This window comes from Cervus elaphus, chromosome 19 (genome assembly GCF_910594005.1).
Source record: "Cervus elaphus chromosome 19, mCerEla1.1, whole genome shotgun sequence".
Taxonomy (NCBI): Eukaryota; Metazoa; Chordata; class Mammalia; order Artiodactyla; family Cervidae; genus Cervus; species Cervus elaphus.
The window spans coordinates 77,890,343-77,962,431 of NC_057833.1; the positions used below are offsets into that span (position 1 = coordinate 77,890,343).

The 72,089-nt window shown below is 45.7% G+C and overlaps 1 protein-coding gene across 3 annotated transcripts; it reads right to left on the minus strand.

The window, feature by feature from the left end:
• Positions 1 to 2,390: 2,390 nt before the first annotated feature.
• B3GALT5 (beta-1,3-galactosyltransferase 5) lies at positions 2,391 to 54,989 on the minus strand. Of its 3 annotated transcripts, XR_006335382.1 has the most exons (5): positions 54,843 to 54,989; positions 25,314 to 25,367; positions 16,139 to 16,284; positions 12,719 to 15,223; positions 2,391 to 6,170 (listed from the first exon to the last, which is right to left on the minus strand). XR_006335382.1 is itself a non-coding variant. In XM_043875222.1 (4 exons), exon 4 carries the CDS (start codon positions 15,221 to 15,223, stop codon positions 14,288 to 14,290), a length of 936 nt encoding a protein of 311 aa, XP_043731157.1. In that variant the 5' UTR covers positions 16,139 to 16,284; positions 25,314 to 25,367; positions 54,843 to 54,989; the 3' UTR covers positions 11,879 to 14,287. The 3 variants fall into 3 exon arrangements, 2 of the variants coding, with proteins under 2 accessions (XP_043731157.1, XP_043731158.1); XM_043875222.1 differs by lacking the exon at positions 2,391 to 6,170 and having other exon boundaries at positions 11,879 to 15,223; XM_043875223.1 differs by lacking the exons at positions 2,391 to 6,170; positions 25,314 to 25,367 and having other exon boundaries at positions 11,879 to 15,223.
• Positions 54,990 to 72,089: the final 17,100 nt, after the last annotated feature.

A 72,089-nucleotide genomic window follows, 5' to 3' on the forward strand; every position in this document is an offset into this window, starting at 1 on the left:
GGGTGGCATCTGCTTCCTGCTTCAATTTGACTCAGAGGGAGTGTCAATGACAGGGAAGAGAAGAGGTCTGCGATCTCATCCTGGAGTCCTCCAACACTGGCTGGCCAGCCTGGGGAGCACACGTGGAACCAGCGGAGGAGACCAGGGAGAAGAGGCCAAGGCGGAGGAGATCCAGCAGAGCATGTGGTCTCGGACTCGGGGGAGGGGAGCCTGAGGGAGCAGGCTGGGCTCAGCAGGATTAGAGGGCCCGAGGGCTCCAGCAAGACATAGGTGCTGGGCGGGTGGGTCGTGGGTGCCTCCACCAGGATGGATAGAACAGTGGCCAGGTGAGGGAGAACAGGAGCCGAGGAGGGGTGGTGGGAAGGCTGCTCTTTGGAGAGGTGATAATATTAAGGGAAAATAGAGGAAGGGACCGTACTGAGAAAGGAGGGAAGTCTTTGAGTGGCAAGTGAGAGCACTTTTGTGTATCATGGGAATGTTCTAGAAGGGAGGCGTGACTGGCACTGCAGATGGGGGAAGTCACAGTAGTGGGAGTGGAGTCTGTGACGGGACCATCAGGAGGGGCAGGCCAGGCCTTTCAGGGGACCAAGGACAGCCCCATCTCATCACTGGAGGGAGCGAAATTCTTGTCTGGGTGGTCACCCATCCTTCTGAAACCAAGCAGGACCCTGTGAGGCTCCGAGGCACAGAAGCCTTCCTGGGCCACCCAGTCCTTATTTGTGGAACCTGACCTCAGCCTTTATGACCTTCTTTGTGTCCCAAAAGTGAAAGTAAAAGTCAGTCACTCAGTCATGTCTGACTCTTTGGGGCCCCATGAACTGTAGCTGCCAGGCTCCTCTGTCCATGGAATTCTCCAGGCAGGAATACTGGAGTGGGTTGCCATGCCCTTCCCCAGAGGATCCTCCCTGCTGTGGGATCAAATGCAGGTCTCCCACATTCCAGGCAGTTTCTCTACCATTTGAGAAAGCCTCACCAAGTGGAGGTGACCACTTGGGGCCAGGTTAAAGGAGTCCAGGCCCTGCACACACCCTGATCCCATCAACCCCATCCTTGAATCATTACTATAAACTCCTCACCAAATCCTCCCAGGTGAGACACACAGTTTTGAGGACACAAGCCCTCTGTGTCCCCCTTTTCCTGGCAAAGCAATAAAGCTCTTCTTTTCTACTTCACCCCAAATTTTTGTCTCTATGATTTGATTCAGCACCGGGGTGGGCTTCCCTGGTAGCTCAGTTGGTTAAGAATCCACCTGCAATGCAGGAGACCCTGGTTCAATTCCTGGGTCAGGAAGATCCCCTGGAGAAGGGACAGGCTACCCACTCCAGTATTCTTGACTTCCCCGGTGGCTCAGATGGTAAAGAATCCACCTGCAATTCGGGAAACCTGAGTTCGATCCCTGGGCTCAGAAGATCCTCTGGAGGGAGGAATGGTAACCCACTCTAGTATTCCTGTCTGGAGAATCACCACAAACAGAGGGCATGGAGTTGCAGAGTCCAACATGGCTGAGATACGAAGCACAGCACAGAGGCATCACTTTGAAGCTGTCCCATTCTCTGCCTGTCTCTAGGCTTCCACACCCCCGACACACACAGCCTGCACCCCCTGCCTGATTCCCTCAACTTCTTTTTTTTTGCCCTATTTGCATTTATTTTTGCAGTATTTATTCCCAGGCCATAAGTTTTCGTTCCTCCAGTTTCTTCTGGGCTATCTTTTTCTTCTGTGCCACCTCCTCTTCTGGGTTAGGAGCAATCTGTTCTTTTTCAGAAAGGATCATCTCACCGTGGCAGGGAGAGCCCATGTATGGGTTGATCTGACCATGAGCTCTGTAAGTCCTGCACCGCATCTTGGGGGACTGTGTTCACCTGGATGTGCTCAATGACCAGAGAATCTACATCTAAGCCCTTAAGTTCAGCACTACTCTCTGCATTTCTGAGCATGCGCAGTAAAAATTCAGCACTCTTTTTGGGCCACCAACCCTGCATCCAGCCCCATTACTTGGCCTGTGCACACCTACCAACTCCGCCACTGTAATAATGGAATGGCCCATGTTGCTTCTTAAAGGTGACATCCTTCAGATACATGGTAGCTTTTTGGATATGCATACCCTTAATGGCCTGGGCAGTTTCACAAGTGTTCTCAAAGTAAACACAAAGGTCTGATCCTCTTGATTTGCATGACTTTGTGGGGTTTTCTGGGTCAAGCACACCATCTTTAGAAGTCATGTTTAGAAGTTACAGGTTGCTTACCGGAAAAACTCCCTCCAACTTCTAGCTCGAGTCTGAGATGGGCTGAGGTTGCTGTCTGCAGGAAGCATGTGTGGGTGGTGACCTGCAGGTCTGCGGTACCACAGGTAGTGTGGAAAATACACACTCAAGTCAAAGAAAAATACATCTGTTTTGATCATTTTATTTCCATGTAAATGACACTTTGAAAGGTCAAGGATTCAGGCTCTAGCTCAGAGATGAGTCACCATGAAAATTCTAAAGGTACAGTTGTATCAGTTCACAAGGCTTGAGTTCTTAAACTTAAATGGTAGTTTTAAAAAATAGAAATGTACCTGAGAGAAAGAAAATCACAAAGGGTGCCTGCCCCTAAAGCCCCAGGCTTATGAGTCCCGACCGGAGACCTCATCTCTTGCCTCTCACCAAACACTGTACCCTCAGGACCCCCCGAAAGTTACAGCCCCATGTCTTTGCTTCCAAACCTCAAGGTAAACAAGGAATTCCCATGTCGTTCAATGATAAGCATGTCAAGGTTGTTCAGCTTATTTTTCTAAACATATAAAATCAAAGTTGAATTTTTAAAGTATTTTTCCCAAACAAAAAAATATAGAAAACATCAATGTGGGGGGGGTGCATATTGTCCAGTTTAAATCTTACACTTCTGACTTTCTAGAACACAAGTTTATCACATCATCAACAACTGAGAACAAACCAAGTTAAGTGAACTCTGCTATCATAATAGCTTAATTTTATTAAAGATAAATATCATTAATATATAATAAATAAATATATATGCCTACTTCCAAAATATGATGACATAAGAGTCTAGTAAATTCTCCTAAAATACAGGGAGACATTTTCAGGTTATCAGTCAGTAGTATAGAGTTTTATTTTTACTTCTTGTCTTTTAGGTCCCCAGCCTCCAAGATCTAATGCTTGATCTGAGGTGGAACTGATGTAGTAGTAATAGAAATAAAGTTCATGATAAATGTAATGTGCTTGAATCATCCCCAAACCATCTCTCCCACCCACAGGTCTATGGAAAAATTGTCTTCCAGGAAACCAGCCTTTGGTGCCAAAGAAGTTGGGGACCTCTGAAACAAGCAAATTTTGTCCATGAACACATCATGTGTTCTCAATAGGCATTAAATAATTTCCAGGCATGCTGGATTTTTCTTGATGTCTTATTTGACCAGGTGGAAAACAGATCAATCCCCACCCCCCACCCTCTGCCATCTGACATTTTCCAGAGCATAATTTAACTAAGGGTATCACTACTTCTTTGGTTTCTCTCTCTCTCTTTTTAATATTTATCTATTTGGCTGTACTGGGTCTTAGTTGCAGCAAGAGAGATCTAATTACCTAATGGGGATCAAACCCCAGCCCCGTACATTGGGAGCACAGAGTCTTAGCCACTGAACTACAAGGGAATTCCCGGTTTGTCTCTTTGTTTGGGGACTCAAGACCTTGCATGGCCTCCCCCACAGCACGTGTGGCAGGAACTCTGGGCCAGGCTGGGTAAAGGCCACCCCAGCCACCCAAACTGTGTACTCAACCAGAGTACACAGGCAGTGGGACAAACAGATAAGGCAAAACAGCATGCCTCCAAAAACTACATTTGGCTACGGAATTCATTTTTCTACTTATGCTTAAGGCTGACTGTGTCTGATAAGAGAAGAATTAGGTTTTTAAATTAATTAAAAACTAATTTTTTTTGTCTGTCTCTCCTCCAATCAGCAGGCACTGGGGACATAGCCTGCTTCCTTGTCCCCTCGGCTTATCCAGCCATCACAGTTCTTTAACCCATACGAGGGGAAGGTGGCTTCACTGATCAATTTCTGATCTGAGAGCAACGAGTTCTTCCCTCATAGTCATACTGAAAAAGCAGCAAAATAAAGGAACTCAGGTTCCTAACTTCCCACAAGCTACAAATCCTCCCATCAAATTCAAAACAGAGAATGTCAGTACAATTCACCTCCCAGACACACCATTGGGAGTTTATTTCTAACACACCTCAGCCCAGGCTCACATATAGACTTCTGGATCATATAGAACCAAATAAATAAAAATATGTGTCAATGACAATCTAGAAAAGAGGCTTTAAGAATAATGTTTGAAGGGACCTGCAGTTCACTTCATCTTTTTCTCCAGTCCACCATTCTGCCCAAACATCTAACCCAAAAACTAACCGACAAAGTATCTCCTCTCTACCAGGCAGGGGGCTGAACAGAGAGAAGGTGTCCCTTCTCAGAAACCTGCAAGGAGTTGACCACACCTGGGAAACTGCTAAAATGTCAGTCTCGATACGACAAATACTGAAACAAATTCTTAAAAAAGAGAGAGAGAGAGAAGAAAATACTCCCCAGTGGGAGATGTGAAGGTGGGGTAAGCATCTCATCTATTTTTAAAATCAGGAGGAACAGCAGCTTCTGTATGAAAGCAGGCTTGTTAATTACTTAATCTCTGGTAAAGCCATAGACTTCTGCCTGGAGAGCCCATGAGAACTGCCCCAACCTGGTCTCTCCCCTTTAGCCCGTGTATCGGGGCTCAGAGGCACAGACCACTCTAAATAGTAGTGTGTGCACACTACTTCTTGCTTCTGGAGGAATACATGCAAATTCAAGATACTGTTTGATCTCTTTCACTTTCTTTCACTTTTTCTAAAGATCTTGCTTGAAAAGTGGAGTCCGGAAAATCTCTGAACAAGGCGACTCTAGACCATTCCTGCAGCCTCGATTCCCACCACGCCCAGGGCAGCATGAACCTGCTCTGTCATAGAGGACAAAGGGACCTCTCAGACTCTCACTGACGCTCCCAGAGCTGAGAACACTGGGGGCTCCTGCTCTTTACACCCCGCGTGAGCAAACTTCACCTCGCTCCTCTTACTGCCCTTCACAGACTCGGGGAGATCAAGTAACACACAGATACTGGCCACCACTGAGCACCTGAGCTTACAGCCTCAGATCACCCCCACAGGCACACACACACACATGCACACACGCTGATAGACGCTAATGCCTGTAGTGTGGAATCCACACTATTTTGAGGGATAGCTTCTTTGGCAAGGTCTTCGGGTAAACAGAGGTGGAAAGTGGGCTGGGCTGGCCTGGAGGGGTTCATGTTCTGAAGCCAAACACTTGTTCAAACCATCAGATGGAGAGCTGAGTGAACTCAGGACAGGGCTGGCCAGGACAGGACAGGTCGGAGGACCCAGCTAAAGAGGAGGTTCCTGGGACACCACTGGTGACAAAGGGCCGAATCCCAGAAGGTCACACAGGACAGGGAAGGAGCAGAGATGTTGTTGGCACTTGGGAAAGAAATGGTGGCAAGGGGAACAAAGACAAGATGGCAGACCCCTTGGAGAGCTGGGCCGGGGACAGAGCTGAGCCTCCTGAGAGAATCAGGAGGTTTACCAGTCCCTAAGCACCGTGGGAGGGCTCACCTACCACGCGCTGGTGAAAGGGGAGGCACTGAAGGCCAGGGGGTGAGGGAGGGGTGGTCTCCTCACATCTCAGCCTCCCTGTCAAGTCAATGGGTCACTCCGAACCTCAACTCAAAACCAGGGGGTTGTTTATAATGAGAATGGCTGCTGCGAGGAATCGAGACAGCAGGTGTGGAAAAGGTTTATGGCGTCTATCGACAGAGATGGCACTGAACAAACACTGCTTCTTTTGGTTGCCAAGGGAACAGACGCCCCCTCTATCCTCTTGACATCGTGTGTTTGTCCAGCTCTCACTCTGTTTGCAGAACCCATGGCCGTGAACCTCAGCTTGACCCTCATTCCTGGTGTCTTGTAAAAATCACTGACCGTATTTGCCCGAAGAGTGAATAAACAGATGAATGAATGGCTGACATGAGCTTTCTGATGCTGGTTTCTGCTTCTGGAGATGCTGGTAATTGAAGGACTTGGCAAAGTCACTCCACTTTCCTGAGTCTTGGTTTTCTTATCTGGAAAAAGGAGGCTATTTTTTAGACTACAGATAACCTCGAAGGCACCTCCACTCCATTTGTTTATCACCTGCTCAGGCTGTGACCCCTTCTGAATGAACTGAGTCAGGAACACTGTGCTCTGCAATGCTGAAGGACACAACGGATAGAAGAACTTCTTCAGGAGTGCCAGGGAACATCAGAAGGAGAGAAAGGAGCCAGGGCTGAACAAAGTCTTAAAGACTCACCCCAAAGATCTCTTGGTTGGCCTGCAGATCACTATAAAATGCACCAAAATCCAAGTCCAGACACTGACCTTCAGCAGAACCACTCAAGTCATCGATCAATTCACACGCATCATCTTGACTAACACAATAACCCTGCGAGGTGAGAACAACTATTGTCCCATTTTTCAGATGGAAAAAAAAAAAAAAACTAAAGTCAAGATAAGTGACTTGCTTGTTGAGTGAGAGAGGGAGGTAAAATTCAAACCCAAGCAGCCCCACCCCCAGAGTAGCCACATTCAAGAGGATCCAAGAACTCCCATGAAAATTAATTTGTTTTGTTTAAAAAGTGCATGTTAGCACTTTATGCCAGCCTTCAGGGGTCAGTGGAACATTGCTAGAGTGCCCAGCAGGAGTTAGGGTCACCAGTCTGATCTCTGAAGCAGCCGGCAGCTCATGGACGGGAGGACAGAATTCCCTGGGGGAAATTGTTCAGCTTCCTTGAGTCTTTGAGTTTCCTAATCAGATCATCTTTTCAAAAAAAAAAAATTTACTCTGTGTACAGCAAAATGGATGGATCTAGAGAATATTACACCAAGTGAAGTTAAGGCAGAGAAAGAAAATATCACATGATATCACTTATATGTGGAATCTAAAAAAAAAAATGATACAAATGAACCTATTTACGAAACAAATAAACTCACAGACTTAGAGAACAAATTTATGGTTACCAAAGGGGAATGTGGGGAGTTAGGGGGGCGGGTAAATTAGGAGTTTGGGATTAGCAGACACACACCACCATAAATAAAATAAACAACAAAGACATACTGTACAGTACAGAGAACTATAGTCAACATTAACCTATGATGGAAAAGAATCTGAAAAAGAAAAAAAAATATATATATATATATATAACTTTGCTATACACCTGAAACTAACACACATAGTAAATCAATTATACTCCAATAGAGTTTTTTAAATTACTCTGGATGTAAAGTGGAGGAAAGGTTGGAGGGCACCGTGATTAGATCTGTGAGATCAGCTAGAAACACGCTGCGTAAGGCCAGCTGACCCAAGATGGTGGCCTGCACTGAGGCTGCAACGATGGACGTGGAGAGATGGTGTCAAAACCACAGGGATCGGCAACCAACAGGCACGGCAGGGCAGCAGAGAGGCAGAGGGAAGTCACAGAACTGAAAGAGCAGATGGTCGGTGACAACATTCCCTACAACTGGAAACTCTGGGGCAAGACAGGGCTCGGGGGCAGGAGACTGAGGAATGTGTTTTCGATGTGCCTTTTAGATGCACCTGCCGAGTGTCTGGGAGCAGGCACTTAAGTACCTAAGAAGGAAAAAATCAGTACACAACTGTGGGTGTAGCATCAGACTGAGGGTCAGCACCCCTCTGAATGCTGACTTGAAGCTCTAATTCTACAAAATCTTGATATTCACACATAAACTAAAGGGATGAGCTCTAAAACCTCTTGAAGTTTGGAAGCACAATAACTCTACCTTCATCTGAAACTGCCTTTGTACCTTCTGTTCCGGCTGTCACCATTTTTAGAAATGAGGTCTATTTCCTGACAACTTGGTATATTGTTGTCATTCTCCTAGGAGAAAAGTCGGATACAGTTGAGAAAAATAAGTAAATTTCTACAATCAGGAAAACAGAAGGACCTCCCTGGTGGTTCAATAGGTAAAGAATCTGCCTACAACACAGGAAACCCGGTTTCAATCCCTAGATCAGGAAGATCCCCTGGAGAAAAGAATGGTTACCCACTCCAGTATTCTTGCCTGGAAAATCCCATGGACAGAGGAGCCTAGTGGGCTGCAGTCCATGGGGTCGCAAGAGTCAGACACGACTAAGCGACTAAACCACCACCAGCAACAGAAGGAGGTTGTAGATGAGATAAGATGGGGTTGGCAAGATGTGGGCAGGCACACAAAGTACATTATAGAATTCTATTTACTTCTCAATGTGAGAGATTTCCTATTCCTTAAAAGGAGAGGCATGAAGTCACGAAGCACTACTATATAGCATTTCTAGGTTTTCAGGTCCTAGTTTTCAGTAAAAATAGGATCTCAGCATCCCATTTACTGAATGATACTGGAACTACATGTTGGATCCATAGTGTTGGTTACATTTTAGAACCCCTTCACCTTTTAGTTGAGGCTCCCTGCTTCCCCTTTAAGATCACCTTAAAATGGCCACAAAGGTCATCACATGTCCACTCAGCAAATATTTACTGAGTATAGACTATGTACCAGGAACTGTGCTAAGAATGTAAGGTACATCAGTGGAGAAAACAAAGAACCGTTCCTGCACAAAGCTTTTGTTCAACTGGAGCAAGCTATAAACAATAACCAAAATAGATACATGATAATAAATAGATATGCTATCAGTTCAGTCGCTCAGTCATGTCCGACTCTTTGCGACCCCATGAATCGCAGCATGCCAGGCCTCCCTGTCGATCACCAACTCCCGGAGCTTACTCAAACTCATGTCCATCGAGTTGGTGATGCCATCCCGCCATCTCATCCTCTGCCGTCCCCTTCTCCTCCTGCCCCCAATCCCTCCCGGCATCAGAGTCTTTTCCAATGAGTCAACTCTTCGCATGAAGTGGCCAAAGTATTGGAGTTTCAGCTTCAGCATCAGTCCTTCCAATGAACACCCAGGACTGATCTCGAACTCTGTTAGAAATTATCAGTGCAATGAAACAATATAACAAGGCCAGGGGGCACCAGGTGGGATGAGTTGCAATTTCATAGAAAGTGACCAGGATGAGGTTCTTAAAGAAGGGATGATGTATGGCCAAAGACATTAAAGAAGCAAAGAAATGGGCCATGAGACTGTCCGAGGAAAGGGTGACCCTGGCAGAGGCCCTGAGGCCGTTAGCGTGTGCCTGGGACATTTCAGGAAGAGCAAGAAGGCCAGTGCGGCTGGAATAGTACTCCCTTTCAGGGAGGCCAGAAGGGAGGACAGGAAGGGACGAGGTTAGAAAATGACATAGGCAGACAATGATTTAAAAGATGGGACATCATTGGAAGGCTTCCTCAGAGATGGGTTTGGAGCAGAGAAGTGAGATGCTCTGGTCCATATTTTCAAAGGAGCAGTCTGGATGCTGCTTAGGAAACAGATGAAGCGGATGTGATGATGGAGGCCAAAAGCCCAGGTAGGAGCAACTTCAGGGACACAAGTCCCAGATGATGGGGGTGTGGGGTGGGGGCAGGTGGCGGCAGCGATTGGCTTCTGGATATAAAACAAAGGCAGGGCCGATGCATTGGTTAAGAGAAAGGAGTCACAGATGCCTTCAAAGTGTCTGACTTGAGTCTTTTGATGAAGGTGAAAGAGGAGAGTGAAAAAGCTGGCTTAAAACTCAACATTCAAAAAATGAAGATCATGGCATCCGGTCCCATCACTTCATGGTGAATAGATGGGTAAACAATGGAAACAGTGACAGACTTTATTTTCTTGGGCTCCAGAATCACTGCGGATGGTGACTGCAGCCATGAAATTAAAAGACACTTGCTCCTTGGAAGAAAAACTATGACAAACCTAGACAACATATTAAAAAGCAGAGACAACACTTTGCCAATAAAGGTCCATCTAGTCAAAGGTATGCTTTTTCCAGTAGTCATGTATGGATGTGAGAAATGGACCACAATGAAGGCTGAGCACTGAAGCATTGATGCTTTCCAATTGTGGCACTGGAGAAGAGTCTTGAGAGTACCCTGGACTGCAAGGAGATCAAACCAGTCAATCCTAAAAGAAATCAGTCCTGAATATTCACTGGAAGGACTGATGCTGAAGCTGAAGTTCCCATACTTTGGCCCCCTGATGGGAAGAGCCAACTCACTGGAAAAGACTCTGATGCTGGGAAAGATTGAGGGCAGGAGGAGAATCAGGGCAGGGATGAGATGATTAGATGGCATCACTGACTCAATGGACACAAGTTCAAGCAAACTCCAGGAGATAGTGAAGGCTAGGGAAGCCTGGAATGCTGCAGTCCAAGGGGTCGCAAGGAGTTGGGCATAACAGCGACTGAACAACAACAACTGAAGGATGGAAGGGCCATTACCTGAGGAAGTGAAGGCTGCAGGTGATGTGGATGAGGAGCTGGGGGAGATGGTTCAGGACAAATTCAGTTGCATATTTGCTCACTTTGTGATGTCAAGGAGGTCATGAAATTTATGAGGCTGACAAGCAAGAGAGAGCCCCAGGCTGGAGATAAATGGGCACCCTCAGCACAATAGGATCCAGTCAAGCCTACTACTTTTTAAACAATGGGGCTGGATGAGACCACCGGAGTACAACGAGGGGAAATAAACGAGGCCAGGCAGAGTGAGGAGATGGAACAAGCAAAGAGGGGACCAGCGAGAAGGAGAGTCCAGAGCATCCAGTGCCCCAGAAGCAGGCAAGACCAGCAGTGCAGGCGGCCAAATGAGGACAGAGACCTGACCTTGGAACCCACATCTCAGGTCATCAGTGACTTCAGTGAGAACCATCTGGTGGAGCCAGGCACCAGAGTCTGCTAAGAGGGGATTTCAGATGGAACAGGAGACGAATTTAGGAGGACAAATATGGAAAACTGCCTCGGGCAGAACACCCAAAGGAGCAGACATGGGGAGTGAAGGGAATGGGCTTAATGATGGTTTGGTAGATCAGAAACAACAGCCTGTCTGGGTGTGTGGGGGCTGAGTTGGCAGAAGGGAAACACAGTGAGGGTGGAAGTACAACCTGAGCAAGGGGCTTGCTCTGTAGAGGTTAGAAGAGCTGGGAATCAAGCCCCAAAGTGGAGAGGCTGGACCTATGGGAGCCCCACTGATTTCTTTGTACAGTCTCCAGCCCAGCAGAGGACTTGGGGTTCATGTCCTAAAGGGAGGGGGTGTGTGGTGTGGGAAGTCTGCGGAAGGGCCAGACATGCAGCCTGAGCCCCCAAGGCAGGGGGCACCTGCCTCCCTCTGAACACGGACTGCATCCCTCAGGCCAGCTGACTGCCTAGGGGTGGCAGTGCTAATTGTGACCAACACATGTGATGCTCCCAAGAACTTGGGTTCACAACCTATTTCTGCTACACTTCAGCTGTGTGACCTTGAGCTAGCTGTTCACGCTCTCTCTGCCTCGGTTTCCTCATCTGTAAAGAAGGTTGGATTGCATCACTGACTCAATAGACCTGAGTCTGAGCAAGCTCCAGGGGTTGCTGATGGACAGGGAAGCCTGGCCTGCTGCAGTCCATGAGGTTGCAAAGAGTTGGACACGACAGTGACTGAACTGAACTGAAAAGCAGGAAAACTGGGTAGTCACCTCCTGGGGAGTAGCTGAGAGCATTTAAGGAAGTAATACTTGTGAAGCCTTTATCTCAGTGCCTGGCAATTAGCCTTGGCCATCAGTGTTATGGACTTCCCAGGTGATTCGCTGGTAAAGAACCCACCTGCCCATGCAGGAGACGCAGGAGATAAGAGTTAGATCCCTGGATCAGAAAGTTCCCCTGGAGGAGGCGTGGCAATCCACGCCAGTATTCTTGCCTGAAGAATTCCGTGGACAGAGGCGTCTGGCAGGCTACAGTTACTGGGATCACAAAGAGTCAGACATGACTTAGCAACTGAGCATACACACCTGAGCACACACATTAGCACCATTCCTCCCTGGATCTCTGAGTGAAGACGCCAGCCTGGCTCCTCTCCAATCACATTCTGAAATTCACTCTGGGTGCTACTGCAAAAGCCTCGCTTTGCCTCCTAATTTGCACTTGCGCAGTTTCTGACTCTCCCATACAAGCAAGACAGCATCACGGACTACACCTCTGGCTGGAACCTGCACTCCATGACAAACAAGCTGGGAAGTCTTGGGCCAGCCTCTGGGTCTCTTTGAGCTTTATTTTCATCCCACGTAAGTGCCGGACCAAATGAGCTCAAGGGTCCCTTCAAGCTCTGTAGTCACAAAACATGTTTTTCCTTAGAGTATAAAAGGTCTTCATTATATAAAGAAATAGAATTGGGGATAGGGGCAAGGGATGTGTTTTGCAGAAAACTGTTTCAGAACAGACAGAGGGTGGAGCCGAGTGTGTACTTATGCTCCTATGGTGAGGGCTTTGGGCAGGTGCTGAGACCAGATCCTGCATGAGATGAACCTCCCCTCCCAGCCCAGTGGCCACATGGACACGCACACCAGACAAGGTGGACATCTAAGCACAGACGCAGCCCTATTGCCAAAGACTCCTTCACCCTCAAAGCCCAGAGCCCACCGTTATCTCCCGAATCAGAGGCAGTCTGTCCCACGGGACTGAGGACTGGCCCTGCAAAAATCCAGGCTTCAGAAAACAAGCTCAGTCCCTGATTTTCCCACCTGAGAAGGTAGCTTTTCTGAACATGACCCAGCATGTTCAGAGCAGCCAGGATAAGAAAACACATCCGCCAAGAAGCAGCTCCATCCAGAAACGAGAAACGCTGTGCAAAATAAGATGCCACTTTGCAGATCAACCTGGCTGTGACCATTCTGCAGCAGACACCTCTTCCCATGTTCAGGTCAGAGATTCGTCCGACATTTATAAGTTTCACAGCCATGTGAGGCCTCCCCTCTGAGTGCTGCTAAAGTTCGGTGCAATAAAGTAGAAAGTAAGAACCGATCCTCCTGGAGATCGGGAGCAAGATGGCTTTGTATGTCATGGGACAGTGGCTGTATGGGCAGATCCTAGCCAAAAAAAAAAAGTGCTTTGTTTCTACACAACCCTGCAGAACAGGCTCTTCCAAACCCCCAGGAGATGCATACTAAAGTCCCCATCACAAAATGCAGCAGCTGTTCCTCGGGCATCTGAGGAATTCGGTGACGCTGAGCTGGGATTGGGCTTAGGACACGCACCCATGGAGACGCACCTTGGACCAGGACTCAGTTCAATGTTCAGCATCCCAGGAGCTGCTTGAGAGGGTCTTGAATTAAATCATTACCAGTTCCCAGAAAAGCTCCCAGCATCCTTCATGGATGATGCATCCAACCACCCCCAGTGCGCACTTGGAGATCTGAAGTCCCGACCAAGGACAGGTGCAGCCTACAGACCCCTGTCTGCTGGACAGCGGGGAAGAAATGCGGTGCTCTCAGGAGTCCTCCACTCAGCAGAAGGGCCAACAGGTCCGTATAGCAGGCCAAGTTTCACAGTGATTTCTGAGCTGAGTCTGGTTTCTAAAGACTGGTTTCTATCCGGAACTGGGTGTTTCCTGGGGGTGGAGTTGCAGCCACTGCAGCCGTGTCTTTGTAGTGAGTTGAGTGCCAAGCTGCTAACAGGGTCTCAGGTCATCGTGAACACAGGGAACTCGGCACCGGAGGGATGGGGGGGCTTTGGTTCACCCCAGTCTCTGCAGTATAAAGCACAAGAATGGGACTTGAGGAGGAGGGGGGGGCTCTTACAAGGGACTGACGGATGCCAGCAGCAAGGCCCCCCCTTGGAGCCCCCATCACCACCATCCTCTCCCAGGAGGCAGCTCACAAGGGTGGACTGAGACAGAGGCTGCCGCCTGGAATCTGACGGCAGGGGGTTCTCACCCTCGCTCTGGTGTCTGCCGGCTGTCATCCTTGAGACAGATCCCCATCCCTCTCTAAGCTGCTGTCTCCTTGTGTGTGAAGTGGCGACGGTGACACCCACCACTCCATGTGGATGCTCTCCCCTGACATGAGAAGATGCAGGTGCACATCATTAGTGCCACAGGGTAGGTGCTCAAGAGATGGTGTCAGTTACGGCTTGGGTACCAAATGGGGCTTCATCCGTGGTGGCATTTACATTTAGATGGGGAAGGCTGCAAGACCTTGTGTTCTGCCTCTTCCTTCCTCGCTCCCTCCCTAACCTAGGGAGTCTCAGCCACACCATCAAAGATCTTTCAAAAGCCATCACCGCGGTGGTCCACAGGCACTTCTAGGTTCCCCTCAGTTATCTGGACACTCTTCTTGCAGAGAACCTTCCAGAGCCTGCCAATACTTCAGAACATCTCGCGGCCTGATGTGATGGGAGGCCACAATCTTCTTATAACGGCAGGTGGTGAACGGTAACCCTTCGGGGAAGAAAGTCTGCTCGGAGTGAAGTTCCTCCAGGCTGATCTTCAGTCTTTTCAGGCAGAGCCCCACAAAGACATCTTCCAGTTTAATGAAGGGCACGCTACTGGCAACACGATACACCTCACCCGCCACGTCGCTAGAGAAAACGTAGCCAGTGCCGGAGCAGAAGGGCGGGTACTTGTCCCATGGATATTCGTACTTACTGACAAACCACTTATTGAACCGTCTCCTGATGGGATACTCATTCAGTTTTAGGAAGCCGGTGAAAAATCGAGTTGTTCTGTTTTTCTTCAGGAGCAGTTCTGTCAGATAGTAGATATTGACAAACATGTCAGAGTCAGTTTTCATCACGAAAGTCGTCTGTGGACAAAAGCGGTAGATCCAATGCATCCCCATCATGGTCTTCAGGGTCAGATTGAAATAAACATCCGTGAAGTCCTTCTGGATAATATCACGAAACTTCTGGCTCTCCTTGGCCACTTCTCTTGAGATGTCTTTACTGGGAGAGGTTCCCAGGAGAAAGAATGTTTTTATCCGCTTTCCCTTTATGATCTTTTCTCTTCCCCACGTGCTCCGGATGACCAAGCGGACAAACCGCTGCTCATGAGATGAAGCCACCAGCAATACAAGAAAGGGGGGATCCTGCCCGCAATCTATATCTGGGAGCTGAAGGAAGTCCCCAAGTTCATTCTTGAAAATCACTGGTTCTCCTTTAAAAGGATTCAGATCCTCCAGGTTATAATACAGACAAAAGACTCCCAGGATCACCAGGGAAATATATACCCATCTCATCTTCATGTAAGCCATCTGAAAGGAAAACAACCAAATGGTTAGACCTCAAAAAAGCAGGAGTATAGCTTTGCCCTGGGTGGTTGAGATGGGGGATGAGATGAGACCCATGCTTCATGGCTCAAGTTTTAGAAACTCAGGAGTCTTGTTGCAGACACAAGTGGAGTAATGAGATTCCACAGGGAGGCAGAGATGAGTGACACCGTCTCTCACTCCCTGGTGGAAGATTGGGACCACAGGAATCAGGCAGTGGTCCTGGCTCCTTCATGGTGGGAGTCTCGGATCCCTGATCTAGAAGGACATGGAACCACATGGCTCACTAGGTCTGTCCTTCCAGTTCTGCCCTTCCCTGACTCCATAATGACATCTAGCTAGAGAACCTGCAAGGCTGGAAAGCACATGTCCTAGACCCAAATGTACAGACTCCTGGCACTCTTCTCTGACTGATTTGAGTACCATTTCACCACTCCCAGAAAGAAGCAAGACCAGTCTTCAATGTGCACAACTACCTTGGAATTCCATCCATGCAGAGCAGTGGCTTTTTTTTAATTTGTTTTTTTTTTTAAGGTTACTTTTTAAATCTCCTATTCTTTCATTGGGCTGCCCAGGTGGCACTAGTGGTAAAGAACCCAACTCCTGCCAGTGGTAAATAACTCCTGCCAATGCAGGAGATGTAAGAGACATGGGTTCGATCCCTGGGTGGGGAAGATCCCCTGGAAGAGGGCATGGCAACCCATTCCAGTATTCTTGCCTGGAGAATCCCATGGACAGAGAACTCTGGCGGGCTAAAATCCATATGGTCTCACAGAGTCAGACACGACTAAAGAGACTATACATGCACACATGTTCTTTTGCTCACCTATCTCTTTTATTCTCCACAAACTCAGGATCATCCATGTCAGCATTATAACATTAAGAAAGCAAATAACTCACCCTTTTCCTGGGTAAGATGAACCTCTTGTTTGAAAGCTAAGCCAAAGGGTAGATTCCAACAGCTGCCAGCATATGACATTCAGCACAATTAGGTCTTGGGCTTGGTTTGTTTGCCAGAAAATGATGATTCTCTGCCTCGGCAAGCCCTATGAGGAAAAAACCAAGAACAGCGTCATTCAAATTACTCATGCCTCAGCAGCAGTTCTTTACTATTTGCTGTGCTGAAGCATTTGCCATAGTGCCAATGCATTACTCATCAGTAGGACATTATTCCCCAGCCTCACTTTTCTCATCTGTAAAATGGGTCCAATCAAGACACATCCCACCACATGTTTGCTCTGTTGACAATAATAAGAGCATGCAAAAATCTGAAAATCCTTTTAGCCTAATGGGTTAGGACAACATTCCAGAACTTTTTGAGGAGACATAGCAGACAACTAAGTCAGTTACAGTCACATAATAGAGTCCATGGCTGATGTTTAAAGGCTTGACATAGGGAGGAAACACATCAATTCTCAACTCAGTGTCTGTGTTTTCAGAATATCATGCTGGATAAGAGGGGAAAAGGGCAAGAAAAGAAACCCACTGTGTGAAACAAAGGAAGGGTTGGTTATTTTGACACCAAGAGAGCACTTTGAAATTTCATTAAAGAAAAATCTGTTCCAAATACATTCCCCATAAAAGAAATGGAACAGCTAGCTGACTCTCTGGAGGTCAACTTAATCCAGCTCCTGTTCTCCTGGGTCCCCCATCAGCTGGAGCCCCCACCAACTTCAGAGAAATCACCCCAGGAGGCAAATGGACTTTGAGAATGATACTGAGCTGGTGCTGTAAGAGGCTAAGAAGTCTGTCCCTTTCTTCGTGAGACTGTACTTGCAGGGCTAGGATGTGTAGTCTATTTTGCCAGGGGAAGGGGGAAGGGAAGCCAAATTGCATTTTCTCCTGCCATGTGCTTTAGAAAGAAACATAAAAGCCAATGTAGGCAAAAGATGCTCTTTCTCAATTTTGCTAACTTTCTCGGACAAGTCTGCTCTTCCTCAGCGGTTGTCTCAATAGTAACCCTTGGTTCTCATCCTCCATCCTGTGCCCTTTCCTGGGATCCCCCATATGAATCTCAGTCCCCAGGAAGGGATGCTCAGCATCCAGGGGGCAGGATGAGCGCCACGCCTTACCATCCGATGGCCAAAGCTTGCAGGGGCTGTTTGTTTTCCTGTGCAGTTGGAAGAATCTTCCGGCCTACAGTGCAGAGACCAAGAAGCATGCTCTCCAAACGTTCCACTCTGCACCCCCAATTACATCTGCATCTCTGATTGAGTATACGGCGTGTCACCAGGACCCAGAATCCAACCCTCCACTGGAGGACCCGAGGTTACGGCGCCTGGAGACAAAGGCATCAGAAGTCAGGGCTGGGAAGCCAAGGGGACCATCTGGAAAGTTAAGTTTAAGGGGGCTGGTGGGAGGACCACCTGCTGAAGGGAAAGATCTGGAATGGACAGCAGTGGTCCACTTGAGGCCAGAGACAGTGCCTGGGGCTGAAGCACACAACCAAGGGGCCTGTGACCGCGAAGGAAAGAGAACTATCCAGCCTGCTGGATAGGCCACGTGGAAGATGTGGTATTCAAGCTCATCCTTGAAGGGCAGGTGTGATGTGACAGGTGCAAACAGGGATGGGAATCCCAGCCCCAGGACTCCCAGAGGACAGTAAGCAGTCCAGAGGGCTGGGTTTCACCTTCAGCACACCTGCTCCAGAGCCGTCGTCCTCATACATCTGAGAAGACTCGCCCTCCCCCAGGCCACGGGAGAGCAGAAGGACAGTGCGGGGAAAGCAGAAAGAACAAGCGACGTGCAGCCTGGACAACCCAGAGGCTCTCAAACCCAGTGGGTGTAAGACTCTCCCAAGAGACTGGTTAAAAATGCAAGATCAAAGCTTCCATTCCTTTAAAAAAAATGAAATAATGCCATTTACACCAGTATCGCTGGACCTAGAGGTGAAGTGAAGTAAATCAGGAAGAGAAAAACAAATATCATCCAATATCACTAATATCTGGAATGTAAAATATGACACAAGTGAACTTGTCTATGACACAGCAACAGACTCATGGATGTAGAGAACAGACACAAAGTTCCCAAAGGGAAAGGGGCATAGGGGAAGCACAGACTGGAGTTTGGGACAAGCAGATGCTAACTATTATAGGAGGAGCAACCCCACATCCAAGGAGCTGCGGCTGCACGGGCGCAGGAGGGCCGAGAGGAGCTACTCCACGTTCAAGGTCAGGAGGGGCGCCATGAGAAGACAGCCCTCGTCCAAGGTGAGGAGCAGCGGCTGGGCTTTGCTGGAGCAGCCGTGAAGAGATACCCCATGTACAAGGTAAGAGAAACCCAAGTACGACAGTAGGTGTTGTGAGAGGGCATCAGAGGGCAGACAGATTGAAACCATAATCACAGAAAACTGGCCAATCTCATCACAGGACCACAGTCTTGTCTAACTCAATGAAACTAGGCCATGCCATGTGGGGTCACCCAAGACAGTCAGGTCATGGTGGAGAGGTCTGACAGAATATGGTCCACTGGAGAAGGGAATGGCAAACCACTTCAGTATTCTTGACTTGAGAACCCCATGAACAGTATGAAAGGCAAAATGGTAGGACACTGAAAGGTGAACTCCTCAGGTCAGTAGGTGCCCATTATGCTGCTGGAGATCAGTGAAGAAATAACTCCAGAAAGAATGAAGGGATGGAGCCAAAGCAAAAACAATACCCAGTTGTGGATGTGACTGGTGATAGAAGCAAGGTCCGATGCTGTAAAGGGCAATATTGTGTAGGAACCTGGAATGTTAGGTCCATGAATCAAGGCAAATTGGAAGTGGTCAAACAGGAGATGGCAAGAGTGGACGTCGACATTCTAGGAATCAGCGAACTAAGATGGACTGGAATGGGTGAATTTAACTCAGATGACCATTATATCTACTACTGTGGGCAGGAATCCCTTAGAAGAAATGGAGTAGCCATCATGGTCAACAAAAGAGTCTGAAATGCAGTACTTGGATGCAATCTCAAAAACGACAGAAAGATCTCTGTTCGTTTCCAAGTCAAACCATTCAATATCACGGTAATGCCAAAGAACGCTCAAACTACCGCACAATTGCACTCACCTCACACGCTAGTAAAGTAATGCTCAAAATTCTCCAAGTCAGGCTTCAGCAATACATGAACCATGAACTTCCAGATGTTCAAGCTGGTTTTATAAAAGGCAGAGGAACCAGAGATCAAATTGCCAACATCCACTGGATCATCAAAAAAGCAAGAGAGTTCTAGAAAAACATCTATTTCTGCTTTACTGACTATGCCAAAGCCTTTGACTGTGTGGATCACAATAAACTGTGGAAAATTCTGAAAGAGATGGGAATACCAGACCACCTGACCTGCCTCTTGAGAAACCTGTATGCAGGTCAGGAAGCAACAGTTAGAACTGGATATGGAACAACAGACTGGTTCCAAATAGGAAAAGGAGTACGTCAAGGCTGTATATTGTCATCGTGCTTATTTAACTTCTATGCAGAGTACATCATGAGAAACACTGGGCTGGAAGAAGCACAAGCAGAAATCAAGATTGCCGGGAGAAATATCAATAACCTCAAATATGCAGATGACATCACCCTTATGGCAGAAAGTAAAGAGGAACTAAAAGGCCTCTTGATGAAAGTGAAAGAGGAGAGTGAAAAAGTTGGCTTAAAGCTCAACATTCAGAAAACTAAGATCATGGCATCTGGTCCCATCACTTCATGGCAAATAGATGGGGAGACAGTGGAAACAGTGAGAGACTTTATTTTGGGGGGCTCCAAAACTACTGCAGATGGCATTGCAGCCATGAAATTAAAAGACGCTTACTCCTTGGAAAGAAAGATATGACCAACCTAGATAGCATATTTAAAAGCAGAGGCATTACTTTGTCAACAAAGGTCCATCTAGTCAAGGCTATCGTTTTTTCAGTAGTCATGTATGGATGTGAGAGTTGGACGGTGAAGAAAGCTGAGCGCCGAAGAATTGATGCTTTTGAACTGTGGTGTTATCGCTTCTCGGCCTTTTGGTTAAGATCAAGTGTGAACTGTGGTGTTGGAGAAGACTCTTGAGAGTCCCTTGGACTACAAGAAGATCCAACCAATCCATCCTAAAGGAGATCAGTCCTGGGTGTTCATTGGAAGGACTGATGTTGAAGCTGAAACTCCAATATTTTGGCCACCTCATGGGAATAGTTGACTCATTGGAAAAGACCCTAATGCTGGGAAGGATTGGGGGCAGGAAGAGAAGGGGATGACAGAGGATGAGATGGCTGGATGGCATCACCAACTCGATGGACATGGGTTTGGGTAAACTCTGGGAATTGGTGATGGAGAGGGAGACCTGGTGTGCTGCGATTCATGGGGTCACAAAGAGTCAGACACGACTGAGCAACTGAACTGAACTGAATTGAACTGAACTATTATATACAGAATGGATAAACAACAAGGTCCTATTGTATGGCACACGGAACTATATCCAATATCCTGTGATAAACTGTAATGGAAAAGAATACAAAAAAGAATGTATATACAGGTAAAGCTGAATCACTTCAATGGACAGTGGAAATTAACACAACATTGTAAATCAACTATATAAAACTATATTTATTTCAATAAAATAAATTGTTTTTAAAAAAAGGTTCCATCCCACACAGGCTCATATAAAGCAGGTCTGGGACCCAGACCATACTACTCTGCATTTTAGTATGTCCCAGGTGATTCCATTCTAGGCTGGCCCCTTTGAAAACACCAGAGGGCATCACTTGGATAAAGCTGTATGAATGAGACTCTGTACAACTGCCCCAAGCCCACGCTAGGCCACAGCTCTCAGTTCTCAGCCAGAGTCCAGCCTCAGCCCATTGGAGGAGAGCCGGGAGTCAGCATCTGAAGCTACGGGAGCAACACAGTTCTTGCAGGGCAATGACTGTGTGTCAGCTTGCCTGAGCCATGAGTTGCCTGGACATCTGGCCAGACATGCTGGTTGTGTCTGTGATGTTGTTTTTTGGATGATATGCATATTTGAATCAGGAGTCTGGATAAAGCAGATCGCCCTCCCTAATGTGGATGGAACCCCTCCACCCATCTCACCACACAGTGGAAGCTCAGAGTCTGAACCACTGGACTGCCAGGGAAGTCCCTTGAAAGGTTTTCTGTATATTATGATGCTTTTTTAATGTCAAAACACCATAATAGAGAGAAAATTAAAAACAGGATTAACACAACCCCAGGAAGTCTGGGCTTTACTTTTTCTGCAAACTCTGAAGACTGGACGGCTGCTGGCCTGGAAGGCTGCTGTAACATACCAGTTGGCCAGACATGAAAGGCAGGCTTCCAAATCAAAGTGTGTGGTTGCTATGATGATGCTACAATATTTCATTAATTGCCAAATCAGTATGCACTCCATTTTCCATTTTAGATCAGTTTAAGACGCTGCAGAGCAGATTCTTAAAAGTCCTCTTTTGTTAACTTCAGGCAGCCTGCTGGGATGGAAAGATGGAGGAATTTGGAAACAAAAGATCTTGTTCACATCAGGCTAGATCACAGGAGAGTGTTATTTGAGACAAAGTATTTAAATACTCCCCACTTGTGTCTATGTCTCCAACTGGGGAGAACTATGCCTGCCTCTCAATATGGTGGGAAACCATTAGGTGCCTGGTGGCAATTACTTCTGTCATGACTTTTTGGGGGCTTACGGCAGCTCACTCCAAAATATGGGGCTTACGGCAGCTCACTCCAAAATATGTTTCAATGGCACATGGATTATTTTAAATTCAGTTATTTAAGAAGCAGCCAATGCAAGGGACACTTTGACCCTCCTTTCTGTCCCCCCAAAATCAAAAAAATCTCTCATGTGAAAGGTGCCCTCTCTGAATTTGGAAGTAGAGAGACACCTTTTTCTCCAGAAATGAAGAATCTGGGGCAGAAAAGCTGATATAAACAAACCTTATTACTTCTTTAATTTACTACTCTTGCCCAGATGCTGTTTAGATTCTTCACTAAGGTAGCACTCAAAACTTGAGTTTCTTTATCTTGTCAACATCCCACAAGTCTATTATTTCTTTGTCTCAAAAGTTTAAAGGCTGCTTTGACCTCTTCTCAAGTCCCAATTCTATGAGATTTCCGTACATAGGGAGCAAAATTGTCTCTTTTTCTCCTGTTCATCTGCCGGGGTCCAGTTTTGCTAAGAGTACAACCACAAGAGCTCCAGATGGGTGGAGAGGGAAATGTCAGCCTCCTGACTTCTAACTGAAGCAGGATGGGGACACTCCACATTGTCACCTCAGTCCTCCCCTTTCCAGTCTGCCTTGCAAGGGGATTCTGTCACAACAAGCAGAGGGTGCCTACCCAGGGATGACCCCAGCCCGGAGGAGCGTGGGAAGAGTGGTCCAGGGATGCCCCAGAGCTCCACCCCTGGCTGGATGCGCACATCACAGGCCACAGCCCTGGAGGGTCTGAGAGTACCAGAGAGAAAACACAGCCTGGTGGGTTCAGAGGACAGTGGCCACCTCTTGGAGGGCCAGTGAGAGGGAGAGAACTGGGCCTCCTAACAGTTCTCTGTGGAAGTGAGTTCTTCCTGAAGCCAGCCGGAGCCACAAACATTTTTATATCATGGAAACTTTCAAGGCAGTTCATAAAACACAAGATACAAGATAACCAAGGAAAGCAAGTATATTGAAATAAATGTATCAAAATACTTTTTAAAGTGTACCAAAATAATACTCAGGCTTCCCTGAGGGCTCAATGATAAAGAATATGCCTGCATAGCAGGAGACACAGAAGATGCGGGTTCGAACCCTGGATAAGGAAGACCCAGCACAGCCAAAAATAAAATAAATAAATAAATAAAATTTTAAAAGAAATTTGGACACAGATAGGCGCACTGGAAGAACACCAAGTGAAGAAGAAGGAGAAGATGGTGGTGATATGTCTACAGACAGGGATCATCAAGGATTACCAGCAAGCAGATGGGGACAGACTCTCCCCACAGCCTCAGAAGGAACCAACCCTGCCCACACCTGACTGCAAATTTCCAGCTGCCAGCCCCGTGAGAAGATAAGCATCTGTCGACAGCCACACCATCCTGTCTCCTCGGAGCCTGAGCCCTCGGTTTGCGGTACTTTGTTACCACAGCCCTAGGTAAAAAAAAAAGAAATTTTTTTTCCTTTTCAAGGTGCTGGACCTGCTCTGGTGCTCAGGGTCTTCTGTCACCACTGGTAGACAGGTTGTCACACCCGAACTGAGGGATGGTCATGCTTCAAAACCGTGATGGCCATGATCCCAGGAGAGGGAAGATGCGTGCATGCTCAGTCATGTCCAAATTTTGCGATCCCACAGACTGAAGTCTGCCAGCCTCCTCTGTCCATGGGATTCCACAGGCAAGAATACTAGAGTGGGTTGTGACTTCCTTCTCCAGGGGATCTTCCTGATCCAGGGATCGAACCCGAGTTTTCTGCATTGCAGGCAGATTCTTTACCACTGAGGCACCAGGGAAACAGGAGGAAAGACAGCAGTCATAGCTATTTGAAGCACTGGGTGACATCACCCCCACATTTCCAGTCCCTCTAAGAAGGTTTTAATACTTGTTTTTATCTGACCTCCCTCAAGGGCCTGGGCGCCAGGGCTGAGGTTGGGTGAAGTGGAAGCTTTGCACATTTTTACCACTTTTGGGGGGTAAAATATATTTTTCAGTTTCATGGGTGGGGGGAAGGGTGATGGTGGCTGACCATTTAAAAATTTTTTTCTATTTAACAAAATAAACCATCAACTCTATTTCAACCCCTCTCCCATTTCAGAAATGTTCAAAACCATCTGCTCTGGCTCCCTGTGCCAGCTCCGTGGAGGCCCCCCTCCCTTCCCCTGGGAGGCGTCCTTGGACTGTGGCCACGCACACCAGCTGCCTGTGATGCTGTGGGTCATCGCCGGGCCAGTGGCCGGAGTCTGGGCACAGAGGTGTTCAGAGGGCATCTGGGGCCTCCTCTTTGGGAGAAGGGAATTTGAACATCCAGACCCATGACAAATGGTTTCTTTCTCTGCCTTTCCCATCACCTCACGACCTCAACCAAGGACCGTGAACAAAAATCCCATTCACCATTCACCGCTCCTGTTGCTGGGATGCAGGAAATTATATTGGTGAAGTGTCCCCACTGACACAGCTCGTCCTCTATGGCTGACCAGCTAGGGCAGGAACACTTCCTACCTGAAGAACTTTCATGAGGGGGCTAGCCCGGGGCCCTCACACCCTGGATGCTTTCACTGCCTCAGAAAACCTCTTTTGAGTGTCTTCTCTGTGGAGGAGGGGCAGGGTCCAGAGACCTGGAGCTCAAAGATAAAGAAAGTAAACTTCTGAGGTGCTCACAGCCCTCAGGATGAGCATAGCTATAATGGACATGACACAACAAGGAGAACCTGCCTGTGAACCTGAAAGACCGTCCTTGACAGAACTTCCATCAGCCTTCTCCGAACCCCCTTCTCAGCAAGACCTCAGCCTTGGACTCCCGCGCCATCTTTGAGTCACCCAGCTTCATCAAGCATCCTGCTAAGTGGGTTTACCCAGAATCCCTCACCCTCAATATCTGGTCAAGGGCCTTCCCTGGTGGTCCAGTGGTTAAGAATCCACCTTGCAAGGCAGGGGGCACGGGTTCAATCCCCAGTCAGGGAACTAAGAACCCACACGACGCGGGACAACTAAGCCTGGTTGCCACAACCGAGACCATGCACCGCCACAAAAGACCCCATATGACCTAATGAAGATTCTACATGCCACAACTGAAACCCAACACAAATAAGTTTTTTTATTATTATCTTGTCAAATCCCCTTCCCCCAAACTTGGGGCCCACCTTCGGCAATCATCCTGTCAAATTCAGTTTGGCCAGAATTCCTTGACCCCTAGTGTTTCCTCACAGTAATTCCCCAGCCACGAACCCACTCCACCCCCTCCAGCCTCCTCCTTGGCTGTAAATCCCCAGTTGTTGAGGCCGTACCCAGAGTTGAGCTCAGCTCTGCGGCAAGGTCAAGTTTCCCCTCCGACAGTACTTCTGGAATACAATCTGTTCTTGCTGTTTTATCTGCATCCCACTCTGGCTTTGTTTTCACAACACAGAGGAGAGAGGTCCTACCTGAGGATGCTCAGGATTGCTGCTCCAAGGAGGCGCACGGGCAGAGGCAGGAATCTAGGAAGGACAAAGGGGAAGCTTGGAAGTGAGGCTGGAGACCAGCACGGCCTTGAGGAGTCTGACTTTTCTGAGGACATCAGGGAGCTGGTCCAGAGCTTCTCTAGGCTTTATAAACTGCTGAGTCTGGGGTCCCGGGGTGGGGGGACCTCTCTCCCCATCCATAATACGACACAGAAGCCTCCCGCTTACTTTGAACACGGCAGCTCCAACCACCCCAAGTGGCTGAGAAAATAGAGCCCAGAGATTCACACCAATGATCTCTGGTCTCAGAACCAGCGGATGCTGAGCTTTGAGAACACATTTAGTCTCCAGTTCTGTTTTACAGTATTTAACTATTATCACAGAAAAGAAATGGCCAGAAGAAAGCCATGATTGTTGTGAGTAAGTTAGCACTTAGCAACTTAAAATACACCAAGGCAGGATAATTTCACTGGTTAATAATAATGCATTATATGAATTGCCTGGCTAGAAAACTCACAGGGAAGATTGGAATCAAGACTGGAATCAAGATTGCCAGGAGAAACACCAGCTACATCAGATATGCAGATAATATCACTTTAATGGCAGAAAGTGAAGAGGAACTAAGGAACTTCTTGATGAAAGTGAAAGAGGAGAGTGAAAAAGTTGGCTTAGAAATCAACATTCAAAAAATGAAGATTATGGCATTTGGTCCCATCACTTCATGGCAAATAGATGGGGAAAAAGTGGAAACAGTGACAGATTTTATGATTTGGGGCTCCAAAAAGCACTGCAGATGGTGACCACAGCCATGAAATTAAAAGACACTTGCTCCTTGGAAGAAAAGCTATGACAAACCTAGACAGCAAGGTCTGTATAGTCCAAGATATGTTTTTTCCCACTGGTCATGTACAGACGTGAGAGTTGGACCATAAAGAAGGCTGAGCGCTGAAGAATTAATGCTTTCCAACTATGGTGCTGGAGAAGACTCTTGAAAGTCCCCTGAACTGCAAGGAGATCAAACCAGTCAGTCTTAAAGGAAATCAACTCTGAATATTCATTGGAAGGACTGATGCTGAAGCTGAAGTTCCCATACTTTGGCCATCTGATGTGAAGAGCCAATTCACTGGAAAAGACCCTGATGCTGAGAAAGATTGAGGGTAGGAAGAGAAGGGGGTGACAGAGTATGAGATGGTTGGATGGCATCACTGATTCAATGGACATGAGTCTGAGCAAACTCCAGGAGATGGTGAAGGACAGAGAAGCCTGGAATGCTGCAGTTCACGGGGTCGCAATGAGTCGGACATGGCCGAACAACTGAACAGCAGCTATAATAATGCACATGTTGTATCTATTTGAACTTCTAATGGAACAAAAGGAGAAAAAATAAAGGTAATGAAGCCTGTTGCTGTTGGAATTTGAGTTGTTCAAAATAAATAGAATTCTATATGGTACTCCAGAAATAATGCTCTAATGGTAATTCCACCCCTCTCCCAACCCATATTGAGACAGAAGAAAAAAACAAGCTAGTTATTTCATATGTAGACTTTGAATATTAAAAGCACTAACAATTATGATGTTCTAAAGATATTATTAGGACATGGATGAAATCCTAATGAAGAGTCGAGTGTGTTATTTCATTTAGGTAAAAGTGAACAAATAAGTTTAGGCAATGCAGCTAGTTTAAAAACAAAGGGGAAATGATATTTTATGAATTCATTCAATGTGTGAAAATTCAATGAAACTTGTAGTTATGGTATGTTTTTTTTTTTTTCTGTACGCATATTGTTCTTTAAGGAAGTTATCTCTGAATTTTTTTTTAAGGCATTTTAGGGCAGTCAGGCTGCCTTAATAGAACACCATCGACATGGAGGCTTAAACCACGGACATTTATTTTCTCACAGATCCCGCGGCTGGAGTCTGAGATCAGGCTGGCAGTAGGGCTGGGCTGTAGCAAAAGCCCTCTTCCTGGCTTGTGATGGCCAGTTTCTCCTTCTGTCCTCACGTGGCAGCGGTAAGAAGAGAGGGAGGAACGGAGGAGGGGGAGAGAGAGAGGCAGAGAGAATGCACCAAGTCTAAACCTAGTCACCTCCCAAAAGCCCCAACTCCAAACATTACCATATCATCACAGTAAGCGAAGTAAGTCAGAAAGAGAAAGACAGACAGTCTATGATACCACTTACACGTGGAACCTAAACTATGACACAAACAAACCCGCCTGTGAAACAGAATCAGGGACCTAAAGAACGGACTGGTGGCTGCCAAGTGGGAGGTGGGTAGGAGACGGGAGGAGTGGGAGGTAGGGATTAGCAGATGTGAACTTGTATTTATAGGATGAGTAAACAAGGTCCTACCATAGAGCACAGGGAACCATATCCAACATCCTGTGATAAATCATAATGGAAAAGACTATGAAAAAGAATATATCTGTGTGTATAACTGGGTCATTTGCTGCACAGCAGTAATTAACACTGTAAATCAGCCATATTTCAATAAAAGAGAGACAGAGAAAAGATTGTCTTCATTTAGAGAATAGAGCACACACAGTAATTTTTGTTGTTGTTCAGTCACTCAGTTGTGTCTTTGTGACCCCATAGACATCAGACTTCCCTGTTCTTCACTGTCTCCCAGAGTTTGCTCAAACTCATGTCCATTGAGTTGGTGATACCATCCAACCATCTCATCCTCTGTTGCCCCCTTCTCCTCCTACCCTCAATCTTTCCCAGCATCAGGGTCTTTTCCAATGAGTCGGCTCCTCCTCCAATGGCATCAGGTGGCCAAAGGATGGTAGCTTCAGCCTCAGTCCTTTCAATGAATATTCTGGGCTGATTTTCTTTAAGATTGACTGGTTTGATCTCCTTGCTATACAAGGGTTGCTCAAGAGTTTTCTCCAGCAGCACAGCTCAAAAGCATCAATTCTTTGGCACTCAGCCTTCTTTTTGGCTCAACTCTCACATTCATACGTGACTACTGGAAAAACCTTAGCTTTGACTATACAGACCTCTGTTGGCAAAGTGACGTTTCTGCTTTTTAATACGCTGTCTAGGTTTGTCATAGCTTTTCTTCCAAGGAGCAAGTGTCTTTTAATTTCTTGGCTGCAGACATACATAATAAACCATTGCTGTCCAGAGGCAACATTCAAAAGCCTAGGTCACTTGTCAATATAGCAGAGTGACTTTTTTCAGAAGCAGATAAATCTCTGGCAGAACAGCCTCTTGACTTACAGACCTGCCCCTCCACAGCACAAGCAGATAACCCTCAACCAGAAACTTCCTTTCAGTGTGAGCTGACTTTCTCACCATGGATTTCATCACTCAGCGGCTCATTCTCAAGCATGACAGCCAACAACCAAAGAAATCTACAAGCAGACTGGGGAAAACTGAATCCAAACACAGGCAATCGCATCCACACAGGCAAGCCCACTCAGCCCATGTTACTTATGATTATCACCATCTGTCTTCCGCTGAAATGTCCTTTGAACTGTGAGCTATTTCAGGCCCTAGGCGTCACTGCAAGAAGTGTGGTAGGACAATCTGATTTCACAGTGGATGCTCTTATAACAAATGCATGATGTCTACCCAAGATGACCAATACTTCTTTAACTCCATCATCTTTTCCTCTACAGTAATCATATAGCTTCCTCCAGCCTATTGTTACTCACTGCTTGTCTTTAAGGAAGTGGGTAGATTCTACTGATGACCTGTGGCTAGGAAAGGAGCTCTGTTTTTCTAGCAAACATACAGAAAACCTCATGACCTCTGCGAGGCTTCCCTGGTGGCTCAGTGGTAAAGAACCTGTCTGCCAATGTAGGAGACACGGGTTCAATCCCTGGGTCAGGAAGATCTCCTGGAGAAGAGAACAGCAATCCACTCCAGTATTCTTGCCTGGGAAATCCCATGGACAGAAAGCCTGGCAGGCTACTTCAGTCCATGGGGTCGCAAAGAGTTGGACGTGACTTAGTGACTAAATGGGCTTCCCTGATAGCTCATTGGTAAAAAAAGATCTGCCTGCAATGTGGGAGACCCCAGTTCAATTCCTGACCCCAGGGGGTCAGGAAGATCCCCTGGAGAAGGGAAAGGCTATCCACTTCAGCATTCTGACCTGGAGAATTTCATGGAATTTATAGTCCATGGGGTTGCAAAGAGTCAGACAGGACTGAGCAATTTTCACTTTCTTTCTTCTTTTCTTTAGTAACTAAACAGCAGTAGAAATAGCATGACTTCTGCCCATTGAGTTCAAGATCATTTGGCCTGGCCTGAAGCAGACCCTGTCCCCAGAGTCTAGACAAAATGTTGAAGCCATGACACTTGGCCAAGAAATTCACTGACGGGGGAGAGTTAAGATCCCCTTTTTTTTATTCAAACACTGACCTACACAGTTGCCAAGAGACTTCATTCAAACTCTCAGATTTTCATTTACAAAAATCATCGTGAAGAGTAAACAGTAAACATTTGTGGAGAATTAGCAACTAGGAGGAAAGACTGAGCAAACATCTCTGCAGTCTTCTCAAGAAGGCAAATTTCCACATGACATGCTAGATACAAGTTTCCCAACTGCCACATGTATATAAATATTGTGCTGGTTATGAACATTCCTACTCAGACCCTAGTTCAGACCTTGTCAAGACCCTTCCATAGCAATATCTGTTAACCATCCTGTATTTCCAGGCCTTATAGAGTGCAGAAGCAAAGAAAATGAATGCCACTGCACAATATTCACTAATTTAAACTTGACCTTTCCTTACATTTTTAAACTTGGGATCACCTACCATAGTGGTGACAGGTATGCTGACAGGTATCACACATACTTTTTGGGAGTCCATTATTACCAAAGGACTTCCCTGGTGGCTCAGACAGTAAAGTGTGTGCCTACAATGCAGGATATCTGGGTTCGATACCTGGGTTGGGAAGATCCTCTGGAGAAGGAAATGGCAACCCACTCCAGTACTCTTGCCTGGAAAATCCAATGGACAGAGGAGCCTGGTAGGCTACTACAGTCCATGGGGTCGCAAAGAGTTGGACATGACTGAGCAACTTCACTAATTATTACCAAGGGGCCCAGGTATAAATACAGCTAGTCCTGTGATGGATGGAGCCACCTGTCTACATCTGCCTCCCCAAATACAGCAATCATGCAACCATTCCCCTGTTTACAGACTTAAAGGACTCAGTCTTTATCGGGTGGAAAGGGAGGTGGGAGGGGGGATCGGGATGGGGAATACGTGTAAATCTATGGCTGATTCATATCAATGTATGACAAAACCCACTGAAATGTAAAAAAAAGAAAAAAAAAAAAAGCAATCATGCAACCATTCCCCTGTTTACAGACTTAAAGGACTCAGTCTTTTAATAGAAGAATTCAATAGCCAGTTCCCGTTGGGAATTTTGGGGTTAGGAAAAAAAATTAGCAAGGGAATGATGGGATATTCTGTCCACCTGCTACACTCCCAGGAACCCCAAACAACAGCACAACTGGAAGGGAATGGTGGGAGATGCACAAATATTTGCTGAATAAATCATCTGGGGGAAGTCTATGATCATAAAACAAAGGACACTTTTTTCCCTGCATCATTCCCTATCACTCTCCTCATTCCTTCCCCTCAAGGTGGACTCCCATTCACAGCTCACCCTGTTCTCATAATGTTTAAACATCTCTAAGTAGAAAGTGGGGCTTCCCAGGTGGTTTGAGGGGAAAAGAACTCACCTACCAATGCAGGAGACACAAGAGACGTGGGTTCAGTTCCCGGGTCAGGAAGATCCCCTGGAGACGGGAATGGCTACCCACTTCACTATTCATGCATGGAGAAATCTATGGACAGAGGAGCCTGGAGGGTTACAGTCCATGGGGTCTCAAAGAGTCAGACACAACTGAGCACACACACACAGTAGAAAATGTTCCTCTTCTGGGATCCAGGTTTCTGGCTGGGGATGGGGAAGGATATTGTGAATTTCTTCCTCATCAGTTCCAATGACAATACATATTGATAAAAGGAACACAAATGGTATTGTTTCTTTCTCTTAAGATAACAGCCACTACCTACATGAATTTCTGCTTTAAGTATGGTTGCAAAACAAAACTTCATTCCTCCCCTCAAAAAATGATTAAGGGACCTTATCTAAGTAACCTGACATCTTCTAGTAAGCCTCTTATTTTCTTGTTTCCAAATCAAGCTTCTGGAATAAATAGTCTCCACTCACCACTGTGGACAGTCTTATCCACCAATGAATTAATCTTCAGCACACTGTAATCTGCTTCTGCTCCTGTTGCTTATCTAAAAGCATTCTAGCAAAAGTCACCATTAACCTGCTTTGGGTCCGCAAACAGTTAACAGAGGAATACTGTCAGGCTATTCCTCTGACCCACTCTGCCAAGAATGCTGCCATTACCAACATGTTCCTTGAATGGAATTAAGGTCACAGTTCAGTTCAGTTCAGTTGCTCAGTCTTGTCCGACTCTTTGCAACCCCATGAACCGCAGCACACCAGGCCTCCCTGTCCATCACCAACTCCCAGAGTTTACCCAAACTTATGTCCATTGAGTCTGTGATGCCATCCAACCATCTCATCCTCTGTCGGCCCCTTCTCCTCCTGTCCTCAATCTTTCCCAGCATCAGAGTCTTTTCCAATGAGTCAACTATTCACATGAGGTGGCCAAAGTATTGGAGTTTCAGCTTCAACATCAATCCTTCCAATGAATACCCAGGACTAATCTCCTTTAGGATGGACTGGTTGGATCTCCTTGCAGTCCAAGGGACTCTCAAGAGTCTTCTCCAACACCATGGTTCAAAAGCATCAATTCTTTGGCACTCAGCTTTCTCTATAGCCCAACTCTCACATCCATACATGACTACTGGAAAAACAATAGCCTTGACGAGACGGACCTTTGTTGACAAAGTAACGTCTCTGTTTTTTAATATGCTGTCTAGGTTGGTCATAACTTTCCTTCCAAGGAGTAAGTGTCTCTTAATTTCATGGCTGCTATCACCATCTGCAGTGATTTTGGAGCCCTCCCCCCAAAAAAATAAAGTCTCTCATTGTTTCCATTGTTTCCCCATCTATTTCCCATGAAGTGATGGGACCAGATGCCATGATCTTAGTTTTCTGAATGTTGAGCTTTAAGCCAACTTTTTCACTCTCCTCTTTCACTTTCATCAAGAGGCTCTTTAGTTCTTATTTACTTTCTGCCATAAGGATGGTGTCATCTGCATATCTGTGGTTATTGATATTTCTCCCGGCAATCTTGATTCCAGCTTGTGTTTCATCCAGCCCAGCATTTCTCATGGTATACTCTGCATAAGTTGAATAAACACAGTGACAATATACAGCCTTGATGTACTCCTTTCCCGATTTGGAACCAGTCTGTTGTTCCATGTCCAGTTCTAACAGTTGCTTCCTGACCTGCATACAAGTTTCTCAAGAGGCAGGTCAGGTGGTCTGGTATTCCCATCTCTTTCAGAATTTTCCACAGTTTATTGTGATCCACACAATCGAAGGTTTTGGCATAGTCAATGAAGCAGATATAGATGCTTTTCTAGAACTCTCTTGCTTTTTTGATGATCCAGCAGATGTTGGCAATTTGATCTCTGGTCCCTCTGCCTTTTCTAAATCCAGCTTGAACATCTGGAAGTACACAGTTCACGTATTGCTGCCTGGCGTGGAGAATTTTGAGCATTACTTTACTAGCATGTGAGATGAGTGCAATTGTGCAGTAGTCTGAGCATTCTTTGGCATTGCCTTTCTTTGGGACTGGAATGATAACTGACCTTATCCAGTCCTGTGGCCACTGCTGAGTTTTCCAAATTTGCTGGCATATTGAGTGCAGCACTTTCACAGCATCATATTTTAAGATTTGAAATAGCTCAACTGGAATTCCATCACCTCCACTAGCTTTGTTTGTAGTGATGCTTCCTAAGGCCCACTTGACCTCACATTCCAGGATGTCTGGGTCTAGGTGAGTGATCACACCATCGTGATTATCTGGGTCGTGAAGATCTTTTTTGTACAGTTCTTCTGTCTATTCTTGCCACCTCCTCTTAATATCTTCTGCTTCTATCAGGTCCATACCATTTCTGTCCTTTATGAGCCACAGATGAGGGAAGAATTGAGAAATACTGAAAAAGGTAGAGAGCTGCCAGAACAGAAGAAAATCAACATGGAAGGTAAGAGGTGCCCGGATCAAAGAAAGGGGCAGGGAGGGTTGCAGACACAGTGGAGGATTTAGAGACCCAGAACCACAGCTACTGAGCCGTCATGCTACAACTACTGAGGTTCAGGCACCTAGAGCCTGAGCTCTGCAACAAAAGAAACCATGCAACTAAAGAAAGCCTGCATTCAGCAACAAAGACCCAACGCAGACAAAAATAAATAAATAAAAGGTTTCAGTAAAGATTCTAAATGCCTTTTGGCTATCAAACTGCTGATATTTTCATATATATCAGATGAGACTGTAAAAGATATAGATAGTGTCAAGACTGAGTCACCAGAATTTCCCTGGTGGTCAAGTGGCTAAGACTCTGCTCCCAATGCAAGGGGCCTGGCTTCAATCCCTGGTCAGGGAATTAGATCTCACATGCTGCATCTGAGAGTTGCTCATCTGTTTCTTCTCTCAGCACTCTGAGTTTTCATTCTGACTCTCCTTTGTTAGCTCCTGTCCTCATCTTGCCCTTAAAATTGAGGTGTGCTCTTGACCCTCTCTTCTTACTTAACACAATCTCACTTATCCACTTCACTGGTTATACACAAAATCATCCCTCAATCCATATTGTCCTTTCACACTTTTCGATACATGCTCACTCAGTCACTAAGCTGTGTCAGACTCTTTTGCAACCCCATGGACTATAGCCCATCAGGCTCCTCTGTCCATGGGATATCCCAGGCAAGAATATTGGAGTGGGTTACCACTTTCTTCCCCAGGGGGGCCTTCCCAACCCAGGGATCAAACCCGAGTCTCTCGCATTTTCCACATTGGCAGGCAGATTCTTTACCACTGTGACATCTGGGAAGCCTGTTCCATACTCCAAATCAAAAAGCCTATGAACATCCATAAACGTATCAAATCCCACTCCTTTTTTCAGGCTTAAGGGTCTTTGAATCTGCCCACAAGAAGCAAACTCGAAACCATTTTCACTGCTTTATCTCACCAACACTAGAATTAATCGCCTCCACTCCAGCCTCTATGTTGCGTGACTCTGAACTTTTCAAAACCACAAGTCCAACAGCATCATTCCAGCACCTAAAACTTTCCAGTGTCAATGGAATATCACTCACCCTTTTAAAAAGAATGCAATATTGCCATTTGCAGCAACACGGATGGACCCAGAGACTGTCATAATGAGTGAGGCAAGTCAGACAGAGAAGAACAAATGTCATATGATATCACTTACATGCAGAATCTAAAAAAAAAAATAATAATACACATGAACTTATTTACAAAACAGAAACAGACTCACAGACTTAGAAAACAAACTTATGGCTACCAAACTAAACATTCACTGCGTGTATAAACAAATATTACTATTAATGGTTTGAATTGTCTTTCCCCTAATCCATATGAAATTCTAACCCTCAGGACCCCAGAAAGTGGCTTGATGTGGAAATAGGGTCCCTGCAGATGTAACTACTTAAGATGAGCTCATACTGGAGCAGGGTGGTCCCTGATCCAATATGACTGGGGTCCTTAGTGAACAGAAAGTTGGACAAAGATGAGCACACACACACAGAGAACGTTGAATGACAGTGAAGACAGAGATCAGGGCGACGCTTCCATAAGCCAAGGAACATCAAAAGCTGTCATCAAAGCACCTGGAGCCCATTATACAGGGTGAAGCAAGTCAGAAAGCAAGAAACAAGTACTGCGTATTCACACATATATATGAAATCTAGAAAAATGGTACTGATGGTATTTGCAGGGCAGGAATAGAGACACAGACATAGAGAAAGGGCTTGTTCACAGGTGGAGAAAAGGGAAAGTGAGATGAATTGAGACAGTAGTACTGACATGTATACACTACCAGTGACACACATAACTACCACAGACAGACATACACTGCCACTGACACACATACACACCCACAGACACACACACACCCACAGACAGACATACACTGCCACTGACACACATACACACCCACAGACACACACACACCCACAGACAGACATACACTGCCACTGACACACATACACACCCACAGACACACACACACCCACAGACAGACATACACTGCCATTGACACACATACACACCCACAGACACACACACACCCACAGGCAGACATACACTGCCATTGACACACATACACACCCACAGACACACACACACATCCACAGACACACATACACTACCACTGACACACACACACTACCACTGACACACACATATCCACAGACACACACACCCCCACTGACACACACACACTACCACTGACACACACATACTACCACAGATACACATACACTAACATTGACATACTTACACTACCATGTGTAAAATTTGATACCTGACTCCTCTGCCTTTTCTACAAGAACCAGAGATCAAATTGCCAGCATCCGTTGGATCATAGAAAAAGCAAGGGAATTCCAAAACAACATCTACTTCTGCTTCATTGACTATGCTAAAGCCTTTGATTATGTGGACCACAACCAACTGTGGAAAATTCTTCAAGAGATGGGAGTACCAGACCACCTTACCTGCCTCCAGAGAAATTTGAATGCGGGCCAAGAAGCAACAGTTAGAACCGGACATAGAACAACGGACTAGTTCAAAATTGGGAAAGGAGTGCAGCAAGGATGTATATTGTCACCTTGCTTGTTTAACTTCTATGCAGAGTGAAAATGAAAGTGTTAGTCACACTGTCATTTCTGACTCTTTGCAACCCATGAACTGTAGCCTGCCAGGCTCCTCTGTCCATGGGATTCTCCAACCAAGAATACTATACCACAGTGGGTTGCCATTCCCTTCTCCAGGGGATCTTCCCAACTCAAGGATTGAACTCGGATCTCCTGCATTGTAGGTGGATTCTTTACCATCTGAAACTCATATGAAATGCCAGGCTGGATGAATCACAAGCTGAAACCAAGATTTCTAAGAGAAATATCAACAACCTCAGATATGTAGATGATACCACCCTGATGGCAGAAATTGAAGAAGAACTAGAGAGCCTCTTTCTTGATGAGGGTGAAAGAGGAGAGTGAAAAACCTGGCTTAAAATTCAACGTTCAAAAAACAAAGATCATGGCATCCAGTCCCATCACTTCATGGTAAACAGATGGAGAAAAAGTGGAAACAGAGACAGATTTTATTTTCTTGGGCTCCAAATCACTGCAGACAGAGACTGCAGACACAAAATTAAAAGACACTTACTTCTTGGAAGAAAACCTATGACAAATTTAAACAGCATGTTAAAAAGCAGAGACATCACTTTGCCAACAAAGGTCCATATAAGTCAAAGCTATGGTTTTTCCAATAGTCACATATGGATATGAGAGTTGGACCCTATATAAAGAAGACTGAGCACCAAAGAATGGATGCTTTCAAATTGTGGTGCTGGAGAAGACTCTTGAGAGTACCTTGGATGGCAAGGAGATCAAGCCAGTATACCCTAAAGGAAATCAACCCTGAATATTCATTGGAAGGACTGATGCTGAAGTTGAAGCTCCAATACTTTGGCCACCTGATACAAAGAGCTGACTCATTGGAAAAGACACTGATGCTGGGAAAGACTGAGGACAGAAAGAGAAAGAGGTGACAGAGGATGAGATGGTTGGATGTCATCACTGACTCAATGGACATGAGTTTGAGCAAACTCTAGGAAATAATGAAAGACAGGGAAGCCTGGCGTGCTGCAGTTCATGGGGTCGCAAAGAGACACACCACTTAGCAACTGAACGCTATGTGAAACAGACGGCTAATGGGAAGCTGCTAAATAAGACAGGGAGCCCAGCTCTGTGCTCTGTGATGACCTAGAAGGGTGTGATGGGGAATGGTGGGAGGGAAGCTCAAGAGGAAGAGGACCTATGTATACTCATAGCTGATTTACTTTGTTCTACAGCAGAAACCACCACAACATTGTAAATCAATTATCCTCCAATCAAAAAAAATTTTAAAGGAAAAATGAAAGGAGAGGCCTGGAGCAGATTTCCACCTCACAGGTCTCAAAACCAGTCCTATAGACAACTTGACCTCAGACTTCCAGCCTCCAAAGCTGTGAGACAAGCAATTTCTATTCTTTAAGATCCTCACTTCTGGTCCCTTGATATGTCAGCCCTAGAACACTTCAGCATTTACTAAGTGAATAAATGAATAAAATTACTCAAAGCAGTAATTGTCTGAATATCAGCAATGCACCTGTGCAAGCTTTGCTAAGCTGCAAACACAAGAGTAGGGTATTGGGCAGAATTCCGCCCACAAGCCATACTGCGTTTAGATCTGTCAGGGTAGACTTCCTCCTCTCTCTATGAATATTTTGAAAGGAAAACAGTTTTTTCCATAATTTTTACCCACTAGGTTTTTTATTTCTGTTTAAAGAAAGCTCGAAAGGCAGGAACTGTAATTGAAGAGCAGACAGATGGTTACAACATTCAAGAGTCGAAAACAGATGGGAGTACTTCCATTCAGCTGTGTCCCCTCCTTTCTTAGTTTTTCCTGCCACATCTTACCTCTCCAGAACTGCCCCCCTTTCCTGAGAAATGGAGTATTTCCTGCTGTATCAATAAACAAGATTGTCACAGCCATCAGCAACTCTGGCCCTCCAAATGTGAATTTCTGAGCCGCGAGGGCACCCAGGAAGAACCATACCTATGATCTGGCAGCCCACCCACTCCCTAAGGCAGTATTGAGGAGCTATGGGGGGAGGGACACTCACACACACACACACACACACACACAGGATATAGTCCCTTAAACAGCAAGGAGATTAAACCAGTCCATCCTAGAGGAAATCAACCCTGAATATTCATTGGAAGGACTGATGCTTAAGCTGAAAGTCCAATACTTTGGCCACCTGATACGAAGAGCCGACTCATTGGAAAAGAGACTGACGCTGGGAAAGGTTGAGGGCAGGAGGAGAAGGGGGTGATGGTTGGATGGCATCACTGACTCAATGGACATGTGTCTGAGCACACTCCGGGAGATAGAAAAGGAAGCCTGGCATGCTGCAATCCATGGGGTTGCAGTCAGACCGACTGAGTTACAGAACAACAACTGACCGCAGACAGCTAAGATGCATATGAAAGGAAATGATTTCAGTGAGCCCAGACTCTTGCATCTTCCCATACAGAGAAAAGTGCTAAATTCCTTGAGATATCTGCTTTTCCTTAACTAACGATAATCTTTCGATGTTCAGACTACCTGCCCTTTGCTGCAAAACTTCTATATAACCTGGCTCCCCTCTTCACTTCCTTGGAACAGTTCTCTCAGAATCACTTGAAATGTTGTGTCCCAGGCTTGAAGTCCTAAAAACTCCCACCAAATAAAATGTAACTCTCACTTTCTAAGTTGTGACTATTTTTTTTAAGTTGACATTCCTCTGCCACCTCTAGGTCATCATAGCTTGTCAGTAAATCTACATAAACCACCTTTCCTGAAATGAAAAAGAAAATACTAACATGCAAACATCATCTCCTGGATCAAATGCCAGTCATTTCCTTGTGTCTTTCACGGTTTCTCCCTTGGAAACCCAGCACAGACACCGTGAATCAGTGGAAGAAAGAGAAATATGTGAGAGAGACATTTCACTGACCTAACTTACCGATTCCCAAGTAGTCCTGAATGACTCACTGCCTTGGGACATCGGGGAATGTGGCTAAGATTGCCCCGAAGGAATGAATAGAACCGAGTCCCACATGCTCAGGAAATTTCCCCTCAGACACTTGGGTTTCTAATGGATTCTGCTTCCAGCTCACTCACATTCACTTTGATCCAAATCTGGCTGAAAGTACACAGCTTCATTAAATATAACATTGGCAGGAAGACCATAGATTTTAATGTGAAATGATTCAAAGTGAAAATATGACACTTTGGAAAAGCTCATTAAAATTGTTAAACGCTGATGGGTTTGTTAGCTAGTCCTACTGTTCAACTTAACAACAGCTCTTCATTTTTTCACTCTGTGCTGGTTGTTACAGAACAGGCTGGAACCATTTTCCTATAAAAACCCAAGCTAGAAATGTGCCCTAAGAATTCTATTGAGAATATATATTTTATTTTAATAATAAAGGAAACAAAGCACAACAGTTGGAGATACAAGAACTCAAAATTTATACTAAAGTAAGTGAATTATAGAAGAAGGCAATGGCACCCCACTCCAGTACCCTTGCCTGGAAAATCCCATGGACGGAGGAGTCTGGTAGGCTGCAGTCCATGGGGTCGCTAAGAGTTGAACGCAACTGAGTGACTGACTCACTTTCACTTTTCACTTGCAGGCATTGGAGAAGGCAATGGCAACCCACTCCAGTGTTCTTGCCTGGAGAATCCCAGGGATGGGGGAGCCTGGTGGGCTGCCGTCTATGCGGTCGCACAGAGTCGGACACGACTGAAGCGACTTAGCAGCAGCAGCAGCAAGTGAATTATAAGCACTGTTTTCAAATCCTGCTCATTTTCATTTCAAACCAGCATTTCCATAATTATAACCACGCATATTTCTAAATAGCAATATAACTGTATACAGACTTAAGAGGAAAACAATGGACCATCATTGCAGCAATAAACTAAAACCAAGAAGTAACATTTAGTTTAACAACAAGAGAATTGCTACCCACTTCAGTATTCTTGCCTGGAAAATTGCATGGACAGGAGCCTGGCAGACTACAGTCCATGAGGTCACAAAGAGACAGATATGACTGAGCGACTAACATTTTTTAACAAGATCATCAAATCCCAGTCACTTAGAAATAAAGAAAATTAACTATGAGGTGAAAAGGAGATATTAAAGATGTAATGACAGGTTACTTATAAAACAAAAAAAAACACTAGATAAGATCCTTTAGAACGTGTTCTAAGTTGCTTTCAGAGGCAAATGTTATTAGCCTTAAGTATTTCCATTATTAAAGAAAAGAAGGAAAGAAAAGGACTCAGCTCATAAAAGAATTTAGACAACAAATGAAAATCACAGAAAAGAGTGAGAATAAAACTAAAAGCAGGATTGAATTCATTCAAACATTAAAATGAGATATTATTGATAAATCACACACATCACCTCTTTGAAAGGAACTAAGCTCTAGCGTATCTAAGAAATATAGGAAGGGGGGCAGAGAAGAATAAAATGAGAAATGGAAAATGGGAAATGATACATATAAAAGACAATCAAGATGTTAAGAGTTCTGTGTTTGGAACCCAAGGAACTGGGTCAAATCTTAAGTCAGTTACTTGCTAGTTACGAGACTCTAGGCATATCTACTTTCTTAAGCCTATTTTCTCTATAAATGAGAAATGGAAAATTTCTAAAAAGAGAAAATAATACTACATCCCTCCTAAAGTTTTTGCAAAAGTCAATAAAGTACCTCACAGTATAGGAACTAGTAAGCACCAGGCTCTATTCTAGACCATTCCTAAGACTTCCGTGACATTAATTTGCTTGATTTGTAAAGCCCCACCATCCCTTCTGACATTCGCTCAGAATATAATCACTTAACATGGTCCTGTTTGGTGCATGGTGCAGGGTGACGCTTGTGAGTTCATCTTCAAAATAATGCAATTCAGGGACTGTCCTGGCAGTCCAGTAGTTAAGACTTTATCTTCCAATGCAGAGGGTGCAGATTTGATCTCCGGTCAGGTAGCTAAGATTCCACATGTCTCATGGCCACAAAAATAAAAATAAATAAATAAATAAATAAATAAAATAATAATAATAATAAAGCAATATTGTAACAAATTCAACAAAGGCTTTATAAAGAAAGGCCTACATCAAAAAAATCTCAAAAATAAAAAAAATGGATTGGGAATAAAGACCTGCCCTCTGTAGTTGAAATAAAATTAAAAAAAAAAAAATGGAAATAGACTCACAGACAGAGAAAGCAAAAAAAAAAAATAAAATAAAATAAATGCAATTTATGGAAATAAGTGAAAGATCAAATTTGTTCAGGCTTTAAGTGGAACTGACATGGCTGTGTATGAGATGGTGAGGGGGCAGCTGACATGGAGTGTTTTGACAAGGATCAAAATGTCCTCCCCAAAATACATCTATACAGCAGTTTCATGCTACAAGAAGTCTCCTTTTAAAAGGTAGAGAGGTGACCTGGTGAGAATCTGCCTGCATAAAGGTGGACATTGAAATGACAAGAGCTAGACAATGTCTAGGAAAAGAACAATGAGAAGCAAAGAACAGAAGTTAGTAAACAAGAGTCAGGAGGGGAACAAACGGAGGTGAAAAGGGATTAACTGGACACACAAGGGGAAAATCAATTACATTCACCCCTCCATGTCTACGGGAGGCTGGGTCTAGCACCCCTGAGGACACCAAAATTCAAGGAAGCTCAAGTCTCTTATAAAATGGCAAAGTATTTACACATAATCTATGTACATCCTCCTGTATACTTTAAATCATCTAGAAATGATACATCTCTAATACAATCCAAGTGCTACATCAACACTGGCAGGTACAAGGCAACTTCAAGATTTGCTTTTAGATACTTTTCATATTTTCTCTTCCTGAATATTTTCTATCCACAGTTGGTTAAAGTCAAGGATACAGAGCCCCTGATAAAGGATACTGGGACCAACTGAAATGTCCCAGTAGTGGCTAAAACTTACCACTTCCTGTGTGTGAACTACTGTGTCAAAGCAGGTTTCATGTGATATTCATTCTGTGCTCATCACACATCTCCAAGGTGGGTGTTAATGATCTCCTTCACTGAGGGGAATTCCACAGAATGAAGTCACCAGCCTGGGTCCGAGAGCGAGTTCATGATCAAAGCTGGCACCTGCACCCAGGCAAAGGCCCATAGTTCTAAACCCCACTGCTCACTCCCTTCACAGAGAAGTGTCCCAGGGACCAAAGGAGGCTCAAGAAGGAAGAAATCATCATTAGTGTCAATCCTACAAAAAAAAAAAAATGTGGAGTCAGAAGCTCCTGGACTTCCCATATGCAAATTCAGTGGAGGAATTGTGGCTAAAATCAGAAAGCATATGACAATCCTTAGGAAGAAAAAGAAAGCAACATGAGACAGCTGGCTTAAGTAAAACTCTCCATCCAAGGAACCAACGGTTAAAAAGACAAGAGTCCAAACAAGGGATGTGGGAAGGGAAGAGAAGGAATGGATCTGTTGGGTCAACTCTGAGAACAGGACAAACTAGGACAGCAATAAATAATAAGTGATGGGGAACTATGATGGAGAGAGAAAAGCAGAAAATAAATAAAGTGCCAGTCAGTATCTTTCCCCAAAGTAAAGTTCATGACAGTAAAAATATCTTCAGTTCAGTTCACTCAGTCGTGTCCGACTCTTTGCGACCCCATGAATCGCAGCACGCCAGGCCTCCCTGTCCATCACAAAATCCCAGAGTTTACTCAAACTCATGCCCATCGAGTCGGTGATGACATCCAGCCATCTCACCCTCTGTTGTCCTCTTCTCCTCCTGCCCCCAATCCCTCCCAGCATCAGGGTCTTTTCCAATGAGTCAACTCTTCACATGAGGTGGCCAAAGTATTGAAGTTTCAGCTTCAGCATCAGTCCTTCCAATGAACACTGAGGACTTATCTCCTTCAGGATGGACTGGTTGGAGCTCCTTGAAGTCCAAGGGACTCTCAAGAGTCTTCTCCAACACCACAGTTCAAAAGCATCAATTTTTCGGCACTCAGCTTTCTTCACAGTCCAAATCTCACATCCATACATGACCACTGGAAAAACCATAGCCTTGACCAGACGGACCTTTGTTGCCAAAGTAATGTCTCTGCTTTTCAATATGCTATCTAGGTTGGTCATAACTTTCCTTCCAAGGAGTAAGCGTCTTTTAATTTCATGGCTGCAGTCACCATCCGCAGTGATTTTGGAGTCCAAAAAAATAAAGTCTGACACTGTTTCCACTGTCTCCCCATCTATTTCCCATGAGGTGATGGGACCAGATGCCATGATCTTAGTTTTCTGAATGTTGAGCTTTAAGCCAACTTTTTCACTCTCCTCTTTCACTTTCATCAAGAGGCTTTTTAGTTCCTCTTCACTCCTCCTCTTTCATTTAAAAAGTATACCTTAGTTATGTCGAGAATTTGTCAATACTGAATAACCCAGTTTCATATTTTTTCAAATCAGGTACATTGAAAGTTTAAATCATTTTATTTTTGTCAAGGTTTTTTTTTTCTTTTTTTCCATTTATTTGTATTAGTTGGAGGCTAATTGCTTTACAATATTGTAGCAGTTTTTGCCATACATTGACAAGAATCAGCCATGGATTTACATGTGTTCCCCATCCTGATCCCCCCTCCCGCATCCTTCTTGAATGTTGAGTTTTAAGCCAGCTTTTTCACTCTCCTCTTTCACCTTTATCAATATGGGACACAAAAATGGCACAGAAATGGACCAAATATGTGATTAAATTTAATTAATTTATATCCTTGTAAAGAACTAATTTTTCATGTCTGCAAAGTTATAACCAAACTCTAGAAACAGTTGAAAAATAAAGGAGAGCAGTTGTTTGATAATTAAAGTGTGCTAAGGTCCTCGTCATGATAGAGAAATTGACAAAAAATGCTGAAAAACTTTAAATTATATATGGTTAAAATGCTTCACTGAAAAGACCCTGATGCTGGGAAACATTGAGGGCAGGAGGAGAAGGGGGTGACAAAAAATGAGATAGTTGGATGGCATCACCTACTCGATGGATGTGAGTGTGAGCAAATTCCAGGAGATAGTGAAGGACAGGAAAACCTGGGGTGCTACAGTCCATGGAGTCACAAAGAGTCAGACACGACTGAGCGACTAAACAACAAAAACAGACCCAACTGTTTCCTCCCACAAACAGCTCTAACCCCAATTTGACTGGGGCTTTTAGAAGGTCATTAAGAATAAATGAGGTCATAGGGTGGGATTCTAATGCAACAGGATAATCTTTTGAGAAGAGGAAGGGCAAGATCTCACTCTCTTGTGAGGACACAGCCACAAGTCTGCCATCTGAAAGCTAGGAAGAGGGTTCTTATGAGAACCCAACTCTGCTGACACCATGATATCCCACTTCCAGCCTCCAGAACTGTGAGAAAATACATTTCTGTTGTTTAAGGCACCCAGTCTATGGCATTTTTGCTATGGCAGCCTGAGCAGATCAAAATAACCAATAAGAGAAGAGACAGCCTGGAAATCTACATGCATACACAGAGAAATGGTATCACAAATCACCAAGGAAAGGACTTGACTACTGAATGAATGATCTGGGGCTAGTGATAATTCAAATGGAAAACTTAAATTTGAAACCCTAGCTCACAACATACTGTCAACTACAAATTGCCACTCGCCAAGGGCATTTGCCATCTGCCTCTGAAGAGACTGAATCCACGCTGCTGCAGCTGTTGGCCTTCAATAGGTCCTGAAGGGAGTTCAGGGTGGAGAACGAGGCACTTTGTGCTCCAGGAAAACTGGTGGAACAGCTTTTTAGATAGATATTTTCAGGACCTGATTTCATGGCCCCAATCCCTGTACCTCCTCATATCTAGAAAAGCACTAAATCCCTTCATGGTGACATCAGCTACTCAAGACTAACAGAAAACCTTTTGTAAGATAAGTGCTTTAATGCATCGAATTTCCCCTTCACCAAAATCACGTATACTGACCTTCCACCACTACCTTTTTGGAGCAGTTTCTCAGCTCTCTGAGGGGCTGTCTCCCAGGCTGCAGTCCTCATTTCTGCCCCCAAATAAAACTTAACCCCCAGCTCTTACGTAGTGTATCTTTTTTAAGTCGACAACAGCAAAAGTAATTCAAGAAGAATTAAAAATCTGAACATGAAAAGCAAGAAGTAAAGATGATTAGAAGAAAATATACAAGGCTATTGGTAAAAAGTGGGGAAAATTTTAAGACAGAAAAAAAAAAAGCACAAACCATAAATGAAAATTAGCAAATTAAAAATGAAAAAATATAAGCCATAGGCTAGTAGTAGATATTTACAATGTATATTACTGACATGAAGGATCTAGAATGTGTGAAAAAGACTTCTTTAGATCAAAAAGATACTCCCACATGAAAAATGAGCAAAAGACATAAACAGACCATTCATAGACGAGTCATTACATATATATGTATACATACACATTTTTATTATTACATATATATATATATACACACACACATATATATATGAAAAGATGCTCTACTAGAATCAGGCAAATGCACATTAAAACAGAGATGTTATTTAGATAGCCAGTGGGAATTTGCTGCATGCTCAGGGAACTCAAACCTAGGCTCTGTCACAACCTACAGGGGTAGGAAGTGGGAGGGAAGTTCAAGAGGGAGGGGACATACGTATACCTATGGCTGATTCAAGTGGACAGATGGCAGAAACCAACACAATACTGTAAAGCAAGTATCCTTCAATTAAAAATAATGTTTTTAAATCAGCATAAAAAAAACTATACTATTTCACACCCATCAAATTAACAAAAATTTTAAAGTCCATGATTCAGCAATTCCACTCCTGGGCATATATCTAGACTAAACTATAATTCAAAGATACATGTATCTCATATGTTCATAAAAGTCCAATAATTCTAAGCAATGAGGAGGCTACAGAGAAACAGAAACTGTACACTGAGTCGGTGGGGGCATAAATTAGTACAACCACCTTAGAAAGATGGAGTTAACATGCCTTTTTATCCATTTACTCTTTGCTAGAAATGTACTCTAAAGGGAACACACCTGTGTGCAAAAGGAGACACAAACATACAAGAATGCTGTTGTCATATTGTGAATTTCCAAGAACTTTCCAAGAAACTTTGAATAAAATGACAGGAAAAACAGATACTAAATCCACCAATCATAACATCATGATTAGTCACAACTCCAGCTACACCATTAAAAAATAACTAAGCTCGTAGAATCCGGTCCCATCACTTCATGGCAGATATAAAGGGAAAAAGTAAAAGCAGTGACAGATTTTCTTTTCTTGGGCTCCAAAATCACTGCAGATGGTGACTGTAACCATGAAATTAGACGATGCCTGCTTCTTGGAAAGAAAGGCATGACAAACCGAGACGGCATATTAAAAAGCAAAGACATCACTTGCTGACAAAGGTTCATATAGTCAAAGCTATAGTTTTTCCAGTAGTCATGTATGGATGTGAGAGTTGGACCATAAAGAAGGCTGAGTGCCAAGGAACTGATGCTTTTGGATTATGGTACTGGAGAAGACTCTTGAGAGTCCCTTGGACTGCAAGATCAAACTGGTCAATCCTAAAGAATCAACACTGAATATTCATTGGAGGGACTGAAGCTGAAGCTGAAGCTCCAACACTTTGGTCGCCTAATGTGAAGAGTCAACTCACTAGGAAAAACTCCTAAGTTGGGAAAGACTGAAGGTCAAAGGAGAAGAGAATGGCAGAGGATGAGATGGTTAGTAACATCACCAACTCAATGGACATGAACTTGAGCAAACCCTGGGAGGCAGTGAAGGACAGGGAAGCCTGGCGTGATTCAGTCCATGGGGTCGCAAAGAGTCGGACACGACTTATGCCTCAACAACAACAACCAGCTAGACCTTCTCCTCCTTCATCTCCTTAGGCAACAGAAAAGCAGATAAAGCATGATGTCCAGGATGCAAACTGAAGCTCAGACAAGAAAACACTTCTCACACAAGGACAGAAGCCATCAAGGACAAGTGACAAGGACAGCTGAACCTGCCCTTCTTAAATATACTTGACATAAAAAGAAATGGCAGAGCAAATACACACCACTATGACAAAAGTAAAGAAGGAAAACCAAGTGCAGAAGCCAGCCTGGAAGGAAATATCCTCCCAGAAATGGGTGAGAAGTTCTCACACAGGTCCTGGTGATAGCCAACACAAGAGAAGTGCCTCTGGGTGGCTATTTCTCCACCTTTGATTCCATCTCTAGATCAAGCATTTTTTGCCTTAAGCCTGATTTGGAATATTTCATTAGAAACTGGAATGATTAGTACTTTTCAACTCTTTTAAAGCTGTCTGTGGAACATCCCTGGTCCAGTGGTTAAGGCTCTGCACTCTCAATGCAGGGGGCATGGGTTCAATCCCTGGTCAAGGAACTAAGACCCTGTATGACTCAAGGTGTGGCCAAAACATTTTAAAAAATTAAGCTATCTCTGTCCTACCACTCACTTCAAGCTTTAAAAGTGTTGACCACACTCTAAGCTACAAAAAGAAAAAAGTTCTTCCAATAAATGATCCACTATGAAAAATTAAGAACATAAAATCAGCAAAACAAGAAAGAAAACATGAGAGGACAAGGCAGAGAAAGGAGATTACAAAGGGAAACTACAGAATTCAGGAAACATCCTGAGAGCAAAACACCTCTACAAAACTCATAAATAAATTAGAAGTGGTGAGAAATAGCATAGACAGAGTTGAAAACTTAAATAGTAATGCCCAGGAATGGCTTGAAATAATTACAGAGAGTCAGAAGTTAAATTAAAGGGTTTAGAGACAAAAACTGAGACATCAAATTAAATACTACAGCCCTGACATCAGTTATTTTATTCCAGCAATTTCTACCACTGCTCAAAATAGTTTGGGCACCTTTGGGGGACAATTGCTTTTATTTTTTTTTTTTTTTAAATTTATTTTTTCAGTGGGTTGTGTCATACATTGACATGAATCAGCAATAGATTTACACGTATTCCCCATCCCGATCCCCCTTCCCACCTCCCTCTCCACCCGATCCCTCTGGGTCTTCCCAGTGCACCAGGTTCGAGCACTTGTCTCATGCATCCCACCTGGGCTGGTGATCTGTTTCACCATAGATAATATACATGCTGTTCTTTCGCAAAATCCCACCCTCACCTTCTCCCACAGAGTTCAAAAGTCTGTTCTGTACATCTGTGTCTCTTTTTCTGTTTTGCATATAGGGTTGTCGTTACCATCTTTCTAAATTCCATATATATGTGTTAGTATGCTGTAATGTTCTTTATCTTTCTGGCTTACTTCACTCTGTATAATGGGTTAGGGATTGCTTTTAAAACCAAGGTGTTTTTTTTTTTTTAACTTAATAAAAGAAAACTAGCTTTGTTACTTTATTTTCATTTCTCATTCTTGACCCTCAACAATTGTATACAACATGGTTAAAGGCTTGGCCCATAAAAGGCAAATAACAGTAACAGCTGTAACTTCTATAACACGTATTACATAATGGCACTATTGTAAAACTTTACACTATGAAACCATTTAATCTCATAACCATCCCCCAAGGAAATAAATACCATTATTATCTCCCATCTCAATAAAGTGCAAGTGTTAGTTGCTCAGGCGTGTCGGATTCTTTGTGACCCCATGGACTGTAGCTCGCCAGGCTACTCTGTCCAGGGTATTCTCCAGGCAAGAATACTGGAGCGGGTAGCCACTCCCTTCTCCAGGGGATCTTCCCAACCCAGGGATGGAACCCAGGTCTCCTGCATTGCAGGCAGAATCTTTACCGTCTGAGCCAGCAGGGAAGCCACTGAGGAAAGTGAGCAGAAAGAAATGAAGTAACTTGCCCAAGATCACTAAACAAGTACCTGATGCAGCTGGGATGTGAACTCAGGCACCTGGGTCCAGCATTCAAAACCTTTCTCCCTCCACGAATGTGTGAATAAATGGCCAGCTGCTTCCTTTACCTGGCTTTGTCCCACTCCACTTCTTACTCTCTTTCTTCTACTGAGGCTATGAGAAACCATTCAAAATCAGCTATAAAAATTCTGGTTGATGTCTTCTTTCAAGTGCATCTCATTCCACAATACCCATATCTCCTAATTTGGTTTTCTTTTTTTTCATTTATTTTTATTAGTTGGAGGCTAATTACTTTACAATATTGTAGTGGTTTTTGTCATACATTGACATGAATCAGTCATGGATTTACATGTATTCCCCAACCCGATCCCCCCTCCCACCTCCCTCTCTACCTGATCCCTCTGGGTCTTCCCAGTGCACCAGGCCGGAGCACTTGTCTCATGCATCCAACCTGGGCTGGTGATCTGTTTCACCCAAGGAAGGTCACACTTGTTGTCAAAATGTCTAGAAGCCACCTTACCCATCCCTTCCCCTTGCCTCTTCAGACACAGGTTCAGTTCCTTAATAAGTGAGGTCTTGTCAAAACCCACAAGAGGCCAGTCACAGAAGCAAGCTCAGGCCAAGAGCAAAGGAGAAGAGTCTAGGAAGGCTGAAAGAAGCCCCTACCCATTCAGGGGGCTTTCCTGGAGGTGGGGAGCAGTCACAGAGGAGGTCAACAGAGCACCACAGGAGGTAACACACCAGGCATCACCCAAAAGCACCAGTCGGGGGTGGGGTGGCAGTAGACCAAAACAAGGATTCTACACAACAAAGTCAGTGCGCTCCTGACTGGTACTGACAGTTATATTCAGAGGGGTAGGAATGAGGTAGTTCAAAGTCTCCAGGTTCATCTTAGGCAGCCTCCCAGGCATCTGGGGAGAGAGGCTGACCAGGGTCAAGCCGAGTTTCAAGGCCATTGGAACCTAGATCCGCGACAAGGATCTACCTTCTGGCAGAGAACCAAGTGAAAATTTGATCGGAAGCCGGGTCAAAATAGACAAGCATCCTGAGAAACAAAGGACTCTCCTGGGACACCAGCGCCTGGCTTGAAGTCCAAGTCCAAGTCCATGCCCAGGTAGGCAGCAGCGGAGCCCCTGACTCCCTTCCAGAATTGGTCTGAACTGACCTGAGTCTGCACCTGTCCACTGCCTGCAGATGAGCAAGCAGGACTGAGGAAGGAGGGTTGCACACTGGTCTGTTCATGAAAGGATGAACCTGTCACCCCCACAAGGAAGCCTGGGACAGAAATGTAGCCTCTCAGAAAATCAGACATAAATTGTGATCCTTGTTTATTCAAAAGAGGAGAGTGAAAAAGTTGGCTTAAAGCTCAACATTCAGAAAACTAAGATCATGGCATCTGGTCCCATCACTTCATGGGAAATAGATGGGGAAACAGTGGAAACAGTGGCTGACTTTATTTGTCTGGGCTCCAAAATCATTGCAGATGGTGATTGCAGCCATGAAATTAAAAGACGCTGACTCCTTGGAAGGAAAGTTATGGCCAACTTAGACAGCATATGAAAAAGCAGAGACATTACTTTACCAACAAAGGTCCATTTAGTTAAGGCTATGGTTTTTCCAGTAGTCATGTAGAGATGTGAGAGTTGGACTATAAAGAAAGCTGAGCACAGAAGAATTGATGCTTTTGAACTTTGTGTTGGAGAAGACTCTTGAGAGTCCCTTGGACTGCAAGGAGCTCCAACCAGTCCATCCTAAAGGAGATCAGTCCTGGGTGTTCATTGGAAGGGCTGATGTTGAAGCTGAAACTCCAATACTTTGGCCACCTGATGCGAAGAGCTGACTCATTGGAAAAGACCGTGATGCTGGGAAAGATTGAGGGCAGGAGGAGAAGTGGACAACAGAGGATGAGATGGTTGGATGGCATCATCGACCCAATGGACATGGGTTTGGGTGGACTCTGGGAGTTGGTGATAGACAGGGAGGCCTAGCAGACTGCAGTTCATGGGGTCGCAAACAGTCGGACACGACTGAGTGACTGAACTGAACTGTTTATTCAAAACATCTACTGAGGAATCCTACAGAAGAAAGGGTGCCCATGTGTGGAAGACTCTTTCCAAAGACAGCATTGTCCTTGTCAATTTTTTAAGGTAACAATTTAGTGAAATATCTTTATACTCGAGTTGCATTTGTAGGAGTTATATGTCAATGGACCTCATATTGAAATCCTCTTTGCACATATCAGGGCTTAATTTTACCTAACAAAGGAACAACTTAAGATGAACTGACTTGAGAAGAGAGAAAAAATGAAAAGACATAGAAAAGAGATCTTAATAGATTATGCACCCATTCCTTAAAAGGAAGATTTGGGAGAGAGATTTATTTTTCCCTTGTATTGATAACATTCTCAGGACGTATTTCTCTTATAACCTTGTAACTTTTGAGCATCTTCACTCATTCTGTACCCCTCTACCCCAGTAGTAGGAATTCCTAATAATGTACTTTCACAACCTCGAGAAATTCCACCGAAATAGCACCTGCAAAAATGGTGTATACTAAGAAACTGTGTTAATGATTATCTTTCATGCTTTTCTTAGAATAATTGCCTTGTTACAAACCCCAAGGCCAGACCCAGAAGGGATCATGACTGGGATCATGAAAGCATGGACCTTGGAACACCCGGTCCGCAACAGGCATGAACACTGCCTACGCACTTGCTGACTGTTCCTGAGACTAGCCCGGAAGGGAATGGCCTCGGGTAAAAACAAGGAGATCTGGACCATGTCAGCGTAGCGTCTTGAGAAAGATAAGATCAAAGAAAGTCTTGTAGCCTGCAATTAGGGATAAAAGCTGGACTCAGAGTGGCCTCTGCGCCTCAGTCCAATAGAGGCTGCAGGTCCCCTGACCCACTGCACCAGATTTCATGTTCTGTCTTCATTCTTATCGCTCGCTCCCGGACCATTAGGGCAATGCCCCCCAACCCCACCTCCACCCCCTACTCTCGCAGCCTCTGATCACTGCCATCTGTTCTCTGTATCTCTGGTTTTTCAGTTTGGGGGAGGTTTTTGTTTGTTTGTTTTAGATTCCACACATAAGTAAGATCATACAGTGTTTGTCTTTGTCTGACTTATTTCACTTAAAGGAAAATACAAAATGCTCTCCTTGGAAACAATTTGCCTCTTACATGTAGCTGTTTAAGAAGAAACACCAGGGCTTCCCTGGTGGCTGGGTGGTCACCTGTCAATACAGGAGACACAGGTTTGATCCCTGGTCAGGGAAGATCCCACATGCCCCAAGTAAGCCTGTACGGCAGTATGCCATAACAACTGAGCTTGTGCTCTAGGGCCTGGGAGCTACAACTACTGAAGGCTGTGTGCCTAGAGTCCGTGCTCTGAAACAAGAGAAGCCACAGCAACGAGAAGCCTTCACACCACAGAGAAGAGGAGTCCCTGCCACAACTAGAGAAAGCCCACCCGCAGAAACAAAGACCCAGCAGAGCCAAAAATAAATAGATAATTAGCTAAAAAACAAAAATAAAAACCCATCCGTTTATTAAAAAAAAAAAAAAGGAGGAAACGCCATAAAAGATGGCCATCTACCATACTCTGTAACTTAACTGAAATATTCTGTTACATATAAGGATGGTCAGAACCAGCATGCATTTAACGATAAATGTGACTCTAAGAATTTCCTGTCTATAAGACACTCTACACAGTAGCCGTGCCCCACCACCAGTGCTCACTAGAATATGACACTTTCCCCAGATCCCTATCTTCATTAAATTCTACTCCTCCAACTCAAGATGCAGGGCCAGAAACAGTAAATGAGGGAGACAAGGGGATGGGAGGTACTACTAATTATTCACAAAAGGCAAATACATAACAAAGACTTTTTTTAAGTTTGTCACGCTAATATAAAGAGAAAGTGAAAAATAACTTCATAGTATCTGATTACTGGTGATTTGGAAAGGGTTTTGGAAGCTGTATTTATCCCCAACATGTCAGATACCAAAACAAACAAAGAAAGTGAAACAGAAATAGGATTCTTTAAAAAGTTAGGCGCAATGTTTACCATGCATAACACACACACACACACATGACTAGCAGAGATATTACTAAAATGTTGATTATAAAATTGTAAGGCATTTAGGAATGAGCTAAAGAGACTCAAAATCAAAACCCTACAGGCACTCAGTGAAAAGACGTCTTTTCACTCTTTTCACCACATCGCCTGCCTGTCAGCACCCCCACAATGCCCACACTCTGCAGGAGCTGTCTGGGCCCAGTGCTAAGGAATTGATTTTTTTTTCTTCTTAGATTGGCTTATTCATTTTAACTGTGAGACTTTCTATCCAGTGTTAATTCCCTAGTCTTCTGCTTGCACTGTGTCCAGTCAGTAACCCAACTTCCTGGGCGTGTAATGAGTAGAGATAACACTTCAGAAATCAATACATTGTTATCAATAGCATGCATGCACGCTCAGTCGCTCAGTCGAATCCGACTCTTTGCAACCCCATGCACTGTAGCCCACCAGGCTCCTCTGTCCATGGAACTCTGCAGGCAAGAATACTGGAGTGGGTTGCCATTTCCTCCTCCAGTTATCAATAACAAGAAATAAACAAAGCATCCAATTTAAACATGGGCAAAAGGCAAGGAATCTTTCTTCCCAAGAAGACATACTTATGGCCAACAGGTACGTGAAAATGTGCTCAAAAACTGTAATCATCAGGGGAATGTAAATCAAAACCACAGTGAGACATCACCTCACACCTGTTAGGATGCTTATTATCAAAAGAACAAGAGAGAACAACGTCCCCCAGCAGGTGGAGAAAAAAGTAACAGAACACGTGTACTGTTCATGGAAATGCAAACTGGTGCAGCCACTGTGGAAAACAGTATGGAGGTTCCTTAAAAAATCAGAACTACCATAGGATCCAGCAATTCCGTCTCTGAGTATAAAACCTAAAGGAAACGAAAACATCATCTCAAAGAGCTAACTGTACTCCCATGCTCACTGCTGCATTATTCACAAGAGCCAAGGTACAGACACAGTCTTAGTGTGGACAGGCAAACAGATAAAGGAAATGCTATATGTATGTATTTATATGGATATAGATAAAGATATACAGACATTCCATGCGTTCAGCCTTAAAAGGAGAGGGAAAAATTCTGCCCTCTGTAACACCATGGATGACCCAAGAGGGCATTATGCTAAGTGAAGTAAGCCACAGAAAGACAAGCGTTGCCAATATTACCTGGTATCACTTATATGTGGAATCTTAATTTTTAAAAAAACAAAGTGGAAATCATAGAAACAGTAGAATGGTTGCCTGGAGCTAGAGTGGTGAAAGAACTAGTGCTTCTGACAACCTAATGTTTATGTCAAGGTGACTACAGCGACCCCATGGACTGTAGCACCCCAGGTTCCTCTGTCGTGGAATTCTCCTGGCAAGAATACTGGAGTAGGTTGCCATTTCCTTCTCCAGGGGATCTTCCGGACCCAGGGATCGAACCTGAGTCTCCTACATTGCAGGCAGACTACCGTCTGGGCTACCGGGGATGAAGACAGTTGATAACACTATGTTGTATAACAGAAATCTGCTAAAAGGTTAGAACTTCTCAACAACAAAACAACAACAACAACAAAGGTAAAATTTTTAAATGAGTGCACGGTTACAGACCAAGTTTGGTCAAATCTGGTCTTGTAACCATTTCCCTAATTCACAAAGCAGAAAGAGAGAAGTCAAGCCCGCAGGAGGCTAGGCGATCCTCAGAAGCGCACCGGGCCCGCGCCCCCGGCCTCCGGGTCCCGCGGGGCCTCACCTCTCGCGCCCCCGCACCGCCCGCGCCACGCGCCGCGCCGCCGGGCCTCACCGTGCGCCCCGCACCGCCTGCGCGGAGCCGTGCCGCTGCCCGAGCTCAGAGCCGCATTGCGCCGTCCCTGGAGTAGCCGGGTCCTGACGGAGCGCGGCGGTCCCCCGCGCTGGCCTTTAGGAGGTGGGAGGAGCGGCGCGCGGTGCGCACGGGAAATCTGATAGGTGAGGAGCCGGCGGGCGGGCGGGGTCTCGGGGCGCTGCTGCCGGGGGTGGCTGGGCCCCCCGAGTCCCAGCAGCGCCCCACGCGGGGCTCCGGGAGGTAACTGGACCCCAACGCCCAGCGCCAAGGGAGGCGGCAGGCACCATCTGCTCTGTTCCGCTTTGGTGGCCCCCCAGCGGAAGAGCATCTTTCGCGCAGCACCGGACATTCTCGGCGGCGGAGTTTGCTCAAATTCCCCTTGTTCTTGTTGTTGTTGTTTAGTCGCTCAGTCGTGTCCAACTCTTTGGGACCCCAGGGACTGTAGCCCGCCAGGCTCCTCTGTCCATGGGATTTCCCAGGCAAGAATACTGGAGCGGGTTGCCATCTCCTTCTCCAGCAGACCACCCAGCCACCCACCCACACACACACACACACACACACACACCTTGGGGGGAGGGGGGAGCTTTGAGTGTCTCTCCCTGCCCACCATGGTAACGGTCCCGAAGTTAACTTCGAAAAAACCAAAATGCCCTCTGTGCGGGAAGGCCCCGCGGTCCCGCACTCCCTCAAACCCCAGATGCCTCGAGAAGGAGCCCCTCCGCTCTTTCAGAAAAGAGATGCCATTTTCAGATCCGTTTGGTGATGGGCAGATTCGAGGACAGATAACAGAAGGGCAAATTACGGGGACTGTTTAATCCTTAGGACCGCCGCGTGAAGTAGGCCCTGTTCCCACTTAACAGATGAGGAAACTGAGGCGCGGGGGAGTTAGGGAGCGTGAAGAGGGTCAGCTGGATGAGAAGGTGCCTGGGAGACCCCAGCTCTCTCTGGCAGGGAAAATATAGACAGATAGATACTCATGTGGGCTTGCCAGGTGGCTTGGTGGTAGAGTCCACCTGCCAATGCAGGAGCTGCAGGTTCAATCCCTGGGTCAGGAAAATCCGCTGGAGGAGGGCATGGTAATCCACTCCAGTATCCTTGCCTGGAGAATCCCATGGACAGAGTCTGGCAGGAGTGTGAAGGGGGTCAGATGAATGAGAAGGTGCCTAGAGGACCCCAACTGTCTCTAGCAGAGAAAATATAGACAGATAGATATTCATGTACAAAGATATACATGTATGTTCCCTGGTGGCTCAGCTGGTAAAGAATCCGCCTGCAATGCAGGAGACCTGGGTTCGATCCCTGGGTTGGGAAGATTCCCTGGAGAATGGAAAGGCTACCGACTCCAGTATTCTGACCTGGAGAATTCCATGGACTATACAGTCCATGGGGTCGCAAAGAGTCGGACAGGACTGAGGGACTTTCGCTTCTCTTTCGCTTTTTTACTTTTATTTTTTTAAAGAGCGGGGGACTTGTCCATGATCATCTAATTCAGGGGTTGTCAACCCTGGCCGCACAGTAAAATTGCGTGGGGAAGTTTTATAATTCCCGATGCTCAGGCCCTACCCCAGGCCAAATGAACTGACTGCTTTTCCTTAAGCTCGTATCTGCCATAACCTCGCAAGACTGTCAGGCCTTAATTTCGCCACGGTTAGCACGTGATCGTTCTGGCGCAAAGATGAAGTGCGCTCTCTTGGGGGGAAAGGGAGGAAGAAGACCCCGAATATTTAGTGAGCTGCAGCGCCAAAGCCCAAGAGGCGCAGAACCGCCCTTGTGGGCTTGCAGAGAAAGGAAGTGGCTCCCGGGACCCAGTGGGCGGAGCTGTGGGTGGCGGGCGGACCCCCGGGGGAGAGGCTGATCTGATGGGAGTTAGCACTAGTGTCAGGGTGGCGCGATCACCCGCCTCCCCCGCGCTCCTGCGCAGCCCTCGGTGGATACCGCATGTTCCCTGGGGTAACCAAACGGCCTCACAACTGAGAGCTTATCAACCAGTGACCAGCGGTTAGGTGGAGCCGGCAGAGCGCAGCGGTTGAGCGGATAAGCGAGGTGCAGCCTGGTCTCCCCAGGGACCCCTCTCCTCCCTCCCTCCCTCTTCCTCTCTCTCTCTCTCTCCCTCCCTCTCTCCCTCCCTCAGCCAAGTCCCTCCCAATCTCGCGCTCCTTTTTCTGAACGTGGGTACCAAGTCACAAGACACCTCAGCTCCGTGGACTCAGGGCTTCGCTTCTGGGATCCCTAGGGACCGTGACATGGAGCAGATGTATTTTAATCTTGAGGGAGTGGGGAGGGGGTGTGCGGCGGAGCAAGGGGAGTCCAGGACCTAGAGAAAAGAGCCTGGGGACATGGGACCCGGGGTGGAGGCCAGTGTCCCCCTGAGATGAGAATGCTGAAAAGGCGGAGGGAAGGCTGAGACTGGAATTTGCCTCTCGGCGGCTCAGCACTACCGCGTGCTGGCTGTGGTGGGTGTGCACAAATCACGTAGCGTTGGACACACCTGTCCGGAAAGGGGAAGTGCCATCTTCTGGATCCCAGGCTCTGACGCTGGCTGGTGCTTGCTGAGCTCCAGGAGCGGCGGGGGGAGGGGGTAATTCTGGCTGCTATGCCTGTCACCGTGGGGTGGATCCCCCTTTGCCCCCTCCCCCAGCCCACCCTAAGTGCTGTGCACTGAGCTCCCCTTGAAGAAAGGGTTTTGCTGAAGCAGAAGCATCTCTGGCTCTGTGTCCACCGCCCCCCCGCACCCCCCAACCCCCCCCCCACCTCCACTCCTCTCTGCACCAGGGACGTGACTGCCAGTCCCACGCCATCCGGACCCAGACCAGAGTGCCCAGCCTCAGCACACTGAACACTTTGGCTCAGAGAACTCTGCTGTGGGGACCATCCTGTGTGTTGTGGGGTATTTAGCAGGAAACCTGGCCTCTCCCCACTAGATGCCAGGCATGCTGGTGTGTGTACAAATACACACACACACACACACCTGTCTCCAGACATTGCTTCATGTCCCAACAGAAGAAAAGTTGCCCCTAATTGAAAAGCACTGCTCTAACAGGAAGGTAGGGGACCCAGCACCCCACAGATCCTACAGAACACGTCTTTATCAGTGATGGCCCCATGGAAAAGGGCCGTTTCTCAGATTGGAAGGCTTCACTACATGTAGAGTGGAGACTCTGGCCAAAGTCCACTTCCTGTGGTCACAGCCGACTTCCTATGTCTCCTGATCAGGTCGCGCTCACTCCCATGGCAGGGTCTGGGCCCCTCCTCATCCCTCTGGAATGTTCCTCCTACAGATATCCCTGGGACTCTCCCTGGCTTTACTCAGATCCTGCTTGGGTACCACCTCCCAGACAGGCCTCCCCTGAACACCACTAGTGCCCATGGTGCTCCACCCTCGTCACTCCCTATCACATGACTCTACCCTTCTGCCCCCTGGCCCTGCCAAGACCATCTGCTCCCTTGTATGTGCTTGTCGCACATCCCCAGCACAAGTTCGCCCTGGCACACAGTGGATGCTTGAACCATACTTGCTGGATAGACAGGTCGGAGGCAGGACCAAGGGCAGAGAGTGCACAGGGGCGCCGGAGGGATGGAGAAAGCTCCCGTTATGCCATTGGGTTGGGTCTCAGGTGTTGTGGGAGGCAGGGTGAGATCCTTCCCCTCATTGGTGATCACAGGAAGTGGGCGTGTTGCCTACTTCTCACTTGTGTTAGAGAGGAGAGAACAGCTGCCAGCGAGGAATCCTGCACATCTAGTTCAAGAAGCTGGTGGAACCAGCACCCGTGGGACGGCCCCCGGGGCCCTCATGCAAATTAGAGAGCTGATCAGAGGTTCCTTGAAGCTTGAAAAATGGTGCTCCTGGGGAATTCACTACCAATTAGAATGACTGGGCCAGTGAGGTTTTTCAGACCATCAGCAGTTTGCTGAAGCCTTAGATAAGATTCTCATGGACCAAGGTGAAGGGTTTGGGAACTGATATCCTGAGCTCAGAGGAAGTGGCTGAAATTAGCTCAGGGTTTGGTTATGTGGGCTCCCCAGGTGGAACTAGTGGTAAAGAACCCACCTGCCAATACAGGAGTCAGTGAGGAGTTTCTGGCTAGAGCCAGGTTGGCCCATGTGGTCCTAACAAGACAAAGCTATGGCCAGTCATGCCCTACAGATTGGAATAAGGGTGGCTGCTCATTCCTCTAAGTAGATGGGATCACACCTTCCCAGATAATAAAGAGCTTCACATTCTGAGGGGCACCAGAGAGACAATCTTTCAACTAGAGAGGGTTAGAGTTAGCTAGGTCAGGTTAGGGAGGAGGGCTGAGTTTCGATGACCCCAGCCACCTCAGAAAAAATAGAGTGCTTCAGCCCTCAGGGCTTGGCCGGAGTGTATATAAACCTGCATCAGTACATTCTGTATTTTGTACTTTCATGTAAGTATTTTATTGGGGGGATTATTCCAGAATAATGCAGTTTTATGGCACATAAGAAACCCAAGAACTCTTAGAAAATGACCCCTCTGACTTTCAGCTGTTGCGAGTCAGCTCTAACTTCTAACTTCTCTGCATAGTACACATTATTATGCTGTATACTGGGCTACCATGGTGTCCTAGATGGTGAAGAATCTGCCTGCAATGCAAGAGACTGGGGTTCGATTCCTAGGTCAGGAATATCCCCTGGAGAAGGGAATGGCTACCCACTCCAGTATTCTTGCCTGGAGAATCCCCATGGACAGAGGAGCCTGGTGGGTAACAGTCCATAGTGTTGCAGAGAGTCAGACAGGACAGAGCAACTAACACTTTACTTTCATGCTGTATGCTAACTTCTGACCATACTGACTTTTAACTTCTCAACATAGTATGCATCATTCACACAGGGACATGCTCCCCTGGACATCTCCAGTGAATGCTGGAACATCTAAACCTAACCAGATTCTGAAGTCTACAAAGAGATGTTCGCCTTGCATCTTAAGGATAGAAGTTCCAAGTCAGGGAGGTGACAGAAAGGTGGGGTCACTGAGAGTCTGGTCATTCTGATTCTGCAAGATGCTGGCTTTGGAAGTTGGCTGCACCGGTATCCTCATCTGAACAGTGGGCAACAGGATGGAGGGTTATATGAGAGTGCCCAACACTTATGTCAGCATTGTCTTCAGAAGAATTTGCCCGCCTCTCAAGAAAGTCATTCTTTGGAGGTATGCACATCATTGTCAGAGACGCTGTCTACCTACCTCGAAACTATTTTTAGGGGTGTTGAAATCAACTTCACACTCAAATATTCTTTTACGATTGAGACTCATACATGCCCTGAGTTTTGCTCCTAAAGAGTCATTGTAGAGAATCGACTCCTAAGGGTCATTTGCAAGAGCAGACTTTCATTTCTAAAGTATAAACTCTGGAGCGTTGTCTTCACACATTGCTCATCCTTTGAGGAGGGCACAGAAGAAGATAAAAGTCATTATCTATCTCCTTCAGGAGCCCCAGTGGCAGAAGAGAGACCAACCCATCAGTAACTGTTCATTTCAAGAGTTGAATCTGGATATGAATGAAGTTTAACAGAATGTGATGGGAGGATGAAGAAGAATCACTTCATTCTAAGTGGGGGGATGAGGAAGAACTTGTATCCAGTATATGTGAAGAATTTTCAAAACTCACTAGAGGGCTTCCCTGGTGGCTCATTGGTAAAGAATCCGCCTGCTAATGCAGGGGACAGAGGTTCTATCCCTGGTTTGGGAAGATTCTACATGCTGCAGAGCAAATAATAAGCCAGTGCACCACAACTGCTGGGCCTGCACTTTGGAGCCTGGGAGCCCCAACTTCTGATCCCACTCGCTGCAACTACTAGAGCCTGCGTGCCTAGAGTCCACGCTCTGCAGTAAGAAAAGCTGCCACAGTGAGAAGCCGGTGCACCACAACTAGAAGAGTAGCCGCTGCTCTCTGCAATTAGAGAAAAGCCCGTGCAGCAACGAAGACCCAGCACAGCCAAAAATAAATAAAAATTTTTTAAAAAACTCAATAGAGAGTGTCTGTCACTGCATGTGCTATGCTGTGCTGAGTCGCTAAGCCACGTCTGACTCTTTCGACCCCATGGACTGTAGTCCGCCAGGCTCTGTCAATGGGAATTCTCCAGGCAAGAATACTGGAGTGGATTGCCATTCCCTCCTCCAGAGGATCTTCTCAACCCAGGGATCGAACCCAGGTCTCCCACATTGCAGGTGGATTCATTACCAGCTGAGCCACCAGGGAAGCCCGTGAATACTGGAATGGCTAGCCTATTCCTTCTCCAGAGGATCTTCCCAACCCAGGAATCAAACCAGAGTCTCCTACCTTGCAGGTATATTCTTTACTAGCTGAGCCACCAGGGAAACCCGTCAGTTACTGCATGTGTGGTTTCTTTGGAAATGACGAAAATGTTATACAGTTAGTGGCAATGGATGCAGAATTCCATGAATATACTGAAAACTTCTGAATTGCATACAATAAAAGGTGAAATTTAAAAAAACAAAGAACTTTCAAAACTCAATAGTAAGAAAACAAACAACTGAACATAAATATGTACAAAAGACTTAAACAGTCAATTCCCCAAAGAAGGTGTATGAACAGCTAGTAAACTCGTAACAGTCACCCAGCATCATTCACCATTGAGAGCCAAGACTTCATCGTTTAGACTTCATCCTTGTTTTCCATATTTTTTTAATATGAGAAGGGGCTTCCCTGGTGACCCAGATGATAAAGAATCTGCCTGCAATGCAGGAGATCCATGTTCAATCCCTTGACCAGGAAGATCCCCTGGAGGAGGCCATGGCACACCACTCCAGTATTCTTGCCGAGAATCCCGTTGACAGAGGAGGCTTGTGGGCTACAGACTATGGTATCGAAAAGAGTTGAACATGAATGAGCGACTAACACTTTAACATTAGACACTCGCTTTACAAATGGAGTATGTGTGGACCTCCAATACCCCAAAACGAGCAGTGTCAGATGTTGTTCTGTAGGAGGTTAGGGGGCCCCCAGCCCACTCAACACCCCCTTCCTTCCTTCCATTGTCCCAGAGATCCAATCTTACACCCCTAGAACTTTGCCCAAGCACTTAGGTTCTCTATACCTGAACACAGAGATGTTTTCTTCCAATTATAACCATCATGTTGGTTAGGGGAATGATGTACAGAACAGGGAGGGGGTTAAGGAATTGAGGACACCGCTTGCTTCCAAAGCTGTAAGCTGGGGCCCCCTGCTTCCCCTCCAGCTCGACCTTTCAAACAATACTTCCCTTTAGCCCCTGGTGGGTGTGCTGGGGTGGGTCAAGGAAAACCAGAGTTAATCAGCGGTGTGCCAGCTCCCTTTTGCGGAGTGGAAAAAAGTAAGATCACTTTAGAGGTCCAGGACCAGCCCTGCAGTCCATTACCCATGGTTTTTCAAATCTTCTTCCTCTTTTTTGAACTTAAGAACATGACATTTAAGGTCTTTGTGGCTTGTGTATGCTAGGGCAGCATTTGCCCAAGTCTGTCCCCTGGGCATTAAAAATGTATTTAAACATATTTAAAACAGTGTCTGGAGTCTCAGGTACTAACAACTTTGGGAGACCTAGTCCATATGGTTTTTTAGTGCAGGCCTTCTCAGAGCCTATATTGTGAATGATCAAGAGGGGCGTGAGGACGACAGTCTTTTCCAAACATGTCCAATAATGTAGCCTAGTGGCTCTGATGCTAAAGAATGTCTGCAATGCAGGAGACCCAGGCTCAATCCCTGGGTTGGGTAGATGCCCTGGAGAAGGGAAAGGCAACCCACTCCAGTATTCTTGCCTGGAGAATTTCGTGGATAGAGCAGCCTGTCAAGCTACAGTCCATAGGATCTCAAAGAGTCAGACATGACTGAGCAACTAACACACACACGCAATCCACTTTTCAAAGAACGTGCTGTAGGACTGTTGTTTCAAGGTCCTCACTTTGGAGAATGATGTTCTGAAGCAGAATAAATCAAAGGACATGAATAATGGTGTGATATGTCTGTTATTTCTGCTATTACGTGATATCCATTTGGTAACATGACATCTAAGTTCATGAACACAGATGAAAGGAAGCTTGTTGAGGCACTTGAGGCATGGACTTGATTTTTGACATTCATGCATGGATGGCACTATCCCCAAAGTCCACAGGCAGAAAACAGTGGCTACTCTTGGAAATAGGGTTGTTGAGTATTATGCAAGCCAAGTGGGTGTGTAAGTTTTTCCCAAGCACTGGATCCTTCTCTCTGTGGAACCAGGAGGACATGCTTTTCTCAGCACTTTCTGCCTTGCCTCCCCCCACCTCCCCCAGTGCAGCCAAGGACTCATGGAGCTCCTGTATGCTTTGTCCTAGAAAAAAAGCAAGTGATAAAACAGGAAGCCCCAGACCCACCCATTTGGATGAGACCCAGTCCCTCATCAGTGGACAGGCTCCCATTATAGAATACCCAGGCATGAAAACGCCAACTCAAGCCAAAATCATGCCACCAACAGACATCTGTGGGCAGGCTCCTCCCCGCCATAGTGTACCTCTGTCTGCCAGGTCTCTTCAGAGACTGGGCATGCTGGGAAGGGCTGGGACCCTGGCTCCATCTCTCCATAAGTTTCCACCTTCTCTCTGTTCTGTGACAATTGCCCAGGCTTTCAGGACTGAGAAGTAGGCACAGCAGGGGTGAGAGGCAGAGGGTAGACCAATACCTTGGAGAGCCTCTCCATCTGAGAGGGAAGGACCCGTCAGAGCAGACATCATTACAGAGCTCACAAGCTTCCCCACCAGCCAGCAGCACCTGCGACCTCTTCCTGGATGTACAGTGTCATGATCCAGCTCAACACCCCAGTGGGATGCCCGAGGCCCCTCCTCTCACCCCTCACAAAATCCAATCCATTTTCCTTAAGCTGGTCTTTTCCCCCCTTTTTAATTTTTTTATTTTTTAGTTTAATTTTTATTTCACACTGGAATATAGTTGATTTGCACTCTTGTGTTAGTTTCAGATGTACAGCAAAGTGAATAAGTTATACATATACATATATCCATTCTTTTTCAGATTATTTTACCATATAGGTTATTACAGAGTAGAGTTCCCTGTGCTGTACAGTAAGTCCTTATTGGCTATCTATTTTATAGTAGTATGTATATGTTAATGGGCTTCCCTGATGGCTCAGTTGATAAAGAATCCACCTACAACCCAGGAGACCACCTGCCATGCAGGAGACCCAGTTTCGATCCCTGGGTTGGGAAGATCCCTTGAAGAAGGAAATAGCAATCTACTCCAGTATTCTTGCCTGAAAAATCCCATGGACAGAGGGGCCTGCTGGGCTTCAGGGGTCACAAAGAGTTGGACATAATTTAATTCAGTAAACCACCACCATCGTATGTTAGTATCAAACTCCTCTTCATTTATCCCTCACCCTCCTTTGCTGCTGCTGCTGCTGCTAAGTCACTTCAGTCGTGTCCGACTCCATAGATGGCAGCCCACCAGGCTCTGCCGTCCCTGGGATTCTCCAGGCAAGAACACTGTAGTGGGTTGCCATTTCCTTCTCCAATGCGTGAAAGTGAAATGTGAAAGTGAAGTCGCTCAGTCGTGTCAGACTCTTCCCGACCTCATGGACTGCAGCCTACCAGGCTCCTCTGCCCACGGGGTTTTCCAGGCAAGAGTACTGGAGTGGGTTGCCATTGCCTTCTCCCACCCTCCTTTACCCTTGGTTAATTATGTTTGTTTTTTAAGTCTTGTGAGTCTGTTTCTGTTTTGTAAATAAATTCATTTGTCATATTTTAGGTTCCACATATAAGTGATATCATACGATATTTGTTTTTGTCTGAGAGTTGGACAGTGAAGAAAGCTGAGCGCCGAAGCATTGATGCTTTTGAACTGTGGTGTTAGAGAAGACTCTTGAGAGTCCCTTGGACTGCAAGGAGATCCAACCAGTCCATCCTAAAGGCGATGAGTCCTGGGTGTTCATTGGAAGGACTGATGTTGAAGCTGAAACTCCAATACTTTGGCCACCTCATGCAAAGAGTTGATTCATTGGAAAAGACCCTAATGCTGGGAAGGATTGGGGGCAGGAGGAGAAGGGGACGACAGAGGATGAGATGGCTGGATGGCATCATCGACTCAATGGACATGGGTTTGGGTAGACTCCAGGAGTTGTTGAGGGACAGGGAGGCCTGGCGTGCTGCGATTCAAGGGGTCGCAAAGAGCCAGACACGACTGAGCGACTGAACTGAACTGAATTGACTTAGTCCACATACTATGATAACCTCCAGGTCCATCCATGTTGCCTATGCTCGTCTCTTGATTCCACCCCAGTCTAGGCCTCCTCATCTCTAGCTCGTGTTTACAACCACTCAACGCTTGGCCTCCCCTTGAGCTCCACTGTTGGAAGAATCCTACCTAATTAATCAGGCCTTTGATTGAAAACAGTGCTTGCTTCCAGCCAGGTGCATGCCCACATTGAAAGACCATTGGTTAAAAAAAAAAAACCCATTCATAATTTGACCCCAACTGCCCAGTCAGCCTCAATACAAGCCAAGCACTGCCCAGTCCCTCTTACCAACTGAGTTGACCATCTGCCACTATGACAAAACATTCTGGCATTCCTTATTACTTTCCTGCCCACTCTTCCCTTCCCTGGATCCCTATAAAACTCCTATTTAGCCATCAGAACCCACATCAAATGCCCCCTTCTCTGCTTGACTCAGAGTTAGTGATTCAAGCCTCTTGCCACATTTGTCCCTGTCTCTGCAGCACCACTTGCCACACTGCTCTGCTGGGACTGTTGGCTCTTGGCTCCCATGTTTGTCACCTCGTCACTTGGGAACAGAGACTTCATATCATTTGTTTTAAAGCCTCCAAAGCTCATGTGGTGTTGCCATGTTAGTGTTAAATCGTGCACCTGTAGACCCTAAGGATACCCCTGCCTGCCTTGCTGTGACCTACATGAAGTGTGCCAATGGCATCATGCAGACCAAAGAGGAGGAAGAGGTGGCATCTCTTTGTTCTTGGTGTCTCATCCCTCATCACTGGATACAGCCAGTTATCAGTTATTCAGGCTAAAATATGGAAGATCTATGCTGCAAAGAAAAGTGTTGTTTGCAGAAGGGGCAGCACATTAGGCCGTGTAGTAGGACTCCAGGCAGGTACACGTCAATAGGAGACTGGTGCTCAAGCCACGCCTGGCACTATGGGGGACGACAGCCTTGGCCGTGGTGAAGTCCCTGGGGTGTCTGGGGCCACTGGGCTGGGCCAGCAGAGGGAAGGGAATGTCAGTGATGGGGGCCCAGCAGAGACATCTTTCTTCATCCATCATTTTGACTCTGGTCATGGTCCATATTCACGGAATGATGTTTTTGTTCATCTTGCCACGTACTTTAAGCCCTGGTCACACCAAAAGGACTTCTGGAAATTATTTGATCCTATGAACTATTCCTTTCTGCTCATCTGCTCAAAAGCAATAGAATTGTACAATTAATATTTCAACTTTGCATCTTATTGGAAGCTGCATACCAACTAATCAGAACACCTTATGTCGGCCAAGTTCTATCTACAGACCTATAAATGGGGTGTTTTCTTGTGTTCCTATCAATAGCATTACTGCCAACCATAAAAGAACCTCCTCACGCAAGAAAGTGCAGTGTCATGCCATTAGTGAATAAAATTCTGGAATGAATTGAACCACTGGAATTAAACCAACAAATTTAGACAACTTAGAAAACTGTATAATCAATTTTATTTATTTAAACAAAGGGATAGTAGAATTTGCAGTGGACAGGGACCATCTGTCATGGACAGAGACATTAAAGTAATTCAGCTGTGGCTCACAATAGGGATGGTAACCAGTATTTCTCCACATATAAGGTTTTAATCTTAGGGGAAAAAATCATTAAAAAAGCACATCATTAATCTTCTTTTATAGTGTAAGAAAATGATTTAAGTGTTTGATACCTAGATTTTCCAGCCTCAAAAGGGAGCACTATAAATTTCATGACATCTATATTTTTAGAGATAATAATAGCTGTTCTGAAATTGGTAAAAGTCCCCCATTGGTGAAAGAAGTTGCTGTTTGATAATTTACAGAGCCAGTTCCTCCTGGTAGAGTTCCACAGGACAAACAAGGACAGAACCATCCTTCTCACAGTCTTTGCACTTGACCTTCCTCAGGAGCTCCTGAAAACATTGGAAGCAAGAACATCTTTGTCAGCCATCCTCAGCAATCACCTTCAACTCCCACAGACAACAAGGCCATGTTATAGAACCTCAGAAGACCCTCCCTCAGGTATAAATCACCACCTCTTTCCTCCTGGGAGTGTAATAATAATGGAGGCAAGGTGGGGTCCCTCTAGGAGCTAAATGTGTCTTCATACAGGAGCCAGGGGCCCTGACACCCTCCTGAGCTCTCTTTGGGGCTGGCTTGCTGCTCTCTAAAGGGAAGAACTTTCCCAGATGCTCTACCAGATTGTCTGAAGCCAACATCTTAGGTCTGGAGCGTTCACCCTTCTCAGGGCTTCCCTGTAGCCAGAAAGAAGCTGAGCATCCGGGATGGAGAGACCCTGGGCACAGTAAGGCTGAAGGACTCTATGTCTGAGATAGCGCTCTGCTTAAGACTCACATCAAAGCTTCCTGTTACCCATTACAATAATGAAGCAACTTCTGCAAGGCCCCAAAGTGAGCATCCGGTCCCACACCAGACCAGCAGGCAGTGTGCAGAGCAGGAGGAAGGCTCACTGGTGCATGCATGTGGCTGCTGTGACACAGAGACCCAGCCAAGCCTGCTTCCTGGGGGCTGTGGCTTCCTGTTCCCAGAATGCACTGGTTCAGTCCACCTGGCAAATGTTGCTGGGCCCTGACTGTGTGTAGCCTGCAAGCTCCACGAGGACAGGGCTCAGGCTTGCTATACGCATCACTGTATCTGCCTACCTGAGACGCATCTGCCCGACACAACATAGTCCCTCAATAATATCTGATTGACAGACTGTCAGCCACTAGACTAAGGACTCTTTGCGACCCCATGGACTGTAGCCTGCCAGGCTCCTCTGTCCATGGGATTCTCCCAGCAAGAATACTGGAGTGGGTTGTCATTTCCTTCTCCAGGGGTTCTTCCCAACCCAGGGATCAAACCTGGGTTTCCTGCACTGAAGACAGACTCTTTACCATCTGAGCCACCAGGAAAGCCCAGGGACAAGGGCACCAGTCATTAAAAGTCAGAGGGGGCAAGGAGTGGCCATCAGCAAACAAGTGACTGTGTGTACTGGACCAAGGCAGGAGCCGAGTTTTATGGCACAAAAATGAAGATGTGAATGACTGTTCTGCCAGTGGGATGAGGGAAGTGCCGCTGAGAGGAACGGCCAGGAAAACTGGACTTCCCCACCCTTTCCCACCCCCCCAACCCCCCACCCCCCCACCTCAGGACATAGAAGTCATACAAAGTGGAGAAATAGGTAAAATCTGTTCCTGGCAGCAGTGTAAGCGCCAGCAAAGGCCCACACATGCGGAAACAGATAGGGTGTGATTTTCTATTGCAACTAAAACAAATCACTACAATCTCAGGGTCCTCACATTACACACATTTATTATCCTGCAGGTCAGAAGTCCAGTGGGCTCATCTGGTTTCTTTGCTTTGAGTCTCTTAAGGCCAAAATCTAAGTGTAGCCAGAACTGAGCCCTGGGGGTGAATCCATGTTCAGGCTCGCTCAGGCTGTTGGCAGAATCAGTTAGAGGTGTAAAGTCCTTGTTTCTGACCAAGGTTAACACCAGCATGCCAAGCGGAGAGAGTAGAAAGTCTTCAATTTCTTTGATATTTATTTTTGCCTTCCTTTTGACCTAGTCTTCTTTTCCTGGTGTGGCGATTTTATGGCTTGAATCTTAAAGGAAAACTTGGACGTAACTTTTATTGAGAATTAATAGAGATCAGCCCTGGGTGTTCATTGGAAGGACTGATGCTGAAGCTGAAACTCCAACACTTTGGCCACCTCATGCGAAGAGTTGACTCATTGGAAAAGACCCTGATGCTAGGAGGGATTTGGGGCAGGAGGAGAAGGGGACGACAGAGGATGAGATGGCTGGATGGCATCACCGACTCAATGGACATGAGTTTGAGTAAACTCCGGGAGTTGGTGATGGACAGGGAGGCCTGGCCTGCTGCGATTCATGGGGTCGCAAAGAGTGGGACACGACTGAGCGAATGAACTCAACTGAACTGACTGAATGTATGCTAGGTGCTGGGTTTCAAACATATATAAAGAAGATCTTCCCACTTTACAGCAGTGGTTGGTAAGTAAACACTTATAAAGTAGATGTTGTTTCATCTCAACTGGTTCCAATGAGCTGAAGGGACCTGAGATGTCAGAACCCATTGGGCTTAATTGAAAATGAGTAGTGGGACTTCTTTTGACCATCTGTGTACAGAGCTATGGGGCTTCCCAGGTGGCGCTAGCAGTAAAAGAACCTGCCTGCAAATACAGGAGTCATAAGAGACTTGGCTTCTACCCTAGGTTGGAAAGATCCCCTGGAGGAGGGCATGGCAACCCACTCCAGTATTCTTGCCTGGAGAATCCCATGGACAGAGGAGTCTGGTGGACTATAGTTCATGGCGCTGCAAAGAGTTAGACACGACTGAAGCGACTTAGCGCACACACACACACACACACACACACAGCTATGGAGTCATTTCAGCCTTTTCAGAAGACAAGATTCATTAGCATAATCACCATGATCTTCCTCTTCCTGGCCTTAAAAGACCTTGGAATTTTCCCTTCAAGCAACTACTTGTATTGGCCGGGGTTCTCTAAAGGAACAGAATCAGTAGGAAGTGGACAGAGAGAAAGAGAAAGAAAATCTCAAGGAATTGTTTCACACAGTTGTGAGGGCTGGAAGTCCAAAATCTGCAGGATGGGCTGGCGGTTCATTAACTGATTAAATGAGGCCCACCCACTTTACGAAGGGAAATCAGCCTCACTCAGAGTTTACTGATTTAACTGTTAGTCCCATATAAAAATACATACACAATTACCGTTGAGTTTTGATAATTCTTTATACATGTGTATGTGTATGTATATCATTTACTAGTATGCTCAGTGCTCAGTCATGTCTGACTCTTTGCCGTCCCCTGGCCTGTAGCCTTCCAGGCTCTTCTGTCCATGGAATTTTCCAGGCAAGAATACTGGAGTGAGTTTCCATTTCCTTTTCCAGGGGATCTTCCCGACCCAGGGGTCGAGCTGGCATCTCCTGTGTCGGTTGAATTGGCGGGTGTATTCTTTATCATCATGCCAACTAATTTACTAGCATTTTTGTTTTATATACACTAGTCCTTTGTCGGATGTGTGGTTTGAAAACATTCTCTCCCTGTCTGTAGTTTGTCTTTTCATCCTCTTAACAGGGTCTCTCATGGAGCTAAAGTTTTCCATTTCAATGAAGTCCAGTCTATCAGTTCTTCCTCTTAGGGATTCTGCTTTTGATGCAGTCTAAGAACTCTTTGCCTTGGCCTAGATCCCAAAGGCTTTCTTCTGTATTTCTTTCTAAAAGTTGTATACTTTTACATGTAAGTACAGGATCCCTTTTGAGTTCCTTTTTTTATAATGTGGGAGACTTTTGAAGAATTGCTTTTTTGCCTATGAATGTACAATTGTCCCTGAACCATTTCCTGAAAAAGGCTACCTTTCTTCCATTGAATTGCTCTGCCTTTCGGCAGAGCAGTCAGGCTTAACTTGTGTGAGTCTATTTCCAGATTCTGTTCTGTACAATTTATCTATGGGTCCACCCCTCTGTTAGTACCAAGTAGTAGCTATATAATAAATCTTGAAATGGAGTAAATTGTCTCTTTCCACTTTTTTTTTTTTTCAAAATTGTCTTAGATATCTAGGTCTTTTGCCTTTTCATATAAATTTTAGAATAATCTAAATTATGTTTTACATGTACTTTTGAAGGAGGAAACAGACAGAACAGGCTCCATCTTGAAAGCAAGACTCCATCTTGGGATGGACTGTGGACTTTGAGCTCTATGCCCAGTATCTATGGAAACGACATACCAATTGGAAAACCAGGCCCCCTGGATGGAAGAGCCCCAGGGCTCATACCTAGACTCTCTGTTGCCTAAAAGAATACCCTAATTATCTGTGTAACCAAATAGAATCATAAATTCTATTTTGCTTATTGGGGTATGACCACAGGCCTATTGATAATTGTCCACTGTTAACTACCTAGGCTTAAGGCATATGAGTCATGGGTTAACTTTGATTGTATCATTCTTTCCCTTTGTTCAGACTAGTTTCAGGGAATTTGGGGAGGTGGGTTTGGGCACGAACACTTAGGGTATATAAGGTTTTCAGAAAAACTGGTCAGGGTCCTTGTCTAAGAGGAGACTCTGCCTTGGGCCCGCCAGTGTAATATACTGCACTCCACTATCTGCATTGTCCTTCTGAGTGAGTTTGTTTCCCAGAACGCGTGGCTACAACATTTGGTGCATTGGCCGGGAAACTCCTCACTTTGAGGAGACAAGTTCCATTTGGGACTACTCCAAGGCCTTGCATCTCGAATCTTCTAGAGGGGGGAAGGTGCCTCGCCCCTCTGGAAGGATTCTGCTTCTCAATGCCCGGACCTTTCACGTCAGCAGGTAGTGGACGGCAGCAGGGGAACTGAGCGCTCAGGTGAGGAGGAACCCGCCCGGCAGGGTGGAAGAGGGGGCCTGATCACCCCCTGGGAGGGATTGGAAGAGGGGCACAGGCCCACAGGCAGGTGGCAACGATTGCTTGGTACACAGGTTGACGAGCGTGTTAGGGCTTAGGAAGGAAATTTGTGAAGGTCATTTAGGAGGTGATGTCCACGCCATCTTGGGGAAAATTATTACCAAGCAATTGCCAGGGAATTTTTAGGAGAAGAAACTTGGTTTTTGTGTGCTCGTATTCTGCCCTCCCCAAGGAGGTGTCCCATCTGCTATGAAATTCTTGACCCCCTCGGAATTGTCAGACTAGAAGGAGGGTGATACATAAGTGAGTACGAATTGGCTTTTCTGGAGACAGCCTGGGACATGGGATGTTTAACCCATCTGTGTTTTCATCCGCACCTGATCAAGCCCACCAAGGCAGAATGGACTTTAAAAGTTAAGGGAGAAACAGTCTTGGACCACGTGGTGTTCTGGTTTGGCTGTGCTGACGGGCAGGTGAAGACACGCTGATCCCCCTTCTCCCTCTGGGACCTGGCAGGTAAGACTCTTCTCACCCCCATTAGGAAGGAGGCAGAATGGCAATTTAAGTGTCATTGA

Bases quoted from the DNA above. Each gene is read 5' to 3' on its own strand.
- B3GALT5 (XM_043875223.1), bottom strand. From the start codon at position 15,223: ATGGCTTACATGAAGATGAGATGGGTATATATTTCCCTGGTGATCCTG.